At 48.4% G+C, this 63,894-nt stretch overlaps 1 protein-coding gene and 2 long non-coding RNA genes across 5 annotated transcripts; 1 reads left to right on the top strand and 2 right to left on the bottom strand.

Moving 5' to 3' along the window:
* Window positions 1–4,761: 4,761 nt before the first annotated feature.
* DUSP5 (dual specificity phosphatase 5) lies at window positions 4,762–19,675 on the bottom strand. 2 transcript variants are annotated; one of them, XM_006043924.4, is made up of 4 exons: window positions 19,072–19,662; window positions 14,331–14,479; window positions 11,098–11,317; window positions 4,762–8,336 (listed from the first exon to the last, which is right to left on the bottom strand). In XM_006043924.4, the coding sequence occupies exons 1-4, from the start codon at window positions 19,448–19,450 to the stop codon at window positions 7,930–7,932; spliced, it is 1,155 nt and encodes a 384-aa protein (XP_006043986.2). In that variant the 5' UTR covers window positions 19,451–19,662; the 3' UTR covers window positions 4,762–7,929. The 2 variants fall into 2 exon arrangements, with proteins under 2 accessions (XP_006043986.2, XP_044791473.2); XM_044935538.2 differs by having other exon boundaries at window positions 8,267–8,336; window positions 11,098–11,364; window positions 19,072–19,675.
* An 8,584-nt stretch (window positions 19,676–28,259) lies between these two features.
* On the bottom strand, window positions 28,260–32,141 carry LOC123331380. The gene is made up of 2 exons (XR_006547988.2): window positions 31,792–32,141; window positions 28,260–29,116 (listed from the first exon to the last, which is right to left on the bottom strand). It is a non-coding gene; the product is annotated as an uncharacterized LOC123331380 (long non-coding RNA).
* A 15,800-nt stretch (window positions 32,142–47,941) lies between these two features.
* Window positions 47,942–49,888, top strand: LOC102410981. Of its 2 annotated transcripts, XR_006547861.2 has the most exons (4): window positions 47,942–48,356; window positions 48,656–48,892; window positions 49,275–49,330; window positions 49,666–49,888. It is a non-coding gene; the product is annotated as an uncharacterized LOC102410981 (long non-coding RNA). The 2 variants fall into 2 exon arrangements; XR_006547860.2 differs by lacking the exon at window positions 47,942–48,356 and having other exon boundaries at window positions 48,546–48,892.
* Window positions 49,889–63,894: the final 14,006 nt, after the last annotated feature.

Genomic DNA, 63,894 nt, shown 5'->3' with positions numbered 1-63,894 from the left:
TGCTGCGATTCATGGGGTCGCAAAGAGTCAGACACAACTGAGCGACTGATCTGATCTGATCTGATGCCACATGGATGAATCTTAAATGCATTATACTTAGTAAAATAATCCAGACTCAAAAACCTACATACTGTATGTTCCCATTTAAATGAAATTCTAGAAAAGGCACAATTAAAATGAAAGAAAACAGATGAGTGATTACCAAAGTCTGGGACAGGGAAGGAGGAGTAAACACAAAGGAACACAAGGAAATTTGGGCGGTGAGTAAAATAGTCCCATATCTTGATTATGGAAGTGTTACGTGACTGTACACACACATTTGTCAAAACCCAAATGGGTGAATTTTATACTATGGGTTAATTTTGTACTATGTAAGTTATACCTCTACAAAAGTGATTTTTAAAAATTATGAGCATTGTTATTTAATTTCCATGTGATAGTGCTCTGAAGGGAAGGTATTGGTACATACCTATATGTAGGTATAGGCATTTAAAATATGTAGAAGGGCATTTAATAAGGAATCCTGAAATCTGAGAAGGTTTCCCTGAGCAAGTGAAGTCACAAATGAGGCATAAGGAGGCCCATAAATGACCAGGTGAAGAAGGAAAGGGATGAAGCAGAGGGAGGCAGGTGTGCAAAGGCCCTGGGACCTAAATCCTTCCCACAACAGACTTTCCAATAGAAAATCCACTCCTGCTTGCCCAACCCTCACACCAGTGGGTAGGTCACCATTGTAATTATTGTAATTAATCATCATGACTACTATTCATTGAGGACTCTCTATGTCTTTGACCTCATACAAGGCAATTACTCCTCATCAGATCTACTCTTCAAAATTGTACCCACAAGGTAGATCCAATTAGTACTCTTTTTATGGATAAGAACTTTGAGGCTTAAGGAGATGGAGTAATTTGTTCCCATTCATATAGCTAGCAAGTGGCACAGCCAGAATTCAAACTCAAGTTTTTGAAATTCCAGCCCTTGAGTTTCAAGAAACTGCTCTACATAACTTCAGTTAGACAATTGATTGGTTCTCCTCTCCAGACACCCAGGGACAGGGGATCCTGGTGGGCTGCCGTCTATGGGGTCGCACAGAGTTGGACACGACTGAAGCGACTTAGCAGCAGCAGCAGCCTCTCCAGACCAAACTCTACCACCTTTCCAAACTCGCCTCATATATCATAGTCTCCAACCCCTTCATTGCCCCTTATCTGTAAACATGCTAGTTTGTCCATGTCCCACTTGAAAATTCAGCTCCCAAATCTAAATAATGTTGGAAGAGAAGGCTTTGTAAAGTTAAGGAATTATTACAATGAGATCACTTGAAACCCTGTTCTGAAGAACAAATAGATTTCATAGCCTTATTTAAGGGATATAGACATGGAGACAGATAACTGAGAATCTTTTGAATTTTCTTTTCTGGAAAGTAGTGTTGTGTAGGGAGAGAGTATGCTCTTGGGAGTCCAATGCAAGTTGGGTATCCTGGCTTTGACGTTCACAGGCTTTAGCTATGTAACCCTTGGACTAAGTTTATAACCTCTCAGTTTGCTTATCTGTAAAAGAGGGCTAACAATATTATTCTTGCAGGATTTCTGTGGCTCTTAAATGAGAGAACATATGCAAAATGATCAACATACAGCCTGCCAATAGTAAGTGCTTTTTTAAAGGTCATTTTAAAGGTCCTAAGCTGTTAGATTCCCTAGGGTCTGGCAGCTATGCTTCCTGATTTTAAGTCTACTGTTCTTTTCCTCGTGGGCTGGAGATAAACTGTTTTCACCTTCCTACCCTAGAGATATATCTGAGGCTTCACTCTGGGAGGTTTATTTCTCTCAAGCAGCACTTTCATTCCTGGTTGCTGGGGAAGCCCAGAATGTAAGCACAGGGATGCTTCAAGGTTCTATTTTAAACTCCCACCTAGTAACTTCCAGGTTTCTATAAACTTTATAAGCAAATGGGGGTGGATATGTGGGCAGGAAGGGATCAGACCTACCACTATAAATGAATACTACCAAGATTTTAAATTTAGGTATCCTAATTGATAATATGAGGTCATTTACTGGAGGTGGGACAAAAGGGGTAGGGTTGAGTTTTACTGTGCCCAGGCTATCTGGTCATCTCCAAGGCCTTCTCATCCAACACTCAGTCTTTGGGCATTAATTAAATTCTTTAGTGGCAAGCTAGGCAAGTGTGTGGCAGGATCTCCACCCTTTCTAACTGAAACTACTCTGTCTACAAACCCTGCTCAGGGAGTCTGAGGTAGGCAGGTCTCTGAACTTAAGAGGAAACTGACTGGTGCCAGGGTGGACACCTGACCCAAGGGCAGCCCACCCATAGACTGACAAGTGACCAATGAGGTATTGTGGTGACATGGACTCTGACCAATAGGATAGCAGTAATTAAATCTAGGAACCGTGTTTCCTTCAGGAGTGGTAAGGGATTCAAAAGTGGCACCTGGGGTTAACATGCTTATGAGCTTATGTGCAGAGGATAGCTTGGGCTTTGAGAGAGATGGAAAGAGCAACTTCTGGTTCTGACAGCATTTATTTCCCAGCTTGTCATTCATTCACTCCTTCATTCAACCAATACTTATTGAACACCTACTATAAATCAGGCCCTGCACTAGATCCCTCTTGAAATTCAATATAATCTGTTCTCCTGGTGCTTCTTATCTGAAGACAAACATTAATAAAATATAATTACAGATAAATGAGTATTTTTTAGGCTTCGATAAAATGTGAAGAAAAGCTATAGGTAGGAAGCTATGAGAGACTGAATGGGAATGTCTGACCTAGTTTGGAAGTCTGAGAAGTCTTGCTGGGAAAGGTGACATTTGAGCTGAAACGTGAAGGACAAGTAGGAGTTATTTAATTGAAGGGTGAATTTAGGGGAGAAATGTGTTCCAGGCAGAAGAGCCAGTGTGAACAAAAGAGGCAGGAGGGAGCATGACTTATTGAAAGGACTGTCATAAAACCACTGTGGTTGGAGTAGAGTGCAGCTGGGCATTAAATGCCATTTGTATCTATACACAAAATGTCTTTTTTTTTTTTTTAATGTGGCCTGAGGAGACTCTCTTCCTTGGACACAAAAGTCCAATGGCAAAAGCACTTACTGTATATCCCAGGTGCTGAGAGGGGTGCAAGATCAATAAAATAGCTTCATCCTGGGCTCTACCATTTACTAGCTATGGGACCTAGGGCAGGTTGCCTAGTATCTCTGAGGATCAGTTTATGCATCTGAAAATAGAGACAATAAAAGCATTTGTACAGGGAATTCCCTGGTGGTCCAGTGGTTAAGACTGCACCTTCCAATGCAGGGGCTGCGGGTTTGATCCCTGGTCAGAGAACCAAGATCCCACATGACTCCCATAGCCAAAAAACCAAAACATAAAACAGAAGCAATACTGAAACAAATTCAATAAAGACTTTAAAAATGGTCCATGTGAAAATAATCTTTTTTTTTTTAAACCAATTGTACAGAGTTTTGATGAGTATTAAAGAGACAAGGTCTATATGCATGCCTAACTTGACTTGTAGTGTATGATGGTGATTTAGTTGCTAAATCATGTCCAACTCTTGCAAGTCCATGGACTGTAGGCCGCCAGGCTCCCCTGTCCATGGGATTTCCCAGGCAAGAATACTGAAAGTTGCTCAGTTGTGTCCGACTCTTTGTGACCCCAGGGACTATAGAACCCATGGCATTTTCCAGGCCAAAATACTAGAGTAGGTAGCCTTTCCCTTCTCCAGGGGATCTTCCCAACCCAGGGATCTAACTTGCATTCCCTGAATTGCAGGTGGTCTCCTGCATTGCAGGTGGATTCTTTATAGACTGTGGCATATAGTTGATAGTGCTTAATATACACTTTTGATATTAGCCAAATGACTGAGAAAGGACCAGGGCTCAATAAGAACTTGCTACTTTTTTGGACTATGGTGGGGGTGGAGGTGGGAGCAAGATTAATACAGTGTTCAGAACAAGGTAGTAAATGATGCAAGAGAACCTAAGGGATGAGCCAAGGCAGGGGTCAGATGGTAAGAACAGGTAAACACAGCCATGTGTCCATAGGCTGGCATATCCAGGAGCTCTGCATGCTGGGGATAGAGGGGAGAGGATGGAGCTGGAGCCAAGATGAGGGGAGCTGGGAAGGGGGCTGTGTAGGGCTGGGGACATGAGCACACCTTGAGAGGCCAGCTCCACTCTGGGACAGAAAGCCCAGTGAACAGTCATCAGTACTTACGAAGCCCTCATTCCCCACTGAATCCCAGGTTCTAGCAGGTGCTCAGTGTGAAATGGACGCAGGGATGATAGTTATCTCGACACAGAGTCACATCCATCACGGGCAGTGTGTGGGGGTCAGAAGCATCTGCACTGTGGCTTTGAGCAACCACAGGGCTAGGGCTCCCCCTGACCCCATAGAAGGTCACCAGCATCAGCATTCAGTGTTGAAAGTAGGGGACAGTGCCTGAGATTCTAAGATAAGACCTGGACCCAGGCCCTCGTCATGGGGTTTGGGTTCTGGACAAGATTTATTCCAAAAATACAGAACTTGGCCAGACTTACTGAGAAGGCAAAGATTTATCCAGTCCCATGGATAAATCCTTCAGAGAGAGATGGAGAGTAGCAACACTGGAGGATGTATAGCCTTCTCTCCATGTGTATTTATATATCACCTCATTCTATAAATGAATTGTGGTATGTTTAATATTCATTACTCAAGGGTTATTCTTTTTTTAAAGTCACTGGGGCAATGGAAGCAAAGAAAAATACAGTTGGAAAATTTTAATGGAAACCAGGTGGAGTCAATACCCAAAACATATGCCATAAAGTCCTATAAAATTGCCAAAGGTAGGCTAAACATTTGGTTCTGAACAGCCTGGGGGCCTGAGGAAGGAGGGAAACAGGGGCGGTCACCAACTTTATGGGGTTGGGAAGATAAACCACCATGAACTCAGTGAGATGCGGCCTTCCAGGGTGCTGAGACCTGGGGTGCTTTTTCCCTGGGTCCTCACACGAAGGAGCGCGATGGGTATACAGGGCTCTGGTGAGCACACTGGTGTGAGCTGCTCTTACACTTCCTGCCCCTAGGTCAGGTCAGGCTCAGGAGCCAGGGTAGACCTGAGGGGCTCACCCTCAGAATCAGCTGGCAAACAGCTTAGAGAATGAACATTTCTATCCTCCCAGACACATCTCCTCCTGGAGCACTGCTGCAGACCAGCAGAGGTGTTGCTTCAAAACCTGGGGATGAAGGAACTGGACCACACCAGATTTAATTCCGCATCTGGCTCCGGAAGCCCGTGTAAAGTTGGCTTTGGCAAAAATGGAAGGGTAATTAATAAGGAGACTGGTAAGGGAGTGAGAGTTACAGAGCCATCCCCAGCTGTGGGGCTTCACTTGGCTTACCCGCCAGTGACTCACGGGCTTATGAGCAATCCTCATACGCCTGATTTAGAGGACTTACTCACCCTTCAGAGAAAGACCTTAATGCAATAAAGCAAATGTCAGCAAGTGGGACGCGGCTTAGCGTATCACCCCAGCCTGCACCCAGCTTCCCCCTCCCTGCCTCTCCCTGCCTGAGGCCCCTCCAGCCACTCAGCACCTGGACAGACTCACACAATGGGACACATTCCAGGGCTGAACGGAGGCTCAGAGATACGAAAGCAGGGAGAGACCTCAGGTGGACCAAGCCCTAACATCTGGTCCAGCAAGATTATAGATTAGCTCTAAAGCACTAGACTTGGGGCAGGGTGAGGGTTAGAAGCCAGGATTTCCCTTCCTGTCCAGTGCTCTTCCCTCCGTTGCTTCCTCTGAAAGCCCTGGTTGGATTATGTAAATGCTGAAGGTAAAGCAGCTTCCCCAGTAGGGGTGACATTCTTACCTGAGGTCTTTCCAAGGAATCTGTGGGGAAGGAAAGTTCTGTGGGGAGCAAGGCCTCAAGCAGAGCTTTTGAGGTGAGACATTTAGAAAGTGCTATTGGCTTGGACGCCAGCTTGCTATTTGCGGACATGGCACCTGCTGGGGGAGCTGGAGGCTTTTGGACACCCCATAGTCAAGGAGTATGGATTAGAATCCCTGTGTTGGGAATGTGTGATGTCAATCCCAGTCAGTTTCCTGTTCCTCATGATTAGGCAACAGTCCCCAAGAGTAGGCTGGAGCAGAGGCATAAGCCACGGGGATAAGCAAACACTGCCCCTTCCCTCCTCCACCACACAGAGGACATTACTCAGAAGGCAAGCTGATTCAGCCTTGGATTTAAACCCACTCATGGAAGGATTTACCTAGGAACTCCTCAGGGAATTATCTATAAGAATTAATCCCAAGGGTAAAAAAGAACAAGCATTTAAAGCAGACCTTCACTTCATTCGCTTATTTGTCCCTCGGTATTTTTCCATACTTTTCTTCGAGTCTGCCATACGCAGGTACCGGGGAGAAGGCTGACCACAAGCTTGCCACTCAGGTTTGCTGCCATCAAGGGTCTCAGGTTCTGAGGAACTTTTGGGACCATCTAGCTTAGTTCACTTATTTCATGGATGAGAAAGCTGAGGTTCAAGTTGAACTCTTTACCTGGGGCTTAAGGGAGTGAAGAGCTCAGGGTGGAGAGATGCTCTGACCACCTCCCCATGTGGCCTGGGTCTAAGAATTCTCTTGCAAGCGAACTCAGGAAAGCCTCCCAACTGGAAAGCATTGAGTAGACAAACAGCCTCATGCCTGCACACTCACCACCATCACCTTAAGAGTTCATTTGGATAGAGCCCAGAAAAGTAGGCTGGGTCCCCACCTCAATGTACCCCTGCCTGAACTCATCAATATGAAGAAGCACTTTTGTTCTTTTTACTATTTTTATTTTGCACTATTAAAAAAAAAAAAAAAAAAAAAAGACGACGACAACCAGTAACATACTGCTTTTCTTCACATTCATATGGATTTTAGGAAATTATTGCCTTTTCCCCTGGAGAAATAACCTATAGACACACAAAAAAAGTAGTACCACATTGAGAAATCTGCAAATCCCAGAAGTCAACAGCTTGAAGACAACCCCCAGGGGCAGGGAAAAACACAAGTGTCATCAGAGATGAGACAAGCACATATAAAGACAGCAAGCTGGGCTGACGACCGTTTCAATGCCACTGACCCAGGAAGTGGGTACCCTTTCTCTCTCGTGGCACCCACTGCCACCACCTCAAATGGGTGATTTTTGGTCTATGGTCTGAAGAACTCTTTTCAAATGACACAAGAGTTGCTTTGAGGAGAGGTGCAACGAGAAAGGTTCAAGTATGAATAAGAATCATGCCCAAGTCCAAAGTCAGGGAAGAACCCACAGTGAGAAGGAAACCGGAAGTGTTCCCGTCTCACTACTTCACCCAGCTGACTCCACTTGATCCAAGACAGAGTCTCAAAAGCATCCGAGGGTTCAAATCGGCATATATTTCATGTCCCTAAAACCCTGCAGGGTTACTTTCCTGACTAGGTGGTGATCAGCTTATGCTCTGAAGCAACAGAGACAGATATAGAGACTGCCAAAATTAAAAAAAAAAACAAAAGGTGGAAATTGTGCTTCCTTCAAAATGAATTGGCTTCATGACTGCCTTTTCTCCTGGTCTAGCAACTGCTTTCTCCCATGTTGCTGCAGGTTATTTATTGCCTTATGCTTGAAATGAAAAGGCGAATTTTGAGGTGCAAAGACTGGGCAGTCCTGAGGGCGGGGGTCTGGAAGTACAGTAGTCAGCACGCACTGTGCTCTCATAATGGCTTGGCCTTCCTTCAGTCCCGAGGTCAGTCTCAAGTTGGTCTGCAAACCTAGTGACCCCTTCGCTGTCCCACCAGGACAGCAGGACAGGGTGAGGTCTTCAGTATTGCACAGGTGTGAAATGTCCACAAGTCAAAATACAAAATCACAGTTGTTCTTGGGGCTGGGCTGGCTCCCCCAGCTCGGATTTAGCAGGATGTGGCTGTGGCCAGGGGGCTCCGGCTGAGCTCTGAGGCTGTCGAGTGGGTGGGCACTGGGGCCAGCACCGAGGTAGGGAACGTGCAGTATGAAGCCTGCACATCAGGGCTCAGTGTCTGCAAGTGGGCGAGGAATGAAGGGCCGGCTGCCTCTCCTTGGCAGGAGGGAGCCTGAGGGGTGGGCGCGGAAGGCAGGATCTCAGACTCATACTGTAGGAGCTGGCCCATGAAGCCAAAGTTGGGCGAGACCACACTCCTCCTCTGCTTGATGTAATCAAAGGCTTCCTTCAGGTGGAACTGCTTGGTCTTCATGAGGTAAGCCATGCAGATGGTGGGCGAGCGGGAGATCCCAGCCTCACAGTGAACCAGGACCTTGCCTCCCTTTTCCCTGACACAGTCTGGAAGAAAGAAGAGACAGTGGGACTGAGTTGGGATGGGGACTCAAAGGCAATTGGGTTTAAAAAAAGTGACTTTAAAAAGAAGTGACCTAGTTATCAAGTCTCATCATGTCTGCTCAACAGCAGTGGTCCCACAGTAGGCTTCTGCCAGTCTTTAATCCTCACTGGCGAGGACAGACCTCGGAGTCCCACTGATGTCCATCCCTCTGTAGGACCTACAACAAACCTTAGTTTGTCAGGGTACTTGCACAGGTTCTGCCACTAGAGAGACTCTAGACCTGGAGTAACCCCTTCCTGGGGATGCCATCTTAACTTGGGTTCCACAAATGGGTTTCAAGAAGGCTTTGGGAATATCTCTCAAACCGCATGCAAGTTTTTATTGCACATTCACATTTTTCTGAGAGGCTCAAAGATTGACTTGGAAAAGCAATTCCTGTCTCTCAGGATCTGATTCTAATGGTGATAACCTAGTCCCCATCCTGGGAGGGGCCTTCCAGCCTCCCCGGGCACCTTGTTTGGCTATGCCAGGGTGCAATGCTTGGCTCAGCCCCCAGGGTTCCCACCAATGAAACATACAATAAATAGTGTGCAGCCGCTAATTATAGCCTTGGCTAAGTGACGCTTACAAGACGGAGGATATAAATGGCTTTGGCAAACTCCCTCTTGCACAACAACGGGAGTTGCTGCTATAAAGCTACCACCGTCAGTTAGCATGGTTTAGCTCAGTTTCACAAAGGTGAGGGGCGGGGGCGGGGTGCCCTCCTTTTCTGTTCTACTCCTACCCCAAAAAGAGCTCTAACTGTTAAAAATGGGCAGGGGTAAAAGGTTAAGCATATATACACATCAAATTAAAACCACAAAAAAGAGTCTTTCCAATTCCCTCTTTTGCTAGTGAGGAAACAATTACATCACAGGAAGTTAGACATACCTGGCACTATGTCAGGCCACCAAATGCAAAAACATTTAAGATTTTGAAAGGCCAATAAAAGTCAGCCCCCTTACCCACCTCCTTCCTCATGTTTAAAAAAGGTTTGCAGCTGCATCTCTAAGATCTAAAAGATCAGGTTTCTGAGCAGTCAGGAAGGATCCCTTGAGTTTCCAGAATGAAAATCTCAAAGGATGCCCCAGGATAGCTCCTTAGAGGTGCCCCCAATATAGTCTCTGATTCAAAAGGAAAAAAAAAAATTGTAAATTAGTTCAAAGGGGACTCCAAGTTCCTAGGATTACAGGGTCACGACTACACAATTTTCTTCTGCTCCTCCACTGGCCTCCTTGTCATCCAGCTTTTAGTTGGCCCAGAGCCAAATCCCAGAAACCAAAGAGCCTACAGAACATTGTTTCTGGATTCCATTCCACCCCTCGGGGCTTGCCTTCCATGTGGTCCTTGGAAAGGGTCAGTGCGAGCATGGTTTGGCCTCAGTCCCTCCCTCCTTCAGCAGGGGGAGGGGTTTGGGGAAAAGTAGCTCGTGTGCCTTCAGAATGCTGTGGGTTTGTATGCTTGTGTACACAACAGACACAATACACACACCAGATGGGGAGGGAGGCATCTGAGAAGTGATGGGGGCTGTTTCATGACCTCACTGAGAAGCTATCTAGGTAATTAAATAACAGGCTGAAGGACAAGGCATTCCCAGGGACAGGGAGAACAAGTCAAGGATTTCCCACCCTGAGCCCATCGTTTCAGCTGCCCCTCGGAGGCTCCAGAGGAACCGTCTCAGCCCAGAGGCTCAGGGGCCAGGGAGGGCAGGCTCAGCCTTTTGCTTGCAGTGAGTTTCTCGGTGGGTTTCCATGGAGTAGAAATTGTGTGTGATAAGCAGAGGGCCCACCACGTGGCAGATGAGGGGAGCCCTTTAATGGCTCCCTGCACTAAGATATCACTGCTACACTCAATACCAGCCTTTCCCCTCCAACATCCCTCACAGCCAGAAGCAGGAAGACTGCTGCTCAGCTTCAACAGCTGTGCAACGTTAAAGGGGAAAGAGGACTCTGGAAAGGGAAGCAAGTCCACAAGAGTGGGGAGCGGTGCCCAGCCTAGTCCCCAAGGGAGATGGATGGGAGAAAAAGATGTCAAATGAAAGAACAGTCCAGTCCGCTCTGAGGAGTTGAAATCCCAAGGCCCAAAAGCCCTTTCTAGGCAGAGGGACCAAAGGTTCCCAGGCCTACACAATGGAGTAAGTGATAACTACCTTACGGAACATACAAAGGATGCAAAAAGATGCCAACTTCTCTGTGCGTAAAGCACGGAGCTTGAGTCGAGTGTTACTGTTAATCCAAAATGAGCTGAAAATGCAAAACAAATTGCCCCCAAAGCAGTTTGCCAAAAACCGTTGAAAGCAGCTGGGGCCCTGGGGGTTCAGTGCGTAAGTAATGCTCTCTCGATCCTTCTGTTTGCTTTTAAAAATATCCCAATCTATGTAGAAGCACAGTCTGCGTGGTTCTTTCCCTCCCCTGCGTCCCTGGCATGCAGCATCACTCATGGACGCACTCTGCTTCCCATCCAGCCAGAAACACTAACAGAACGGTAGTGAGTACTGCCTTAAGATGATATTAACTAATGCATTTATCCTGCAGATTAAAGCTCCTATTAAACAGCAGTTCAAATCCGCCCCTCTGTCGTTCTGAGGTGAATCTCTTCTTGGCTCCCACTTGTGGTGGTTGCGCAAACAAAATGCTTTTCTTCTCAGCGATGGGGTGACCTCCATCAGTACATCAAAATCCAAGAACACCCCCCCCCCAAATAACTGAGGACGGCGGCACGTACCGATAAAGTCTATTGCTTCTTGAAAGTGGGAGCTGATGTCAGCCACATTGTTGTCTTCCACGGGGATCCATTTGTAGTGTAGGTGCGTCGTGCAGGCCTCGGAGGTCCGCCGGGAGACGTTGAGCAGGGCTGTGATGTGCAGGTTGGCAAGGAACTCGCACTTGGATGCGTGATAGGCACTTCCAAGGTAAAGGAACGGAAGGATTTCAACTGGGCCGCCCTGGAAGCAGGGGCAAAGGACAACCAGGAAACACTGATCAGCTTGCTCTTTGGGGAGAAGAAAGAAAACAATCCTGACCTATATGTTTTCAATTCGGAGGTTCCCTCTCTGGTTCCCAGGTAGAGAGTTGAGAGCCAGGGCAGTTTAACCAAGAGTTTGGGTAGAGCCTCCAACCTGGTAAACTCTCTACCCTATGTCACTGCCCTGGGACTCAGGGACAGTAAATCCCACACAGCTGAGATTTTCATTTCCTTACATATATCGAGGTGGAGGGAAATGTTGGCAGCCCTTGTAGACTGACAAGGATGAGAAGCAGGGTGGGGTGGTGGAAGGCTTGAGAAGACCATGTTGAAGTTCTAGCTGCCCCATGAGTGCCAGGCCAAGGCCTGAACCTTGGGGGTAACCTCCATTTCCTTCTAGAGCCCCCTCCTTTACAGTCTTGACCTTGGATGTAATGTGTTTCATCAAACCTAGGACACTGTTGATCCTAAGAGGCATTTGGATCTAACACCAAAATGTGCCTCCCACTATCCCCAAAAGTATACGTCTCAGAAGTGAAAATAACCACTATCTATCCGAAATCCTCAGATAAGGAAAAGCTGTTAGGCCATGATCAGAGGCTTGGTCTTTTTTTGTTGTTTTTTTCTTAGCTATGCTGCTCAGCATGTGGGATGCAGGATCTTAGTTCCCTGACCAGGGATCAAACCCATGTCCCCTGCAGTGGAGGCATTGAGTCTTAACCAGTGGACCATCAGGGAAGTCCCAGACCTGATCTTTAGTAGAGCTGAGTTTTGCTGAGAGATGCTTACATCCTTACCCGTTTGGGAGACACCCTATACCTGAGGTTTCTAGTTACGAAGGATCCAAAGAACCAGAGAACATCTACCCTGAAGCAAAGCTAAAAAGAACTGCTGGCTAATCAGACTCTGGCAGTCTCAGCATTTCCAGGGTGGCCAGAAAAGCTATCGTTCCACAGCGGGAACAATGGGAGCCTGGGATCTACAGGGAAAAACATTGAGCTGGGGTGACGGTGACTGTGTCTTTGGCCGCCTTTCTCGTATCATCCATCCATTTCCTGTGTTTCCATTTCCTGTCCTGGAATAAAAGTGGAATGGAAACTCTCTGCCAGCCCCATGGTAGGGAAAAGGGCATGGGATGAGGGCCAGCAGAAGAAGGCAGTTCTCAGAATACTCCACATGGGTGTCTGCTTTTCCTTTCCGGAGATGTTGGGTGTTTAAGGCAAAGGTCAGTTTGACCACTTGAAAGAAACTTAAAGAGATTTTACAAAAGGTAGTAATAGTAACAACCAGTACTTTTGCTAGCTGGCCCCTGGGCTTAACACTTAAGATGTAACTACACAGACGTCTCCCTCTCTTTAGAGATTAGAAAATGCTGCCACACCAGACCTGGGATCCTACTCCGTTTCTCCTGGAGCTTAGCCCAACCAACACCCCTGAAAGCATTATTTCTTTCCTTTTTTGAATCTTCTTCTTAGACTCAAGAGGAAGAAACCAAAGGGCTTCAGAAACCTCAAAGGTTAACACGACCTCCCCCAGCTTTTCTCAAGGCAGAAGCTCTTCTAAGAAGTAACACTAGGGGCTTCCCCAGATGAGTCTTGGAGACACTTCAGGGCCTCCCCCGGTTCTTGCTTGGCCAAAGGGCTGCTGTGCTTTCACAACATCCTGCAAATTCTCATTTCTCTTTCACTTTCTGAGAAAGGGAGGGGGGAAAACACCACCCAAACAAACAAACGCAAATGGAAATCCAGCTAAGCCGGATGCCCACGGCTTGAAAGCCCAGGGTTCATCATACTCTGTAATTTTAACAAAGGAAAACAAGCAAAATAATAACCTTGGCATCTCGCCAAGCGAATAGGTTTCCTGACCAAAGATTCCATTCAAGGAAAAGCCACCTGGCTGAACCTGGAAGTCTATCCCCAGGGGGCAGAGCTCTGCTCATGGCAGGCAGCTGGCATCTTATGCAGTAGCATCTAGAAGTCCTCCTTCTTATGATTTGGGTATGTTCTTATTTTGTGTGAAGAACCAAAAAAGTTCCTCCTACCAAGTCAAGTACCTACTGGAATGACCTTCTTCCAAAAGAGGGCAAGTGGCAAACAGAACAGGGTCCTGAAAAGGACCAGAGCAAGGGATGAAAAGAAGGGAGTTCTGAGCTTAGTCCTGCCATGAACCGAGCAGCAAAAACCAATCACCCACGAGCTGTGACAGTTTTTCCCTCTGTAAAATGGGAAAGCAGGTTTTGATCTCTGGTTTCTGCACATCTGGGTCCTTGCTTGCTTCCTTCCCCCTCCCCCCCATCCTCCTGCATCATAGGTAACCCCCTAGCTGAGCCGTCCACTTTTTTTGCCTTTAGTGGGTTGCCAAAAAGTACAATTCTAGGAAGGGAAAAAACCCACGTGTTTGTAGACATATGAAATCCTCTAGTGTCTCTTGATCTCTGGTTTCAGAATTTATGGAATTATAAGCATCAGAAACCCCTAAAGGAAGCTGCATAGCCTTCCAAACAGTAGTTTCTCTACAACCCTCCCCCAATCTTCTTCCTTCAGTTAAAAATACCAAGACACGCCTTTACAGGTACCGGGTTGGTTTGCAGAAACTGCAGAGCGGGAGCAATTACACAGAAGACCAACACAGGAAGCCTGAATGTCATCTCTGAAAACGTCTTCAGGGAAACCTAAACTGCTATTTCGATGCTTCTCTGCACCTCCCAGGCCAGCTAACAATAATATATCTTTCACTTCCCCTTTTCTCCAGAAGCCACCGAGCATCCTGAAGCGTGTTTGCTCTTGACAGCTTATTTGCTGGAAGGAAGCCCATGTACTCTTGGATGGAAACTCAAGTTGGCAAGCAACAGAGGTTCTCCAAAGCTAGAGGCCTCTGCCAGCTCCCTGATCCACAAAAGAACCAACCAACGTTAGTGATCAGGGAGAGGGAGAGCCAGGGTGCTGTGCAAGGAACAGAGCCAGGGGCCTGGATGGCACTTCCACACCACATACCTGGTCATAGGCCGGCCTGTAGCTGATGTTGAGCACTGATCTCCCACGCTGACTGATGAGGGCTCTCTCAGTTTCAACCTTCTCTTGTGAAATGGGTTTTACATCCACACAACACTCAGGATATTCTGAGTAGAAAGTCTCATATCCCCCTAAAAGACAAAAATAAAAAAGCAAAAGAGATATAAGCACTGACTTTTTTTTTTTTTTTCAGTCTGTGAGAAAATGCCTAGAATTGATCAATACCCTGAGAGTGGAATATTAAAAAAAGGTATTAATTTACTATACATTCTGGTCTTATAAAAAAACTGAGCCAAAACAAGTAATAGTTTTAGAATAGAAATGGGCTCCACAGATAAACACATACTCACTCTCTCTTTCTCTCCTAAAAAGGTACAGTTCAAAGGCAATGATTAACTTTTAATGTCTATCAGAAGAAGCTTAAGCTGTGAAAGGAAATATATCTGACATCTGGCAAATATTAACCAAACCCTTCCAGACAACAAAAGCCATTTTCTCACATTTATCTAAAATCCAGGTGTGATTATGCAGAATTTCATTAATTCTTGAAAGAAGCTCCTAAACTGGCCTGTTTCATCCATAGCCAATCAGCTCTAAACAGGATTATAGATGAAACCCCCTCTATAAGGGAATGGGGTCTTACATGAGGTTTTAACCTCAGGGCCATAAAACAGCCCTGCCCTTTCTCCTTCCCAAGGTGCTAAGAACACTGCTGCCAGTTCTCTCCACAGGTCCAGTGTAATCAATCTAGTTAATTACCTTCTAAACCAAGTTAGAGGAATGAGGCCTTCTGAACTTAATTCTTATCTCCACCCCCAACCCCCGCTGCTTTCCCCTTGATGGCCACCTACTCTCCCCTTTATTATTACCCTCCCCTCCTGAACTTTCTCCCCAGCTACACACGCCCTTGTGTGTGCCTACACACCCTCAAACTGATAAGTCAACTACCCGCAGGTATTCTATAAAAATCCTAACTACATTTAAACTTATCCAATTGGATCACTTAAGGTAAGAACTACTCTGACCAAATCAGAGAAACTTGAGTATGTAAATTCTTGGGCCCATACAGGAAGTGGGGAGAACCGAACAAAAAAACTGGCCCTGAAGCCTGAGAATGCCAAGTGCTGCTGGGTGACTAGGCCAGCCTCGTGTGGGGAAACCCCCTGCTTCCACTCCAAAGGGACCTAAGCCATTTCCTAGAGCCTCCAGAAAACCTGCTTCTTTTTCCAGAGAATTGGGGTCAAAACATCACTTTTTTTTTGGCCACACTCTGTGACTTGCAGGATCTTTAGTTCCTGGACCAGGGATTGAACCTGGGCCCTGGCGGTGAAAGTGCCCAGTCCTAACCATTAGACTGCCAAGGAATTCCTTCAACCATCAGTTAAAGAAGCATTCTGAGACCATATTTTTTTTTCCCAACGGCCCCCTTTTTTTCCTTTTGTCTTTTGGTGCTGTGATAGCCCCACAGTGGAGCACATGGTGGCTTTTTTAAACCCCTGCCATAGGCAAATGGTTAATGGATTATTCGGCAGTCTCCAGCTCTCTTTCAGAAGCTGTGGCCAATTCCTAGAATGAATCATCTCACCATTACTGCTTCCTCTCAGTGTGCTGGAACTGCCCCACCCCCCACCAAGCACACCCAAATCTCCCCTGTGGTCACTTCAACAAATAGCCACCCGGGCCTCCCCAGATGAGCTTCCGGACCTCCACAATGACCAATTTCCCGGTCATGCTGACAGGTCATGCCGGAGGAGGGCAGAGGTGGAAAGTTTGGAATTATCTGTGGCTTAGTTTCCCTTCCTTCACCACCACTGCCTCTGCCCCCTGCACGGACCTTCAGCTTCCTCCGAAGAGGTGCCCCTAGTAAGCAAAGCACTTCTTGTGCCTCAACATTTTCGTTTCTAGGAGACACAATGAGTGATAGGGGACAGGAATCTGAAGTGAAGCGGCCCAGGCCCCTCTCAAACTCCAGCATGAAGCTTGGGAAAGAAAAGCCTTCAGGTCACCCCATCTCTTGGCTTTAAATAGAGCACTTAAAAGAGCTGGCTGTTAGGAGGACTGACAGGAGGTGCGGGTGTAGGCTGGGTCCTGCTTGCCTGTTCACAAAATATGGCAGGCAGACAAAGAGTCTCAGTGTGACGAGAGACAGATAAACAGGGGCCTGCCTCTTCAAGTTGGGGTCAGGAGTCCTCCAGATTAGATGGTCTCTGTCTTTCACCCACTCCCATCAGAAGGGTGGAGAGATGGAGCATTCCTCTCTGGTGCCTCACTTGAGATGCAAGAGCTGTAGCAACTCTTGGCTGCTTCAGTTGTCTTCAGAGTGGTTCTGAAGACACTCACTCATTGATCACCACTGCAATACCAGGGGAGTTGAGCAGAGAAAGAGGACAGACACTATCTATAAAATACACATTGACAATGTCATTTGGTCAATTCATTTTAGTGGGTTTTGTGTGTGTGTGTGTGTGTGTGTGTGTGTGTGCAGAAGGCATTGACAGAAATGTACAAGGCACTGCCCCCACGATCTGAGATGCCACGAGATCAAAAACCTGAGCTCCTATCTGGACGTGAGTTAGGTGAAGAAATTATTTTCTTTGGCAACAACTTAAAAGTTCAGCATTGTTGTAAGGCTAAGTATCAAGCAATTTTTACTGAAATTTAAAACAGACATAAACTGTGACCTGGCGATTCTCATAATTTTACCAAAAGATAGTGCACACACAAAAGCATTTGGACAGAGATATACTCTCCCAGTTCAGTCGCTCAGTCGTGTCCGACTCTTTGTGACCCCATGAATCACAGCACACCAGGCCTCCCTGTCCATCACCAACTCCCGGAGTTCACCCAGACTCACGTCCATCGAGTCAGTGATGCCATACTCTCCCACACTGCTTCAAATACTAAGGCATGAAGCAATCTACTTACTGGCTATCATCAGGGGATGAGTTTAAAAAGTGAATAGGACATGTATGCTCTGATATGGACAAGTCTCTCAAAATCTAGTTAGGTGAAAGAGGCAGGAACAGGAAATATACAAAATAATCCTATTTTTAAAAGATACTCATGGAAAATTAATTTATCTAAAGATGAACAAGAAATAGTTGACTGTTGCCTCTGGGGAGTGGAACTGGGTTCTAGGGTGTGCAGAAGATCCACTTTTCATTGTACAGCATGTTACTTTCATTAAAAATTTAAAAAAAAATCATTTTTACTTGAGATGTGAGTCTACAGAGCTGCCTACTTCCTGTGGCAATAACTTTCAAATGGCTTGCACGGCCCCTTGGAGAGGGCTGGAGACCAGAGGTAGAACCAGAAGGGGTTTCCTGGAAGGTATCTTTCATGCTGCTGGAGAGGCAGAAGCTTTCCCTGTACTCACGGCTAAGAAGAGACCAAAAAGGGTATCAGGAAGACAAAGAAATCAGGGGCTGTGTGTGAAAGCTCTGCAGAGTTTAGAGGGCACTCTCCATCTCCTGGGGGCTGAGGCTGGGTGCAAGAGAAAGATCTTCTGCCTCTGGTGTCTCTGGGGACAGACAGCCTGCAAGAGGTGCTAATCGAGGTGGGAGCTGCCCCTGAATCTCTGGAATCTCCCAATCTGGAAGATGTAAAACTCCACACGTTGCACGGTTCTAAAACAGCGCCCTCACGTTCTCAGCTCACCGCACCTGAGTTCTGAATTCCAGCTATGTTATATCTCAAGGCGACCTCCCAGAGCTGTCTGGGCTGAGTCCTCGTCGTCTCTTCCCTACAAGCTAAGCCTTCCATACACTTGAGGTTAAAACGGACTCAAATAAAAGGCGGCAGCAATCACAGGAAGTGATACAGAAATCAATACTCTGTAATTTGACAGTAAATCACCCACCCACCAGCAAAGTCATCTCCCCCAGCAGGTGTAACGTGCAGACTGGTAAAGCAGCTACTGGAAGGTCTCAAACCAAATGCGCCGCCGTCCCCTTCACAAGCACCCTGTGGCCCCTCTCCTAGGTCCTGGCTCGCCGGCCAACCTGCCGCCCGCCCCCGGGGGACCGTGTTAGGTGCCCCAGCTCTGGCCCACGACCAGTCCAGGGGATGATCCCGGGGCGGGAGAGAGGAGGTGAAAAAGAGTGAGAAGACTAAAGACTGTCAGCTCCAAATGGAGCTAGAAAGGCCTGGAAGGGGAGAAAGGGAAGCCAAGAAACAATAAAAAGCAATAAAATGAAATGAAAAGGAAGAGAGGGGAGGGACTCGCCAGGGTCAAAAAGGCAAGAGGGTCGATGAAGACACAGCCTAACATAAGTTAATTGTCCAGGCGGGAGGAAAGGGGACACCGCGGCGCCACGCTCCTGGGGGGGTGGTGGCGACCCGCGGATCCCTTCAGATCTGTCCATCAGGAAGGCTCCAGAGCGTCGGCCCCAGCGAAAGACATGAAGCCGGCGCCAGGAAACCCGGCTCGTGCTGGGCGCTCCCTAACTGCTAAGAAGCAGCGCCCCCAGCAGCGTGCAGCAACCCCACCCCCTCCCCCGGGCAGCCAGGCCGTCAAACGCTTTCGAGGAACACAGGTGGGGACGGAGAAGCTGCGAGCGCTGACACCGGCCGTGGCCTTCCCGGCGCACGTCAAGCCCCAGGGTGCAGAACTTCCCCGGCGCCAGGATCGAGGAAGGCGCCGGCGCCAGCAGGGGACCCCAGAGCCCGGGGCCGTCCTGTCGCGGTGGGGTGACCAAGGACCCGCGGCTCCGACGCAGCTCACCTTTGAGGAAGTAGACCCGCGGGCCGGCGGGCAGGCAGGCGAGCAGCGAGGTGAGCACGACGCGGGCGGCGCTCTCTTCGCGCAGCTTCTGCCAGTGCCGGCTGCCCTGGTCCAGCACGACGACGGCCGCCACGCCGCCGCCGCCCTCCTGCAGCAGCCGCGCGCGCGCCGCCTCGTCGGGCAGCACGTAGCGCGCCGACACCGCGCCGCCGCGGGCCCTCCGCAACACCACCGAGTTGAGGTTGACGTTCAGCGAGCCGCGTACGCTCGAGGCGGCGAAGGCCAGGTAGGGCCGGCAGTCGAGCACCACACAGCGCGCCGCCGCCTCTTTGCGAAGCATCTTGCGGAGCTGGCGCCCGTCGAGCGACGTGACCTTCATGCCGCCGCCCAGCGGCCCCGCGCCGTGCGCGCCGCAGGTGCCCACAGCCAGGGTGCCCGCCGGCGAGGCCCAGGAGGACGACCCCACGGGGCTGCGGCCGGCCGACCGAGCCCGGCGCCGGAGCGGACGCTCAACTCTTCTTTCCCGCCCCGCACGCTCGGCGCCCGGCCGGGCCACTCTCTGCCGCAGAAGCCGGGGATTCCGCCGGCAGCGCAGCATTTTATGTGAATGGGTGTGCAGCCTGTGACGTGGCTGCCCATATAAGGCGGAATATGGGTATTTCCCCGCCCCTTCGGGCCGCGGTCACGCCCCCAGGGGGCGGGACGCGCGGGGCGGGCGCCCAGCGTTAGTCAGCTCGAGAAAGAGGAAGTGGAAGGTGCCTCGCTGTGTTCTCTGCGGCGCTGCGCGCAGACACTCACTGGCGCATCACCGAGGACTGCCGGTGGGTTGTCAGGAATGCCAGGAGGCCGAGGTGACCCACGCTGTGCGGGAAGAGGAGGAAGCGGAGGAGGCAGAGCTAGCGTCGCACCATAGGCTTTGAGTTTCATAGACGTAGGTTCTGGACCTTCTGGGGGCCGTGCCTGACAGTGCGGTAGGCAGAGCTAGGGGCGCCCTCGGTCGTGCCCCCAGATGAATCAGAAGCAGATTTCAGGCGTTACGGAAGTCTTTACGCGGGAAATGAGATGATAGCTGGAATTTGCTTCGAAGTCTGAGTTATTGATGACTCAAGTTTGGGCTTGTATTGGTAATCATTGGGGATTGGTACCTGGGTGTTCATTATACTGTTTTCTCTACTTTTCTTTATATTTTGAAATTTTCCACCGTAAAAGTACCCGAAAGTAAAAATAGGAAGAGAGGAGCCAGCAGTTAATCTCCCCAAATGGATTCTGCCCTCAAAGGATTGATGGTCCTTTTCTTTGTCACACTCCCAGATAAAAATTAGAATGGTTGTAAGGACCTATTGCACAGCGCTTGAAACTCTACTTAATGCTTTGTGACATTCTGGATGGGAGGGGGGCGTTTGGGGAAGAATGGATACATGTATATGTAAGGCTGAGTTCCTTTGCTGTTCACCTGAAACTACCACAACATTGTTAATCGGCTGTACCCCCCCCCAATAATAAAAAAAAAAAGCTAAAATTTCACTGAAAAAAAAAAATTAGAATGGTTGTTTTTTGAGGAACCATTTTCTGTCACCCGGAAAATATCTGTGGTGAACTCAGCTGCAGCGTCAGCATGCACTGTTGATGGAGCTCAGCCCAGCCAACTGTCCAGGTGGCTTCTGGGATTTAGGGGATTATCTGTGGATAAAGTATAATCCCAGGCTGTCTGCCCCCACCAGTCCCCAGCAGCTTTAGGCTTCCCATCCCCAGTCTTGGGGAACTGGACACACTCACCCATTCAGCAAGTATTTATTGAGGGGCAGCTCTATGCCCCGGTAGCTGCAGAGACACTCTTAGGGAAACAGGCTTCTCCCTTCAATCTCAGGACTAACCATTTTATTGTGAGCCTGAGAGGAAAGGGGACTGCCTGATGGAAAATAGGCTGCCTCCACTAGGGAGGGGCTTGTTTGCTACAAAGGGGGATGACGTTTTTAGAAGGAAACAGAAATTGAATTCTGAAATCAAATGCAATCACACAAGACACCAGCTAGCTGGCCATTGCCTCTGGGTCTCAGCTGCCTTCAGTCAGAGGCACTGTCCTCGCCTTGCCATAGGAGCCTTAATGAAGGCGTGGAAGGAAGGTTTTCTTTCTCTTTGCGGTTATCCGTGCCAGCCTTCCCTGCAATCTGCTCCTCCTCTAGTGTCACCAAACCTTCTACCTCTAGACATTTCAACCTATGACCACACATGTATGGAGCACCCACATGGCCAGGCTATGTACTGGTCGCTGGACACTAATGTGATCAGGACTGCTCCAACTGCCCCCAGCTCAGAGAAGAGGCTCGGCCCGGCCACAGACCTATAGTCAGTGTGACAGAGCATCCATGTGTATGAGGTGGGGTAGGCTGGAGCTCTGGAGAAGGCCACCTAGAGCAGAGGAGAGCTGAGGTGAGCTTACAGGAATGAATCAAGGAGAGCCAGGCTGTGGAGGGAGGGAGTGGAAAGCGTTCCAGGCACAGGTAACCCCTTGCTTAGTTGCTTAGTGTTAGTCGCTCAGTTGTGTCTGACTCTTTGCGACCCCGTGGACTGTATCCCACCAGGCTCTTCTGTCCATGGGATTCTCCAGGCAAGAATCCTGGAGTGGGTAACCATTCCCTCCTTCAGGGAATCTTCCCAGCCCAGGAATCAAATCCAGGTCTCTCACATTGAAGGCACACTCTTTACCATCTGAGCCACCAGGGAAGGTAAAGGAATTAAAAAAAAAAAAAACAAAAAACAATAAGAACCCAGAATGGTGTGTGCTGGCGGTATGTGGGAGACTAAGGCATTTTTGGTATTTATTAGAAGATTAAGCAGGTCAGGTGGCAGAAGGACGTGTGTGTCATGTAAGGCCTTTAGTCTTAGCCTTTGGCTGGCGCAGCCCCAGATGAGGATGTTACTCAGGGACCTGGTCAGGTGAGCATTTGAGGACCTCATTTAGGTCGTCCTGTGGAGGAAAGATGTTTTATTTGAGGGTGGGGGTGGGGTCCAGACTGGGCTCAGGGAGACAGATAGGAGGCTTTTGTGGGTAATCCAGGCCTGAGCTGATAAGGCCCCAGCCGGAACTTGGCAGTGATAGCAGCAATTGAAGAGGCCACACAGATGGGAGAGACAGTTAGGAAGTAAATTGCCGGAAGGGCTGGGATGAGGGAGACAGGGGTAGAAGGTGACTGAGTGAATGGTGACACCTTTAGATAGGGACCCTGCAGGAACAAGTCTGGGTGTGTAGCAGGAGGAGGAGTTGGAGGTGAAGTTTAGATTATTACTAAGTAGAAGTTGATCGTGGGCAACCCAAGGGGATAGTGGTAGGGTGGCCTGGCAAGCAGTGCAGGAAGGTCATCTGTCAACGGGATTTGTCTGTCATTTCTTATGCCCAACAGTTCACCAAGTCCCGGGACTCTGCCTTTCAGATCTCCTTCCTCAGCTGCCCTTTCTAGTCCCGTGGCCAGGGCCAGCTTCCTGAGCGTGTGACCTGTGTAGCTGGACAAGGCTGTACTTAGAAGGGCACAATGCTTGCTTTAATGCTTGCTGTCACTCTATTGACAATAATTTTCGGACAAGGAACCCTGACTTTTCCTTTGGTACTGGGCCCCACGAATTTTGTAGCCGGTGCCCCCCATTTGTTGTTCTTGTTCAGTCTCTAAGTCTCTAAGTCATATCTGACTCTGCGACCCCGTGGACTGCAGCATGCCAGGCTTCCCGGTCCTTCACCATCTCCCGGAGTTTGTTCAAACTCATGTCCATTGAGTCGGTGATGCCATCCACAGTATTAGTTAAAGGGCCCCTTTAGCCCTACCACTGGGCCCTACAGTAGCATCCTGTTTCCCAATCTTGAGGTCCTCTCCTTGCTCTCTTGTCCTCTGCAATGTGATCTTTCAAAGCTTAGATCAGAGCACAGAGCCCAACTTCTCTGCTCAGAAACCCTCAGGGACACCTACGCACTGTCTGATAAAAATCTAGATTCCTTAGTGGAACACCAAGATCCTTGTTCTAACCAACTGGCCATCACCCACCTCCAGCCTTGTTTCTCTCCTTCCGTCCCCCTTTCCCAACTCCAGCCTCCAGTCACACAGAACTGCCCATTTCCTAAAGTGCCTCCCTCACTCCTTTGTTAGGAATCCTTTTCCACCTTCACACACCAGCTCCAGAGCTAAGGTTTCACCTCCAAGAAGTGACCTGTTGATCCGCCAGCCTGTTTATCAGTTGCCCTCCTGGGGGTTCTCACGCTCTTGCCGTTTGCCCCTCCCCCAGCCCGTCACAGGAGTGTTATCTGTCCTGCTGTTAGTCTGAAGGCTCCCAGGCCACACTCAGGACTTTTCCCACTATCGGTGACCCCATCATAACACCCAACACATGGCAGGGGCTCACGCAGTTTTGGCAGAATGAAATCTGGTGCTTGCTGAGACTTGAAAGCAGCAGGCTTCTTAGTAGGCATGCAGGGGAAAAAGTTGGCCACAACATAAATAAGGGCCCTACACCCTGGATCAGGAGACAAGACAGGAAGCTGTAGACTCACAGGCCCTAGGATCAGGAAGTAAAATTTGGAAGAGGAGGATGTCTGACTCCTCACCCCCAGCCCCACCACTGCTTGGGAATGGGAGTAAGGGGGAGGGGGGAGGGGGAGGGGGAGGGGGGAGGGGGCGGGGGCGGCAGTGTGGTTCAAGAAAAAAAGCAGAATTTAAATTAGCGTGAGTATATGAAGCAAGACCTTGCTTTATTTGTCATTCTCTCTCCGATGCCAGTTCCTCAGAGCTGGGCAAGAAGATTTTTGTGTTTCTTGTCCCCTCCTTTGACCGGTCATCTTAGCCCTCAGGCCCTGACTCATTATTGTGATCTGATGTTCTTACCTGGTGGAGGGTCATAGTGCCCCTTTCTAAAAAGCGTAGGCCTGTTCCTTGGAAAAGTGCACACGCAGTTTTCAGCTTCCAGCGTAGGGAAGCTGCACAGACCTGGGAACGCCTGTGTCTGCCCCTGCTGCCTTCATCTGCCTGTGAAGTGGGGCCAGGTGGCCTGTGGATCAGAGGGTACCCCAGAATGCCAGGGCAGGGGCCCAGAGCCATTCTGAAGACAACCCAAGGGTCCACTAGCAGCCCCAGCTCTCCAATGGATGCATTTTGCCAGCTCACTTCATTGGCTTTTTTGTTTCTCATCATGCAAGTAGCACATGCTCATTATTGAAAATGTGGGAAAAGCAGAGATATGAAAATGATGTTATTTTTTTCTTTAAGAGCACTACTTTCTCTGGTTTCTTCAAGACTGCTATTGGGTCTGGACCCAAGACTTGCTTCACACCATCTTGGTAAAAAGGAAAGAGCACTGGACTAGGAGTCAAAGAGCTGGATTTTTGTTCAGCCTCTGCTATGACCAGCTTTTGTTGCTTCTTTAATATTTGTAGAGTGCCTTCTGGGTGTGTAGGTGTTTTTCTCCCCATGGCCCTCCCATCTCCCTCACTCCCAGGACCTTAGAGTGGAGTGAATACAAAATTCACTTCAGGATCTAGGCACTTGCTGTGTGACTGTTGAGAATCACTCACCCTTTGCTGTCATGGTTTCCTCTTCTATAAAGTAGGGACATTAGCGTCTATCTGTACACGGTGAGTGACAATGACATAATGTACATAAAGCTATAGCATGATGTAAGCATAAGGTATTTGTACATAAGGTATTTGTTGTTGCTAATAATAATAATATCCATCAGCAAAGCATTTACTCAGTCAAATGCCGATACACTGGTACACTGTTTCCTCCTCTATAAAATGGGAATGAAAATAGGACTTAGCTCATAAGTTACTATCATGATTCAGTGGGTTAAGTTACTTAGAATGGACGGCTACTTAGAATGCCTGGTGCATATTAAGAACTCAGGAAATGTTAACTAGGTGAACAGACTGTAGTATTTGTTCCAGCCAAGGAAAGACTTTTTAATGGCTCAGGAAAAATAAGATGGGAATAGGCATGGTAGGGAGAAAGAGGGGTACTTGCTGTTTAATTCAGCTGGCAGTGAAAGAATTATTGGAAGCCCTTGAACTTGTTCTCAAGGCTTACTGAGTTCGAGGGGATATTTAAAGAGTAAAAATCCCCAGACCAACTTACAGTAAACTAGAAGTGACAAGAAGCCATTCAGATAATAATAAGTGCTAAATTGGATGGTTTTGATATTGAGACCCGAAGAAACTTTGTAGAAGAGAGATCAATAAAGCCAGGAGCATTAGAGCAGCTGAGTCTGGGAGAGGGGTTTAGGTTTGATTAAACAACTCTTCCAGTTCTAAGAGCAAGGACTTTGGAGTGTGACATTTAAGCCCCTGGTCAGCTGCTTACCGATTGTGTGACCTTGGGCAAGTTACTTCACTTCTCTAAGCCACAGTTCTCTCATCTGGAAAAAAAAAAAAATGTGGATTGGGGGGAGATAATAATAGTACCTACCTCCGAGGGCTGATGAGAAGATTAAATGGAGTACCTATGAAAAGCTCTTCTCTGCGTGCCTGGAGCATGGTGGGGGCTCTGTGTGAGCCAGTATTTTTCTTTGAAAAGTCACGGGCAGCACGGAAGCACAGAATCTTGGCAGTAAGGAATTGTAATTCTATTTTGAAATTTTCCAGAGAGGGAGCTTACTGCCTCATGAGGCATTTTTGAATGAGGCCAAAAAAGGAAACAAGCATATCCTGGGGTTTTTATGAGATTCCAGGTATGTCCTGAGCACTTCACTAAATCCTCACAACCACCCGATGATGAAGTACTATTGCCCCAATTTTACAGTTGGTCAAGGACAAAGAGAGAGGGCCAAGGACAAAGAGAGGGCTTTCCTGGTGGCTCAGATGGTAAAGCGTCTGCCTGCAATGCGGGAGACCCAGGTTTGATCCCTGGGTTGAGAAGATCCCCTGGAGAAGGAAATGGCATCCCACTCCAGTACTCTTGCCTGGAAAATCCCATGGATGGAGGAGCCTGGTAGGCTACAGTCCATGGGGTCGCAAATAACTGGACACGACTGAGTGACTTCATTTTCTAAGGACAAAGAACTGAAGCCGACTTTCCCATATCACCTACTCTTTGCTTCCAGGTCTGGAGAAATGTTGTATAAATCTAGACTCTCTGAAATATTTAAGGATGGTCATTTGTCCCTTCCCCACCTTATCTTTTCTAAGATAACAGTCCTTGTTCCTTACATAACTGTTTTCCGGATTCCTGGAAGACTTTTCATTTATTTGCCAGAACTCTTTACTTGTGATCCCTGAATGAAACTGGAGTGCAAGAGAGAATGTCCGTTTACTCAAAATTCAAAGGTCCAACTGAAAGAGTGGCCATTAATGTCCCTGGACATGGGTAGAGAAAGGAAGAGATGGAAGAGTGCCAACACTTGAAAGCAAAGATGCAGGTTGTCCTCTCCATTGGGGAGCCACAGACTATTTCTGAAGAAATCAATTCAGTTCAGTTCAGTCGCTCAGTCGTGTCTGACTCTTTGCAACCCCATGGACTGCAGCACACCAGGCTTCCCAGTCCGTCACCAATTCCCGAAGCTTGCTCAAACTCATGTCCATGGAGTCAGTGATGCCATCCAACCATCTCACCCTCTGTTGTCCCATCTGAAGGAATGGGAGGGACATTTTTTACTCCCCACTCCCAGCCTCCCCCTTGCAGCATTTCAAGTCTGGTCTAAATGAATGGGGCAGGGGGCCATTCTTGAAACTACAGGAAGTGGGCTGGAGGTGGGAAGATGTTAGAAGGAGCAAGTTTGTGGTCTCTCCAGCTTTGCTATGGAGATTCTGGCCGGAAAGATAAATAACTGGTAACACTTACTATTATTTTTTTTTTTAACGGGGAGTGTATACCCTTAGGTGAGCATCATAAATGCTCTATATAAGACCCTGGGGGCAAGAAGATGTGAAAGCTGTGGGGAGAAAACCACCTATAAGTGATAAGTCCACAGCCTCTGGGTAGAGATCTCTGGTTGCTGGTTTCTCCCCCTTCCCTCTCAGTGTGGTTCCTGAAGATGATTTCCAGACTCCAGTCTTTTACCACCTTCATGGGTTTCACAATACCTGAGTATTGTGACACCTCCTCTATCATTCCTGAAATTGGCTTTACAGAGACTCATTAAAAACAATAAGCAAAAAAAACAACCCACATTTTGTCTTAAATTGTAGTCTCTGAAGTTTAATAACCTAATTCTATTTTTTTGTAGTAGAAATTAAAATCTATGACAATCCAGATGGGAGACTCTCATCTGTATACCACCTACAGTCTCCTCTCCTGCCACCAGGATGCCAACTTGTATGTGGAGAAACAGTGATTGGGTTCTGCAATAAAGGAGACCGGTGTCGAGCCCAGACTCTGGAAGTGGCCAGCAGTGTAGCTTGTACAAATGCCTTAAACTCTTCCAAGCTGCAGTTGCTTCTTGAGTAAAGTTGGGATAGTTAAGTTATAAAGCAGAAACAAAATAATAGATGTGGAAAGTACCTTGTAAAATGCTTGGGCTATTCCTTTCAGTAACTTCCTTGCTCCTGGGGAAGGTGGGGCCTGGAATCCTACCTCCTCTGGGCTAGAACTAGTGGAAAAACATTCCTAAAACCTACAGACTTCAGAGCAAGAGCAGTGCCCAAGGTTCCACCAGCGCTCCGCACCTGACCTGCTGTGGGACTTTGTGGGAGTCACTCCTAACCCCACCCCCACCCCATCCAGACACACACACACCTCCCCTGCCCCAAAGCTCCGTTTCCTGTTTAAAGTGGGAAGAGTTATGGAAGTGCTTCTCAAACTTGATTGTGCATAAGATCACCTGTTGTTCAGTCGCTTGGGAGCCTACTGAAATGCAAATTCTCCTCCTAGGACTGGAGATTCTTCATTTCCAACCAACTCCCAGGTGATACTGATGCTGCTGGCCACAGACCACACTTGGAGTATCAAGGAGTTACTTAACTCCTAGAGGTTGAGAAAGGCTTAAATTAGACAATACACCCTAAACATTTAGGGACTTAACATAAGTCCTTCAGGGACTTATGCAATAGATGTCAATATTATAGTGATTGGTGTATATGGCGGGGGGGTGGGTTGAGAGGTAACTCCAGATAGAGCAAGAAAAAAAATGAAAGTGAAAGTCACTCAGTCGTGTCTGACACTTTGCGACCCCATGGACTGTAGCCCTCCAGGCTCCTCTGTCTATGGAATTCTCCGGGCAAGAATACTGGAGTGGGTGGTCATTCCCTTCTCCAGAGGATTTTCTTGACTCAGGGATCAAGCCCGTGTCTCTGTCACCGCAGGCAGATTCTTTACCGTCTGAGCCAAAAGAGAAGCCCAGATAGAGCAGAGGATGATGAGAGTTCTTTTAACTGTGGGTTTGGAAAAAGCAAGCCCTAGTTTTATGACCCATGCCATAGCTGTGTGAGGTGAGTTTGGCCAGATCTCTTGACGTTTCTGAGCCTCCAAATACCCCTCTGCAAAGGGAAGGGTGACTGAATTAGATGGTGTCTAAGAATTCTCTCAGCTTTAAGTCCAAACTTGTGCAGTAATCTCTGCACACCCCCACCACTAAAGGACACATAACAGGCTTGACCTTGGCCATAACCTTGAGCCACATCTGTCACAGGGATGGGTCTGCTCTGAGCCTGCTTTGATTGCAGGGAGGATGAATAACTGGAGAGCCCAGCTTGGCATTCCTTGAGCTCTTAGTGACATCCCCTGGAAGCCTCTGTTCCTTGGGCCTCATGCAAGGTGTTGCCTGCTTGGCAGGGGGGCAGGTGTGTGTGTGTGTGTGTGTGTGTGTGTGATGATTTGCAGCCTGAACGGGAGAAGGCTCGCTGCGTGCTCAGAAAATGGATGTAAAAGGAGGCATTTCAACATTCCATCCCACTGCTTCACTGCACTGGAGGCGAAGGTGATTCACGAGCAAGCTCCTTGCTAGCATATATCACATACAGCAGACTCCAGCCTTTCTTCATGTCCCTCCAGACTCCAGGCTGGAAACCAGGGGGCCAGAACCTGTAAGAAACTTGCCCCGCAGTGGAATAAATGGGCATCCAGCAACCTAGTTCCTAAATGAGAAGAACAGAGATGCCTGAGTTCCAAGGCTGTAAGCAGCCTGCCAGTGCAGCCCCTTTATTAACCCATGAGTCTGCATTAAGCCCTCACCATGAGCAAACATTTATTGAATACCTGCTAAGCATATTATTCAACTGAATAACCGATTTAACCTCATTGTATCCCAGTGAAGACAGCCTGATGCAGATGGGGGAATCCAGGTTTAGAGAGGTTAAGTGACTTGGTCAGGGCCACACAGCAAGACATCCAACAAGTTTCACACCTTGGGCAGGGCCCAGGTTAACCTGACACCCTCCCTTCCTCTGTTATGAACTCATGTCAAAAGCCCTGGCCTTCATGGTTACTCTTGATTATTGACATTTTCTTTTCTCCCCTTGACCAACGAACCAGCTCTTAAGGACCCTGTAGCCATAGTGCCCAGCCTGGCCCACAGCTGACCCTAGTAAGACATTTTTTCTCAGTGAATACTTGGAATGGGAGCTCGGGTCCTGGCACTGTAAGGCTCATTCTGGGGCTGAGAGGGGAAGGAAGAAGAGCCCAGGACTTTATTCCTGACCTCGGGGGCTTATTGTCTGGTTGTTATGGACCCAAATTCAAATCTTGAAAGGGAAAGAAGATCCTTGAATCAGGCTGGGTTTGATTACAGATTCAAGGGGCTAGTAAAACCAGAGGGCTAGCCATCAGGGTGGGTCAGGGAGAAGGGAAAAGGGAGAAGGGAGAAGTAAGAACTGAAACCATGGAGGATTTACACAGGCAGAGGTGAAAAGGCTCCGCCACTGCAGGAGGAACAAGACAGGAGAAGGCAGGAATGGGAGATGGAAACAGCCAGGTGTCCTCTTCAGGGAGAAGGAGGCCGTCCCGGTGGGGAGCAGGAAGACTTTGGGGACGATAAGGAGGTTGCTGCTGCTGTTAAGTCGCTTCAGTAGTGTCCGACTCTGTGCAACCCATAGATGGCAGCCCACCAGGCTCCCCTGTCCCTGGGATTCTCCAGGCAAGAGCACTGGAGTGGGTTGCCATTTCCTTCTCCAATGCATGAAAGTGAAAAGTAAAAGTGAAGTTGCTCAGTCGTGTCCGACTCCTAGAGACCCCATGGACTGCAGCCTACCAGGCTCCTCCGTCCATGGGATTTTCCAGGCAAGAGTACTGGAGTGGGGTGCCATTGCCTTCTCCGGATAAGGAGGTTAGGTCTAGGAAATAACGCCTGCTTTGTGCAATCAGGTCCTGTGTCTATAAAGTCTAAAAATGGTGATTACCCTTTGACCTAGTGATTCCACTTCTGGGAAATGATCTTAACTAAAATCTCCAAAATACAGGGGAGGTAAAGCTATATTCACAACAGTGTTCATCACAGAGCTATTTATACGAAGGTAAAAATGGAAGCAGCCAAAACATTTCTCATAAGAGAATAGTGAAGAAATCAAGAGACTAGTGAAGAAATCGGCATATCCAACAGCCATTACATGGGATGTTTTCAAAGATTCTGAGCAACATTCAAAGTCAATTATGTTATAATGTTGAGGGAAATGGCCCGTTACAAATAATAACAGTGGCTGCGTTTATTGAGTGCTGTTTCCTAGGCACTCAAGCTTTCCATATTTGGCCTCATTTAATCAATACAACCACTCCAGGAGGGTGGAATGACTTCCATGGAACAGATTCATGGAATGAGGCTCTCTCAGGGAGAGGTGGAAGAGCTGGGATTGGAGCTCTGGTCACACTTGACTATGCACTGACCACCGCCTGATGTAACATGACCGCTTCTAGCCAGGAGACCTGAGAGCAATATATCAAATATTAACAATGGTTCTTTTGTGGGGGTGGGAGGCCTATGGGGGGTGGTGATTCCCTCCTACTTTTCTGTATTTTCCAAATTTTTCCTTATGTAGGTGTGATACGCTTTTTGTATCTTTTCCATATTTTCAGTTACTCATTTTGCTTATCAGGGCTTCCCCAGTGGCTCAGCGGTAAAAAATTCACCTGCAATGCAGGACACTCTGGGTCGGGAAGATATGCTGGAATAGGAAATGGCAACCCACTCCGGTATTCTTGCCTGGGAAATCCCATGGACAGAGGAGTCTGGTGAGCTACAGTCCAGGGGGCTCGCAAAAGAGTCAGACACGACTTGGCTACTAAACAACAATTCTGCTTATCAGAACTTGCAACTTGTTTTTTTGTTTTTTGTTTTTTCCATTTACCAGTAGGTCTCAGTGATCTTAACATCTTTCAGATGCCCCTTATTCTTCTGTGGGGAGAGCAGGGGGCTCAGAACATTCCATGTTACAGATTTGGCATACATTTTTTATCTGTATTTCCTATTGAGGGCCATCCTAATCTAGACCCTTTTGGACAGAGGGTGTTTTGTTTGTTGGTTTTTCACAGAAAAGAAAAAACTAGGGGGGAAAGTACTTCTAGGTGGCTCCGGCAGATTCAAGTTGGAGGGATTTAAGGGCCTCCAGATTCGACTTTCCGGGTGGCTCAGACGGTAAAGCGTCTGCCTACAATGTGGGAGACCTGGGTTCGATCCCTGGGTTGGGAAGATCTCCTGGAGAAGGAAATGGCAACCCACTCCAGTATTCTTGCCTGGAAAATCCCATGGACAGAGGAACCTGTTAGGCTACAGTCCATGGGGTCGCAAAGCGTCGGACACAACTGAGCGACATTTACTTACTTTACTCCAGATTCGAAGACAATCCCTGTTGGTAAAAATGACTGGCTGGAGTGAGCAGGTCTGTCTGAAGGATGAGTTTCTCTTCAGTCTTTAGTTTCCAGAAATAATATCCCCACACGTACCCTCGGGGCAGTTCTATCAGCTGACCCCCCCTTGGCAGGAGTAAGGCTTGTCTCTCTGGAGGAAGTTATAGATTAGGATCCCTCCTGCCCTGGATTCATATTGACATGTAGCTTAATTCTGTTTGGCTGTGGGCAAATCCTCTTCAGGAAGTCAGTTATTCCAATCCCTCTGGGCTATCAGGATGTAGGACTGACTCCACTCCATTCACTTCTACCAACTTCCCTGGAGGTCTTTTATAACAAATAGAGTTAGAAAAACCGGAACCTCAGCCAATTCCTTACACCTGCTGTGTGCCCCGCAGCCAACTGTGTTAGGGCTCTGGGCTGTGTGCTTCATTTACATGCAATCAGGGGCCAGCGTTTCAATCAGCTCCAACCTTCTCTGGCGATTCTCTGAGGCCTTAGGGAGAAAAACACAGGGCTGACTCTGACCAGCTGTGTGATCCTGGGTAAGTTAACAACTTCTCTGAGTATCAGTTTCTCATTTGTCAGGTGGGGGCAGTGAGACCTACGTGATAGTGTTGTGCAGATTAAATGAACTACTGGCATGACTTTGGCATCTAGCACAGTGACTATGCCTGGAAGCTGAGCAATGAGTTATGGGCATAATCCTTAAGGAGCCTAAGAAGGCAAGCCTTTTGGCTTCCTTTAGCCCAGCATGCCGGAGAAGGCGGTGGCACCCCACTCCAGTACTTTTGCCTGGAAAATCCCATGGATGGCGGAGCCTGGTAGGCTGCAGTCCATGGGGTCACTAAGAGTTGGACACAACTGAGTGACTTCCTTTTCACTTTTCACTTTCACGCGTTGGAGAAGGAAATGGCAACCCACTCCAGTATTCTTGCCTGGAGAATCCCAGGGACAGGGGTGCCTGGTGGGCTTCCATCTATGGGTCGCACAGAGTCGGACACAAGTGAAGTGACTTAGCAGTAACAGCAGCCCAGCCTGCATTGAGGTTACCTAGGACTGTCCAGGAGAGCTTGTCTTTGAGATCCTCTGATTCAGGGGTGGTGGTTTAGTCGCTAAGTTGTGTCTGACTCTTTTGTAACCCCACGGACTGTAGCCCGCCAGGCTCCCCTGTCCATGGGATTTCCCAGGCAAGAATACTGAAGGGGGTTGCTATTTCCCTCTCCAGGGGATCTTTCTGACCCAGGGATTGAACCCCACTCCCCTGCATTGCAATCAGATTCTTTACTGGCTGAGCTACCAAGGAATGGAAGGGAAGCCTATTCATTTCTCAGTCAATGGGATGGTACCCTGAACTACCTAAGCTAAAAAGCAAGAACAAAACAAATAAGCTCCCACTTCTAAAGGCAGCTCCTAAACCTGTAAAAGCTTAAACTCATCCAGCTGCTGTCTAGCCAGCATGCTATATACCTTCTTACTATATCCATAGATTTGTCTTCATCACATCACTCCATCCTTAGCTCCTGCAGCCAGAACATCAAAGCTTCTAAGAGTGGAGGCATCACTGAGTGAAGACCTGGTCCAAAATGTATTATAATATTAGAGAGTGAAAAAATTAGGTGAAACAAAAGGTCTGGGACAACTATTGTAGGAAAAGAAAAAGCCCATGTACATACTGCTGGTATAAGAAATTCCCTAGTATAAAAGCTTTATCAACTAACAGCAGCCTCTTTGAGGGGGTTGGGGGAAGCTCTCCTTGTTTACTTTTTTTTTTTAATTTATTAAGAAGATTGATTTGGCTGTGCTGCACTGCATGCTGGGTCTTAGTTCCCTGACCAGCAATCGAACCCAGACCCCCTGCCGTGGAAGCATGCAGTCTTAACCACTTTATTGTTTGACTTCCTGAAAATGAACGCATCTTTTGAGAAAGGCAGTTACTGCAGCAGTTAGGAATGAGGGATATGTTGAAATCAGACCATCTGGTTCACCTTAAAACTCAGATGTGTGTCTGTGGACCAGACAGAAGCTCTTGCAGCACACGTGTAAAGGTGGGACGACAGCAATAATACAACCAGTGTCACAGGGTTGTTGAGAGGGTTAAACAAGGAGATGCACGTGCTTAGCACCGTGCCTGGCATTCAGTAAACTCTCAGGGAAGGTCAGCTGTTATTGTTGCTTGTATAACCAAAACCAATACACATGTAAATGTTTATATATGTAAACATAGGACAGGGGTATTTTGAGGTGGCCCCTGTCTTTCTGTGATACACTCAGCCCCATAAAAAGGAATGTGAGAGAGGAAGAAAGAATAGGGAATGACTGCCTGTTAACCGGCCAGCTCTGAAAGCCCCCCGCCCCATGCAATGTTCTCTATTCTCACAAGGGGAGCAGTTAAAGAAAACACTGGCATGGGACAGGGGGCAACATTTAATAAGAGTCCAGCAAAACGTTTACAGGCCATCCCACCCCCAACACTGCTGCAGGGACGAGCTGGTGACAGAGCTGGAGAAGCGACACATGTTTGTCCTGTCTCGAACTGGGAGCTTCTGGGGCAGGAAGGAATTAGAGCTGTCCAACTCATTTGCCCATTCGGTGAATATTTACTGAGGGCTGGTGGTATGCCAGCTAGTAGTTCTAAGCCCAGGGATACAGCCTGGACAGAGAAGACCAAAGGAAAACAAAACACCAAATAAACAAACAAAAGCTCATAAGCAGAGAGCTTCCATTGTAATGGAGACACATAAACAAAATGAGTAAGACTTGTAGCCTGTGGAGTCGCTGTAAATGCCATGGAGAAAAACTGAACAAGGAAAGGTGTTAGGGGTTACTGGGAGAGTTACCCAGGAGGTAAATTATGGGGAGTGAGTGAGCTGGTGTTCTTGGGAGCTAAACTCTGCAGATTTCTGAACCCCATCCTTACTCAGAGTTTCCTTGAGTCCCAGCCATCGGAGATTGCAAACCAGGCATTTCTCTGATTGTATGTGGAAGGCTCTGGCTTGGGGAAAACTGAAGGCTAGGTGAGGCACTCTGCCTCTATGATGCTCCCAGGAGAAAGCCATCCACGCGCTGCTTTGAAAGGCAAAAACCAGGGGAGTCTGGCTTGAGCATGGTCACACTGACGCAGTGGTTCTTGGCCTTGAGTGGCCAGAACGTCACGGGGTGAAGAGGGTGGGCATGGCGAGTGTTATTAAACTGTGGAGTTTGGATCCTACCACAGTCTCTGGGGTGGTCTGCTGGGGACCCCACCTGGAGAAACACAGGTGGGTGAATTATCTATGACCCAGACAGAAGTCTGGAATCTCAAAAATACTGAGATTCCCACCCAGTGAACCACCTACTTATTTTAATAATAATGGCTTTATTTTATTGAGCACTCACTGTGTGCAGGGCTCTCTGCTGAGCACTTCAGATTTATTATCTTCCTTTAAGTCTCACAACAACCTGGTGAAGGAGGTAAAATTCCCATAAGGACACTGAAGCACAGGCATAGTGGTTAGTGGCAGAAATGGGGCAAAGACCTAGGCTTGCTGATGCTAAACTGAGGCCGGAAGTTGTTCCCTACACTGCATCGCTCCGGTGGTCACTTCCGGAGCTCCTCTCCATAGCTAGATTGCAAACTGCTTGGGGCAAAAGTTGGCTTTTAGGCTGCCTGCACACCTCAGACAGAATTTTCTTGAATTAACCATGCTTTCCTTCCCAGAAGGAGCTAAAAGAACATCTTCTAGACCTTTCTCCCCAGCTATTGAACCCCTGCTGCTGCTGCTGCGTCGCTTCAGTCGTGTCCGACCCTGTACGACCCCATAGACGGCAGCCCACCAGGCTCCCCCATCCCTGGGATTCTCCAGGCAAGAACACTGGAGTGGGTTGCCGTTTCCTTCTCCAATGCATGAAAGTGGAAAGTGAAAGTGAAGCCGCTGTCGTGTCCGACTCTCAACGACCCCATGGACTTCAGCCTACCAGGTTCCTCCGTCCATGGGATTTTCCAGGCAAGAGTACTGGAGTGGGGTGCCATTGCCTTCTCCAGTTGAACCCCTAACCCCTGTAATAGTGTCTCTTCTTCCCTCTGTCTAAGCAGAGCCCGTCCTCCCTGAGCTCCTGGGACTCAAGTCTCCCTGCTTGGGGCCTTGTATTTGAGTTTTCAGCCTTCTCTTCCCTTCCCTTCGCTGAGTTCCTCCTGGGCTGTGTGCTAGCTCCTGGCTGGCTTCTCCCCATCTGCCTCCCACGAAACAGTACATAGTAGACTTAGTAGATTCAAGGGGAGCTGGTTGATTGCATTCAGACTCTAGATTTCTGTGGCCATATACCAAGGACTGTCTTTTTTTTTTTGCTCCTAAATCACATTCACTATTCATTTTTATTTATTTAAAAATTAAAGTACAGTTGATTTATAATATTATATTAGTTGCAGGAAATCAACCCTGAATAGTCACTGGAAAAACAGAAGCTGAAGTTCCAGTACTTTGGGCACCTAATGTGAAGAGCTAACTCATTGGAAAAGACCCCGATGCTGGGAAAGATTGAGGGCAGGAGGAGAAGGGGATGACAGAGGATGAGGATGGTTGGATGGCATCACCAACTCGATGGACATGAGTTTGCACAAGCTCCAGGAGACGGTGAAGGAGAGGGAAGCCTGGGTGCTGCAGTCCATGGCTTGCACAGAGTTGGACGTGACTGAGTAACTGAGCATGCATATGTGCAGCAAAATAATTCAATCTGCCCACCTCAAAATTCTCAGCTTAATCCTATCTGCAAAGTCCCTTTGCCACATAAGGTTATACTTTTGCAGGTTCTGTCATGAGGGGGGCATTCCTCGGCTACCCCCACCAACACGAGCAACACTTGATTTTGTTCAAGTGTTGAGAGGAAGAAAGAGAGGAAGAAACCTGCTCTTCCTCTACTTTCTTCATCTAAGAATATGATACCCCATTTACCGACCCAAAACCTGAGGTCCTCTTTGATTCCTCTTTCTCTTGTGCCTGACCCCCGCCACATTTACACATCCAAAAAGATGTCTTTTCACAGGAACATTTCCTCTTCTACCATGCAAGAGATCTGGGTTCTATCCCTGATTTGGGAAGATCCCCTGGAGAAGAGAATGGCTACCCACTTCAGTATTCTTGCCTGGAGAATCCCATGGACAGAGGAACCTGGTGGGCTACAGTCCATAGGGTTGCAAAGAGTTGGACGCTACTGAGCGACTAACACTTTCACTTTCACAGAAACGTTTCCTGTTCTACCTCCCTCATCCAAGCCCCCTTTGTCCCTCACTTGGACTTTGGCAGCCTCCTAACTCATTTCTGTCTCCACTCTATCCATCCAGTAGTCCTTTCTCTAAGTAGCTGGTGGTCTTTCACCTGCTTAAAAGCCTGCAGTAGCTTCCCATCTCAGAATTAAATCCATTCTCCTCACCTTGGTCTGCAAGGCCCCATATAATCTGGGAGCTTTCCAGACCATCTCTTGTTTTTCCCTCTTGCCCACTCAGGTAGATGAGCTAGGACTACTTGAGAGTGTTTTCTACCCAAAACAGCAACAATGCCATCCATTAATTGACCTCTCCTCCTTTGTCTGAGTTAAGCATTTAATCCTCACAGCAACCCAAGAGAAGCAGTTGGGATTGGATTCAAGAACAAAGATTTCACTCAAAATAACATTACTATTAATAAATGTCCCTCTGCCCCTCCATCCTCATTTCCCCTACTCCCACACCTTCCCTGCAGACCCTGATCAAGGTGCTTTGAACTGTGGGAATTGTGCCTGATACACCACGTCCTTAGCATTGGCCACTGGGAGTGAGGCTCTACAGAGAACATCCAGGTCTTCAACAGACTTATCTTAGGTGACTTCAATCATAAGGAAGGTGATGCTAGTGAAACTTCTCACAGGAAGTCCCCCTTGATTGCTTTAGTCCCCAGAGTTCTTACTTTTCTTTCCAACTTGCAGTTTATTTCATTTACTTCTGGGCAGGCCTTGCAGAGGCCATTATCACTTCACTTGTACATAGAATATAAACTCCTTGGGGGGAAGGGGTTTTTGTTTGGTTTTACACTGTTGCATCCTGAGTGCCCACAAAAGGCCTGGCACAGGGTAGACACAGAAGTATTAGGTGGGCGAATATATCCTATTTGCAACCCACAGAGACTGGAGCTGGTCTGGGTGAGGCCTTGTCCTGGCTTCCAGGGATACAGAAATGATCTAGATAACTGTTTACCCTCTAAACTTATGGGGGAGACAGACAGACCTGCATGCTCACCACAGACTTCATCAAACGAAGGAGGTGGCTATCAGCAGGGGGGCTGGACCTGCTTGTTGGAAGGGTGCAAATGGAGTTTAGAGAGACAGTTGTTGCTGAGTCCCTGGTGCGACAGGCAGATGTGGGCCTGTGGGGAATAGAGACCTACCATCAGATAAAAGTCAGGCACACACAGGCTCTGGAGCCCCACTGCCTGGGTTTGGTCCTCCACTACTCACTAGTTATGTGATCTTGCCTGAGTTTACTCTAAAGAAAAATGCTGACTTCAAAACCTGCTGCAGAGATTCTGATCTAGCAAGTCCAGGCTGGCTAGGAGCCTGTGTAGTTTTTTTGTTGTTTGTTTGTTTTCCCAAGCATCTCGTGATTCATTATAGATGGGCCACAGACCATGTCTTGAAAAGCACTGGCTTGCAGGCAGAGATCATGCCAATCAGCAAACTGGAGTGTCAGATTTGTATCTCAGTGACATTTTTCAGTATGAAATCATGAATTGTCATTCGAAGTTAGACATTTAAACATGATACCACCCAGTAGGTGCCATGGAGAAGGCTTCAGGACAGCAGCCAAGGAAGATATCCAACAGGCTCTGTCCCCCCAGGCCAGCCCAGAATACTCCCCAAAGGCAGGTAGCAAGGGACTCGGCAAATGTTTATTGATGGTCTATCAATAGACCTCAGAGAAGGCAATGGCACCCCACTCCAGTACTCTTGCCTGGAAAATCCCATGGATGGTGGAGCCTGGTAGGCTGCAGTCCATGGGGTTGCTAAGAATCGGATATGACTGAGCGACTTCACTTTCACTTTTCACTTTCATGCATTGGAGAAGGAAATGGCAATCCACTCCAGTGTTCTTGCCTGGAGAATCCCAGGGACGAGGGAGCCTGGTGGGCTGCCATCTATGGGGTCTCATAGAGTCGGACACGACTGAAGTGACTTAGCATATCAATAGACCTATCCATGATGGTCTATCAATGGTCTATCTAGCTAAACTCCAATTGGCTAACCCTAGTTCCCCACATAGGTTCTGGGTGAACCACAGAACCCCAGGGAAGACCAGGTTGGTATGGGGGTACAAGAGGTGGTACCCAGTTCTGGTGACTCCGTGGCTTGACTTGAACCAGGACCTCACGCCCAGGAACTCTGAGAAGCTGGATGTAAATAAGGCCATGAGAGATGTGAGCGAACCTCTCTGAGCCTTAGATGAAACGCATGGCCTGAAGTTTATAAGGGCATGCTTCATCTATTCATTCCACAAATATTTAAGCACCTGTCAATGTGCCATGCTAGGGTAGGCATACAGTGGCGAAACAGGTGTCTGTACTCAGTAACCTTATGTTCCAGAGGGGAATCAGATTATTAATATAAGCAAATAAAATATAAAAATTAACATAAAAGGGTAATAATGAAGGCAAAAGGAGAAGAGGGTAGCAGAGGAACAGAAGGTTAGATAGCATCACTGACTCAATGGACATGAATTTGAGTAAACTCCGGAAGTTAGTGGAGGACAGAGAAGCCTGGCATGCTGCAGTCCATGGAGTCGCAAAGAGTCAGACATGATTCAGCGACTGAACAACAATAATGAAAGGAAGATCATAAATGAGAATAATTGGATGGAGAATAGGGAGGTTACATTTTTAGTAGGGTGATCAGAGAAGGTTTTCTTTTTTGAGGAGATGACATTTATCCTTAACCTGGATAAAGAGGAGTGAGCCATGTTGGATCCAAGGGAAGCATATTCCAAGCAAAGGCTGCGAGGTGGAAACTGCTTCAAATGCAGGGCCCTGTGCCTTCTATCTACAGTGCCCTCAGCATGGGGTCATTGAGCCTCTGTGACTGTCAGGGGCTCACACCTTTCACCTCAGGGACTCTAGGTTATCAAATCATGTCATTATCCTCTGGAGAAGGAATTGCAACCCACTCCAGTATTCTTGCCTGGAGAATCACACGGACAAAGGAGCCTGGAGGGATACAGTCTATGAGGATTACAAAAACTCAGAAACGACAAGCCGACTAACACTAACTAACTATGACAAACACTGATGCAGAACCTCCTGCCAACCATAACCTTTTCTCACATGGGCCTCACACTCGCCCCTCAGGTAGGTGCCTCTCAGGTAGGTATGACACTGTGTTATGGGCATTTTCCTGACTGGGACTCTGGGAACTCAGAGAGTGAAGCACGTGGCCCAGGTCCTGAATTTGTCAAATGTCAGAAGGAGGATTTGTATCCTGGGCAAACGCCAGAGCCCCGGACTCCTAATGGATATGTGGCCGTTGTTGAGTTGATGTGACTAGACACCCCTGCCCCGGTTCCTACTTCTCTCTGAGGCAGGGACTCTTGGGCCTGCAAGGACCCCTCGTCTTAGGCCACTAACATGGCCGCTGGGCCTGCTAGACCCTGGTCCTCACACTGAGGGTCGCCCCTCTGCCATGTAACTAGCGTGGGACTCCTGAGAGCTAGACTTGGGGATGGTGAGCCAGATCAGCTGGGTGGAAACATCCTTCTAGGCAACTCCTTCTAGAGGGAAGAGCTCCTGGCCCCATGCTGCGCTCTGTTCCCAGCTGCCTCCAGCCTGCCCCCTCCACGGCCCCAGACGTCCGCTTGACTCAGCCTGAGCCCTGTGTGGGGGCGTCCGTTGGGCTTCCGCAACATCCTGTGTTCTGCCTTCTACATACCTTTTTTTCCATTCCCAGGGAATCCCTCCCATCAGGGTTTGTTTTTACACCCTGGAGCCGACCAGCCCACAGAACAATTAAAATGGCTCCCTCAGGATCCCCCGGAGCCATTCCTGCCTTACACAGTCAGCCTCATGCCTCCAGGGTCCGGCAGGAGCCTCCCTCCCTCCCTAAGGCTTCAAGTTCTGACCCTTGTGCAGTCTCCAGGTTAGGACTTTCTCTGCCAAAGAGCCTCACTGTGTTCCCCACACCCCAACTCTTATTCCCTTTGCTGTCTGAGCCTTGGGAGTGGACACCTGTCATGGTTGTCTGTACCGTCATCCCTTCTGCTTCCTCTTGATATGACTTCCTTTTTTCTGGGTAACCCTCCCATCCCCCCACCCCCTGCGATTTCTTCCAATCATGTTAATACCCTTCCTCCTGGCCACTGTGATTGGCCCAGGGGTGGACATATGACCCAAAACAGGCCAATTGGAATCCTTGCCTGGGACTTTGTGAATAGATTATAGGGAGAAGAAAATTCCCCTCTTTTGCCTTTGGGTTTGCCAAACTGACGTGATGCAAGCCAGGCTGGCACTGTCCACACCCCTTCTTCTCTTCCTCTTACAAAATGGAAGCACCACAAGAAAGAGGCCAACACACAGAAAGAGGCAGGGAGAGTGAGGAAATGAGTTGCTCATTATTTGAGGTTTTAGAGTTTAAACCTCACCTGGATTAATGAGCCAGATTTACTTACGTATTATTTGCTTACTACTTACTTTTGCTTGGAGAAGGCAATGGCACCCCACTCCGGTACTCTTGCCTGGAAAACCCCATGGACGGAGGAGCCTGGTAGGCTGTAGTCCATGGGGTCGCTAAGAGTCGGACACGACTGAGCGACTTCACTTTCACTTCACTTTGCTTTTGCTTGAACTAGTTTGCATTTGGTTTTGGTCACTTGCAACAAGTTCAAACAGTCATTCATTCATAAGGTTTTTCCTTGTACTGTGACATACAAAATACCTTTTCAGGGGTCTGTGCTTCTGTTTTTTTCTATGATTGACAATCTCCTTCAGACCAGGAGTTATTGCCTTAAAATGTTTTCGATATCAAATAATATGCATTGATATGCAGTGAATAAAATATAATAACAAAACAAACACTTGACAACTGCTATGAGGTCCAAGAACTAAAACATGACTGAAATCACTGGTCCTACCGGTGGGCTCCTCCCCTTTTTTGTAAACTGTCTGCCCCCAGTTTTATGTTTAGTATTCCTGACTCTAAAAAATTTTAAGACCTATTTTTTTGTTTCCTTAAAAAATGTTACTTAGCTTTGCTTATTTTTAAGCTTTAGAAAAAAATGACATAGTATATGTAGTCTTCTGAAACTTGCTTTTTAAAAATTTTATTAAAGTATATCTGATTTATAGTTTTGTTAATTTGAAACTATTTAAAAACTCATCAGCTGTTTCTAAGATTCATCCATCTTATTGCATATAACTATAGTTCATTCATTTTCACACTACATAATATTACATTGTGGGAATAAACCATAATTCACCAAGTGTTCCTTCTCCTGGTAGTGGATATCTGAGTTTTTCATAGCTTTACTATTATGAACATTGCTTCTTTAAACATCATTATGCACATCTTTCACACAGGTGCAAGAATTTTGGGGGTATATAGCTAGGAGAAGAACTTAGTGTACAAGTTCAACTTTTGCAAATGGTGCCAAATTATTTTCCAAGGTGATCACACTTACTTCTACTCCCCATGACCAGTATAAGACCCCCACTGCCAGTGTCCTGACAGCACCCAGTAGCCCTGCTCTGATTCTCACATGGTACCTAGCGTGGTCTTTGATTTGTCATGGGCTCAAATGGTTTATTTACTGACTGCTTGAGACAGAGGAATGGATGGGCTGGATGGGTACATGGTATGGAAACTGGAGGAAATTTCCAGAAAATTGGAGGAGTAGAGACCGTCTTTACCCAGAAAGATGAACTGGAAACTCTAGTATCTCAGAGAGTCAGTTCCAGATACAAACCACACTCTGGGCTTATCTGGGTTGATGCCCTAGGACTCCCTTGAGGGCCTTCATGGTTGCCTGAGTCTGACCTCATGCTCAGCAAACTCTCTCCTTATGCACACAAGCTTCAAGGATGAGCCTGCTTTGAGAGCCTGGCCCTTCCCATCTTGGAACATTCCATGTTTTCAAATTGCTGCACAGTGAGTCTAAGAGGGTGATCTTTGGAAATCCACTCCTTTGGGCAACCTATCTCTGTCTAATACCCACTACACTTGGATGGGCCCTAAAGTCAGTTTCGAAACAGTCACACTTCCCTGCCCTCTTAACTCTATTTTTTTCTTTAAAGTTTTTTGTTTTCTTTGTTGTTGTTGTTTGTTTTGTTTTTAAAAAAGCCAATCTTAGTTACATGCTGGGATTTTCTCTCTGGTTTCAGTCACACCTGAAATTCACAATCTTAACACACACACACACACACGCACACACACACACACACCCTCTCAAAGTGCACATTCCTTACTTCAAATCCAAGGCCTATGAGAAGAGTTTTTGTCGAAGGTCAGCAGCTCTGATTGCATTTCTTTATTTAGAACATTGTTTTCTCTGAAGCTGATTCCATTACCTTTGAGTTCACGGAAATGGAGCCCATTAGAAAAGTCAAGAGGCTCCCAAACAGGCTTAGAGTGTGATGCTAAACTTAGGTTCGTTTGGCTACTGTGGCTTATTGACAGGGACCTTTCTCAATTTTAATGGAGCCTGCATCTTCCTGCTTTGCAACCGCCAACCTTCATGGTGGGAAGAGAGGAAACCTGGGGCTTTAGTCCCAGATGTCAACATCCACTGTTATCTCTGCTCCTAAATTCCCTACTCCTTCAGAGAGTGGCTGACCTACTTCCCATAGCCTGGATATGGCTCTCTGACACCCACATCCAGGGCTCAGGCTGGCCCAGGCATGCACACAGAACAGGGAACATTTTGTCCCAGGTCCTGGAAGAATGGGTTTATAGACCTGATCATTGAAGGGTCTCTTGGCTTCTAACCTGCAAGTTCCCTTCCCCATCTTGATTGCCAGAGTCTGAGTGTCTGCGTAGGCAGCCACAGCCTTGCCTGGCCTTAGCGTCCTCACTCCTGGTCTTGCCTATCCTGTTCCCAGCTGGGCTTTCTGTCATCTCTATGGTTCACAGCAGTGCTGGGACACTGGCTTTGTCCTGGGGTGAGTGAACTACACTCTGATCTGCAGAATGAGGGTGATAACACCCACCACACCAATGAAGGTGGACTCACACTTGACACATGCAAGTTGTCAGGTGTCATGAAATTGGCAAAAAAGAAACATTTGGATGATGCCTTGTATTGACTTTGTGAGGGGGTTGCTGTTAGGGTCAGCGGGAGCTAAGGCGAGTGGATTGCTCCATCTGCTCTAAACAGCGATTTGCTAGTACTCATTCAAACTGGAAATATGTAATTATCCCTTGAGCTATAAATTCCATTTCTATGAATTTATCCAATAGAAATACTGAAGACCTATATATGAAGGTGTTTGATGCTATATTGTTGGTATTAGCCAAAACGTGGAAACCATCTAAATACCCACTTTCCTATATGATACAGCTTTGTGATGGTGTAACATGAAGCCACTAAAAAAGAATGAAATAGTGATTCATGTGTTCTGTGCTCAGTTGTATCCAACTCTTTGTGAGCCCATGGACTGAATCTCCTCTGTCCATAGGATTTCCCAGGCAAGAATATCGGAGTGGGTTGCCATTTCCTTCTCTAGGGGATCTTCCCAACCCAGGGATCGAATCCCGGTCTCCTATGTCTCCTGCATTGTAGGCAGATTCTTTACCTCTGAGCCGTATGGCTTGGGGGGAAAAAAAAGATACAAAGCAATTTACTATGCTATTTCCATGTTTGAGCAAGCTTCGGGAGTTGGTGATGGATAGGGAAGCTTGGCATGCTGTAGTCTGTGGGGTTGCAAAGAGTTGGACATGACTGAGCGACTGAACTGAATTGATTTCCATGTTTAAAAATAGGATGTGTGATGTATATGTATGTATATGCTGAGAATGTTTCTGAAAAATTAAATATGAATAGATAACAGAGAATATGTTCTAGGGATAGAGATAGAGTGGAAGGAGAGTTATCTCTTGCTATGTGCTCTGTACTCTGAAGGTTTTTATCACTTGTCTGTGCAAGTTAAACACAATTTTGAAATAGAAAAACAAATATAGTAAGCTGTCTTCTGTTCTAATTGCTTCCGGGTTCTTATTTCTGGAACACTGATCCGTCACAAGTAGCGCCTCTGACAATGGCCTTTTAAGAAGAGAAAGACATCATATATGTTAGGGAACTGAAAGGAGGATGTGAGACCCCCAGAATTTGTCCCTGCAGGCTCCCACCCAGGGCTGCTGGTCTCCTGTGGCCTTAAGCCCAGGAAAAGCAGCCCCCAGTCCCCTAACCCTGGCCACAGAGCTAGCCACCAGCACCCCTTCTTCTGGGGCCCCCACTCTGTTGAATATCCCTTGATGCATGCCAGGCCAGCGCTCAGTGCTTCACGGGTGTTGGTATCAGGTATTGATCTGCTTTCCTCTTCGCTCCACCCCCACAGCTGGCATGGTTGTCCAGGCCATTGGAGCGTCCTCACAACTCCTTGCCACCCTTCCCTCCATCCTTCACACAGCTTCCTGAGTGGTCTTTGTAAATGACACATTACAACTGTCATTGTTCTGCTTAGAAAGCTTCCTATGGCTTTCTGTTGCCATCAGAATAAAATTCAGGCTCATTTCCATGGCTGTGGGGCCTCTTGACTCCCTCTCCTCCTCACCTCCTTGACTGCCCCCTCTCTCTCACTGCTTCAGCCACTCTGGCCTTTGTGTTCCTGGAACAGCCCAAGCACATTCCTGCCCCAGGGCCTTTGCACCTGCCATTCTTTTCAGCTGAATGCCTCTTCCTCCCGCTCTTCACATACCTGTTTCTCATCTTTTCAAAATGTCAAAAAATGTCACTTTTCAGAGGCCTCCTTGACTACTGTAGGTAGAGAGCGACTCCTCCTCTAGATCCACCCACTGCTCCATCTGGCACCCAGATTTATTTTCTTCATAGAATTTATCTGTCTCAGCAATGACCTTTTTGACTTGTGTGGGTCTGATCCCTCTCCATAGAATGTCAATGCCATTCCCATCCCTGCCTCCCTGGAGCCTGGCATGGGAGCCATGGGTGTTTACCAAGTGGATGGATACAGTACCGGCCGTGTTGGATACAGTACCTGCTATGTTGGATACAGTACCTGCCCTGTCGGATACAATACCTGCTATGTCACAGGTGCTCAATGTTGGTGGAATCTCTGCTGCTTACTTGCTGTGTGGCCTCAGGAAATATCACAACTTCTGCAGCTATGAAGTGGGACAGGCTAGGAGAACCCTGGGCAAAACAGGTTGCTGTTTTCTGAGTGAAGTTTTGTGTGTGTGTGTGTGTGTGTGTGTTTTCCTACAAGTCTATTATTCTGAAGAAGTTGTGTGGAAGCACAAACTCTGATTTTCCAGCTGGGGCCATTTTCTGCCCACCTTCCTGCTCTGGGAAGCAGCATATGTGCCCAGGAGACTCCTCCAGAGAGGGTTAGCCTGGAAAATATCCCAGTACCCAGGGGGAGGGAGGGGCCCCCCTGCAGGCATTGAACTGTCTCTTGAAAAAGTGTGGGAAGAAAGACTGGGGTAAAAGAACGCAGACTTATGGGACGCACATCCTCAGACAATGTCTGACACTCATTGTGTCAGCACAGAAAGTGCTAAATGAATAATGCATGTGACTGTGATTAGTTTTTACTATTAGTAGACTGTGTACACTTTGAAAGAACCAGACTGACAATCTCAGATTTTGTATTTTCACAGTCCTCTGCCTCGTTTAACCTTCACAGCCGCCCTGTGGGGCAGACACTCATGTTATCCGCCCACTTGGAGATGAAGCCACCAAGGTGCAGACAGGGTGTCTTGTTCAAGTTCACAGGTGGCTGCAGCGCCAGGAATTAAATACGTTCAGACTCTTCCTGCTACAAGTCTGAGGTTTCTTGGAGTTTTCTAGGATTCTTTACTTTTGCTCAGCCTGATCTGTTTCCTTGCGGTTATCAGCAGTGAAACGGCCACTATGAAATGAAAGGAGGCTCTGGGCTTGCTCGGGAGGGAACAGGGCTGGGAAAAGAAGATGGGGCACCACCCCCCGGTTCTGTAGGAGAATCCGAGATGGACGCCAGAGGGCCGCTAAGTCAGGAGGGGAAGGGCCGAATCCCGAGACCTCCTTTCAGCATTGAGGCAAGGCGGCTAAATCTCTAAGAGGCCCTAAAGGAGGCTGCACTCTCTGGAAGGAGGCTCAGCAGGAGTAGGTGGAGACTGATGCCTGAAGCAGGCTCCTGTGCGCTGGTCTCCTGGGGCTGGAGATCCAGGCCTATCTTCGCCTCCGGGGGGTTGGGGCGGGGGCCTCAAATCCCAATCTTCAAGCTGTGGGACAAACCCAGCCTGCAGGTTTTTCCTCCACAGCCAAGTTCCAGGGGCCAAGCCCCTTTGAGGGGAGACAACACACACGTAAAGAGGTCCTGACTCAGAAGCAGACCCCTCCCAAGATGTGCTGGGCGAGGCCCAGCCCCTCATCCTTACCCCCAAGAATGACACCTCCAGCCTCACCATTACTGCTGTTCCTTTGGGATACACACTGGGGTCAAGCCCTTTGTTCGAGTCTGCAGGGAGGTGACATGAAGTCTCTAACACCTTCGTGGGAATTTAGCCACACAAGGGCGAGTCTGGGGTGAATATTCTATTCCAGGGGCTGCAAGGGGTTGGGGGTGGCACATGGATGAGGGTGGCATACACTAGAGAAGCAGGTCCCAATTTGGCCCCGGATCAGGGCCTGAAGAACAGGTGGTGGATCCCCGAGGGAAAAAAAATAAACTGAATTAGGTGCATTTTAATGAGCCCATTATATTTTAGGAAACACCTCTGCTAGAGAGTTCCTGCTTTAAGAACCGGATGCAGGCAGTGTGGTCAGGGGTTGGTGCTCAGGGAAAGGCCACCTGGAGTCTGCACATGTCTTCTCCCCCCAGCCCTCACCCCTACTCCCTAGCCCAGGCTCCCTCCCCACCAAGGTTTCCGGAGCCGCCACCCACAGAGCAGCCTCAGGGCTGGGGCTGAGTCACAGGCTGTGGTGCCCGCCAGGGGGGCGAGGGTGGCAGATGGCTTGACGTGGGTGAGAGTGGGGAGGGAAGGGCCTGTGGGAGGGGGCAGTGACCCTGGGCCCAGCAGGGAGGGATTCGAGGAAGTGACCTGGGAGGTGGGCCGGGTTCTATATCGAGCCCCACAACCCCCTGCTCTTCCTTTCTTGGTTTCTGGGGATGCCATTCCAGTAGGGGCAGCCAGCCGTAGCCAGGTTGGGGTAGAGAGTGACCCTGAGGGGGCCTGAGGCCCAGGGCTTCCGCACAGCCTGCCTGGCCCCGCTGGTCCGGCTGTGGGAGGCAGAGCCTGGCTGTGTTTACCCAGGCCGGGCACTTCCGGAGCAGATGGGCGCCTGTCAGCGCTGCCAGCCAGGAACTGGGCTGACATCCTCTCAATGCCAAGTGGCAGGTGACTCGGGGGCCTGGACGGGAACATGTGTTTGGTTTTGCTGCTTATTAGGAGAAATCTCTCCAGGCTGAGAGCTGCCTGCACACCTGAGTGAGCACAGCCCCAGCGAGGGAGCACTCGAGCGCAGACTCTCTGACCTGAAGAGGCCTGGCTCTTTTAGTTACTGACAGCCGGCGACTCTGGGTCTGTTAAGCTTTGCTTTTTGTCGCTGCTACCTTGGCGTGTTAGGATTCTAGGACGGTCATTACAAAGTACTGAAAACTGGGTGGTTTAAACCACAGCAATGCGCTCTCCTACAGTTCTGGAAGCTAGAATTCCCAAATCACGGTGCCGGCAGGGTTGCTTCCCGAGACTGTTTCCTGCCTCTCTCTCCGAGCTTCCGGTGGTTGCCAGCAGTCCCATGGACACAGCCCATGGACGCATCACTCCAGTCTCTGCCTCCACCATCACGTGGTGCTGTCCCCTCTGTGACCTCACTGTCTCTTCTCTTCATATAAGGACACCAGTCATATTGGATTAAGGGCCTACCCACTCTGGTATGACGTCATCTTAATTTAATGACTGCAACACTCCAGTAATAAATAGTAGATTGCTACAAAGCCTTGTCTTAATAAGGTCACATTCTGAGGTTCTAGGAAGAACACGGATTTTTTTGGGGGCGATGCTTGGCTTGTTCACCAGTGTACTCCTCGTCTGATCTCTAATTCTTCCTCCTTCTCACTCCTTTCCTCCCTCTTCCCTGCTGCCCCCAGCCCCAAGCTCAAGGGGAGGGGAAGGCTGCCTTACTCCCAGGCAGAACGCTGGAGGCTGCAACTGTAAATTAGAAAGAACTCCAGAAAGAACTGAATTGTTTTTGCTAAGATACTCTTCTCCATTAAGAGGCAATCAATTTACGACTGTGGTTTTAATCCTTTTTAGGGTTTTGGAGGCCTTTGGGACAGAGGGAAGACTTTGGACTCCCACTCAGGTTAAAGGTACAAATGCACACACCTGCCTTCCAATACCCATCCTCCTTTTCTTGGGTTCCAGGGAAGGCTTTCTGGGAGCCAAAGAATGCCTGCCCTGGGGTCGAAGGAGGTCGCAGCTGCTTGGCATCCCAGCGCTTGGGAGCTTAGGGGTTGCCACTCAGGTCAAGGATCTGGGGAGAGTTTCCTCAGTTCAGACTGTTGTCAGTGTGTGCATGGCCGGTAGGGTAGGCATGACTGGGGTAGGGGTGTGGAGGGCCCAAGAAAAAGAGGATGCTTTCATGTGGTGTGAACATGTTTTTTAATGTGTTTGTTTTTTGTTTTTTTTTCTCTTGCTTCAATAGCCACCACACCAGAGACATCGTTGAGAGGAGACCCAGAGCCTGAGTTCTCCGAGGACAAACCCTGAGCAGATAACAGTGGCTTCTTCTGGGGAGGGCTCTAGCACTGGGGGCCTCAGGGGAGGATTTTCCTTGTTGCTCCCTGTATTTTGGTATGATTTGACCTTTTCTGGTGAGAATGTACCTAAATATTAATTTTGTATGAAATAAAAGTTTTTCAAAGAAAGGCTCTGGTATTCTGGGGTTTTAGATCCATTTGAACAGCTTATGAAAACTATGGACTGGTTCTTCCCCGTGCTGCCCATCATGTGCATCCCCAGCTCGGAGGGAGGACCAGACTCCTGACCCTGGAGCTGACCCAGCTCCTTCCCATGTAGAATCCCACCTGCCGCCACCAGCCAGGCCCCTGGGATGTCCTCTCCCCTGTCCCCACTCCTTACCTGCACGTGTGCATGCATGTTAAGTCACATCAGTCGTGTTCGACTCTTTGCAACCCTATGGACTGTAGCCTGCTAGGCTCCTCTGTCCATGGGATTCTCCAGGCAAGAGTACTGGAGTGGGTTGCTATGCCCTCCTCTGGGGGATCTTCCTGACCCAGGGATCGAACCAGCATCTCTTTATGTCTCCTGCATTGGCAAGTGTGTTCTTTACCACTGGAGGCACCTGGGAAGCCCTACTTCTTACCCAGTCCCCCCACAAATTCTAGACTCACTCTTCTTGGGGTCACTGTTTCTCTAACTAGAGGCATCAGAATCACCTCCTGTTATTCTTTGAGCCACTGCTCCAGGTAAAGAGCATTCACTGTGCCTTTCAGACTTCACCGGGATCCAGAGATGGGCTCCACCCTGGAACAATGCTCATCCCCTCTCCAGTACCCCTGGGAATCACTTGGGATGGGGGAGAAGGGGAAACCGTCTCCTCTTGAGTCAAGATGACGAGATGGGTGGCATTGAAGACTGTGATGGTCTCAGCTGGAAGAGACCCTGGAGGATCATGCCACCCCAGTCAGGGACTGAGGATCCAGAGGTAAGGGTGGCTTTTCCCAAGTCCCCCACTGTCCTCTGAGCCCTGTCTCTGGGTCTGTGCCTCTCCTCTGCACTGAGATGGGACTGGGCTACAAGGGGGAAGGCAAGAGGGGTGCAAGGTAGGGGCTCTCTTCCAGGCTCTACGGATCTTGCCTCACTCTCACCTCAAGGGACAAGACTGAGTGAACCAGATGTCCCTGTCACCTGACCCAGAAACTGGCATGGAGTCGGGAAGGGAAGAGAGGCAGGAGGAAGCTCAGCCCCACCCCTCTGTGAGGAGGCAGCATTGTGAAGGAGGGAAAGGTTTGCTGAGGTCTGTTTCCACTTCTTCTGCATCTTCCTTTCCAGCCGCTTCTGTTCTGCCTGTGTCTCAAGGCCACAGCTGTGGGGCTATTTTTTATTCTCTACAGTAAATGTGTTCCACCCTGAGGGATGTTTTCATCTTAAAGGAGGACTCACAGCAACCCCAAGGGTGGAATGCAGGGCTGCAAGGCCAGCAAAGTTTTGCAATGTAGGGACTGAGGAGCGGAGGGTTCTCCTAGGATCAGAGGGTTCTCTTAGGCATCTCTGCCCCAGCCCACATCAGATTAACCCTCCCACATCACTCAAGACCCTCAAGATGCAGGTTTCCTGGGGGCTGGCCTTGGTACCACTACCACTGATGCAAGCGTGGCCCTCCTGGGGACCAACCCAGCTGCTGTTTGGAGCATCTTTGCCTGCTGAACTGCCCTGGAAGAGATGAAAGGGGGTCCAAGGTGTCAGATTCCTCCAGCGGCTGAGATTAAAGCCCCCACCACATTGAGGGGCAGCAGTCTTGGCTACCCGCCAGCTGGTGACCGGTCTGGGCTGCCCCTGGGAGACTCAGTGAGAGGCGCAGGCTCCCCTGTCCCCAGTTCCGTTCATTTGCTGCTGGCAGGCGGTGACTTTTGGAAGGAGAGGGACACATGGAATGGCTGCAGATCCTAGGTCAACACTGCAATGCCCAACAGTCACCAGTGAGTTCTTTTTTTAAGCTTTTGTTTCTGTGCTTGCTTTTGTTGTGGTGTGCCACTCTCAGGGTCCGTAGTTGTAGCCTGTGGACTTAGTTGCCCCCAGAATGTGGAATCTTACTTCCCTGACCAGGGATCGAACCCGTGTCCCCTGCATTGGAAGGCAGATTCTTAACCACTGGACCGCCGGGGAAATCCCACCAGTGGCTTCTCAGGAGACAGATTGCATGGCCTCTTCTTGGGCCTCTCCTCCTCCTCCTCTGTAGAGGTCAGTGGGGCAGCTAGTCCTCCTTCTATTCCGCTACCACCCCCTGCCCTCAACATTCCCCCAGTGCCTACCCTGTGGCAGCCCTGTACCAGCTGGCCTCTGGGATACAAAAGAACAGGTCTTGCTTCTTACCTGAGGAACTCGGGTGGCAACAGGCAATTTCAGAAGAACAGGTGTGAGAGCCGTGTTTGGGGTACACCAGGAAGAAAGCAACCCTGCCTGGACAGGCCTCTCCTTTCACATCCATGCTGTATCCCTCTCTCCTCCCACTTAATTAACACCAGTGCAGGCGGGCTGAGCTCTGACACTCCGAGATGGGATGGCCCTGCCACCTCCATCCTCACTGCAGCATGGCACAGGGACTCCGTGAACTCATTTAACTGGAAAAGGAGACTGAAGGTGAGAGTAGTCAGAACCTAGCCCCAGGCCACACACACACCTTCCACTGAACTCTTTCTCTGTTGTGGTGAGGGTCCCACTCCCTGAGGTCTGGACTCCATTCTCCTTTCTGCTTTCTTTCTGACCCCACCCATGGTCACATTCTCCCACACACTCAGCGGCTGCCTCCTCATCTGCATCAAAGGCTCTAGCACCCTTCAGACTGGCATCCACTCTTCCTTCCCCACCTGCCAGGCACCTCTACACAGGCATCCTGCCAGCACCTCAGCCCTGCTCTGCCCAAGCCCACCATCTCTTCCATAAATCTGACTACTAATGGTGCCCCCTGCTCTTGGGTCCCAAGGCATCTCTCCTGCCTCCATCCAGAATGCACAGTGCTCTGCAGCACGACAGAGCCACAGGGGGCAGTGACTCAGAACCTTTTGGTTGCAAGTGACAGAAAATTTCCATTCAAACTGCTTTGGTCAACCACAGACATTTGAGTAGAGCTGGTCTCAGACCCAGCTGAGTCCAGTGCCTCAGATGGCACCATTGGGTCTTACCTTTCAGCTCAGCACTCAGCATGGGGCTTGGTTTCACACCTAGGTCCCATGGGATGGCAAAATGGCCTTCAGTTCAGGCCTCCACCCACTAAGGATGAGCAGAAGAGAGAGTGCTTCTTGCCCTGGTAAATCCTACACAAGCCCTGGGTTTTGCCCTCTCTGCACCAATCAGAGTTTGTGCACAGTCACTGAGGGTAGGAGGATTCAGTGCTCTCACTGGCCAGGCTGGTCCTGGGCTCCACTGGAACCATATGGACACATTAGTGTTACTAATAAGGGTTTTAACACACATAGGGTTTCCATGAGCTATGTCCTCTCCAAATTTGTGGCATGCAGGGGGAGAGAAGTGACGGATTTGTTCTGGGGATTTTGGTGGCCATCACTAGGTAAGATTCATACCAAGATACTTTAAGGGTTGAGCTTTAGAATTCACAGTTGAGACTGAGCTGGTTGAGCCTTGATCTGCTACTGACTGACTAGGAGATGCATGGTGATAGACAACCCCCCAGATTTCTATGGTTGACATAATGCAAGTTTATTTCTTCCCAAGCTGCATGTTCCATGTATGGCAGTGGGGTACTCTGCTCCACACAGTGACTTAGGGATCCAAGTGGCTGAAGGTGCCATGGGCACATCGCCACTGTTTCATGTCAAGGGAAAGGAGAGACTGGAGACTCATGCCTGGGCTTTTCACTGGCCTCCTTTTGGGCGTGACAGATGTCTCTTCCACTCATATTTCATTGGCTAGAACAAGTCTCAGCCTCATTGGAAGAGGGTGGGAAACAAATGGTGTATTTTCAGACACATACTGTTGCTATCACATCCATTGCTTAGCTACATGTCCATAGGTGAATTGCATACTCTCTCTGTGTCTCAGTTTCTCCATCTGTTAATTAAGAATTACAGTTGGTCCTTTCTCACAAGGCAATGTCAGGATTCAATCAGTTTCTACATGTAACTATCTCAGAAAAGTGTCTGGCATATAGAAATAGCTTGATGAGGGTTAAACAGCATTGAGGGCTCAATAGTATTGATACCTCCTATTCTTAGGATCTCTTCTACACAAATACCCCCTTTACCCCCAAAAGAATTAAATGATCAGACATCATTCAATGATATTCTGATCTAAGACAGGAACATAGAACTGAGTAATTTTTGATGAGGAGTTTAATATTTTTGAAGCTCTTCTTCATCTTCCTTTAAAACAGATTCCCACTGACCTTTTGGGCCTCGTGTAAGAGTCCAGTAAGAAAATGGTTGGTTAAGAAAGTTATACCTACTTTGCACTAATCCTGCCTACCACAATGGTCAAAATGACCTACACGTGTGAAAGATTTGCCTCAGGACTGAAACCAAAGACACTTGTTTCACTAGAAACTCGGGGGACCAAGACAACGCTTATCCCCAGCCCCTATATCCTGACTGCCCCCATTGGCCCCCAGTGCCTCATTGGGGTCTTGCCAAAGGCAATCGTCTGGGGGAGGTCTTGTGTTGCAGCCACGTGTGGGCCCAAGTGGTCTTTCCCAACCAAAGAGGGTGGGAGAACCACAGGCCTATTGTGTTGGTCCACAGCAAACGAGATGCTCTCATTTGGCTCTTCATTTATTCTTCATTCAATAAGTATATATTAATGACTTACTATGTGTCAGGGCTGCCCAAACTGCTGGAATTCAGAGGTGCAGAAGGAAGACCTGTTTAAATGGGCTGGTGGGAGCCACAAACAACAGCAAGGAAAAAAAGTAAAGACCTTTGGGAACTGAGAAATAGCATAAAGAAAAATAAAACAGGGCAATGGAGAGAGAGGAAAAAAAAGAAGGAACTAGCAACATGAGAGAGAGCAGTCAGGGAAAGGCTTGAAGAGGAGGTTACTCTTGAAGAATCGGTCTTGCAAGCACCTTGGGAAAAGCATTTCTGCCACAAATGCCCCAGGACAGGAATGAGGAGAAGGGTGCCAGGAATTTGATGAGGCGGGGTGATGGAGTGGCAGAAGCAGGCTAATCCCCAGGACCCTCCCTTCACTCCTTGCAGGGCCTGATGAGTTTGTGCAAGTCCATCTCCCCTGAGAAGCCCTCACTCTCCTCTCCTGTGGTTGCCTCACTATTGGTCTAGTTTCACCGGCTCCCTCTGTTCTCCCTGCTCCCTCTGGCGATGGGTTGTGATGGGAGATGAGTAAGAATTGCAACATGCTCTCCATTTGCCTTCATGGAATGGGGGAGATAGATTCTACTTGGACCCCCAGAGGGAAGACAATGCAGACTGTGGACAAGAACACCAGAGGAGGGCCGAAGGAAAGTCACAAGAGATGTGGGTGAGTGAAGCTAGAGGGTGGAGGAGTCAGGGAAGTGGGGTGAACTTAGCCTTGAGAGGGCAAAAAATTGGACAGAGCAGAGGGGGTGGGGAGTGAGGAGGAGGGAAGCAGAGCAAAGGCATCCTCATGGGAAGAAAAGGAGCAGAGGACGCCCATGCTCATCAGCTCATGAATCCCAGGGGTTGGCAGAGAAGGTTGGGAAGACAAGGGGGATGTGGTCCATGCATCCTCGCCACAGATGCCCAAGGGCAGGAAGGAGGACTCCAGAGCTAGACAGGCTGCATGTGTGCATGCTATTTGCTTCAGTCATGTCTGACTCTTTATGACCCTACGGACCGGAGCTTGGAGAGCTACATGGGATTCTCCAGGCAAGAATACTGGAGTGGCTTGCCATGCCCTCCTCCAGGGGAGTCTTCCCTGCCAAGAGATTGAACCTGTGTCTCTTATGTCTCCTGCATTGGCAGACGGGTTCCTTACAAGTGCCACCTGGGAAGCCCTCAGAGCTAGACTAGTTGGATTCAAATTTGCTTTCTTTCATTTACTAACGATGTGACCTTCAGTTCAGTTCAGTCGCTCAGTCGTGTCTGACTCTTTGCGACCCCATGAATCGCAGCATGCCAGGCCTCCCTGTCCATCACCAACTCCCGGAGTTCACCCAGACTCACGTCCATTGAGTCAGTGATGCCATCCAGCCATCTCATCCTCTGTTGTCCCCTTCTCCTCCTGCCCCCAATCCCTCCCAGCATCAGAGTCTTTTCCAATGAGTCAACTCTTCACATGAGGTGGCCAAAGTACTGGAGTTTCAGCTTTAGCATCATTCCTTCCAAAGAAATCCCAGGGCTGATCTCCTTCAGAACGGACTGGTTGGATCTCCTTGCAGTCCAAGGGACTCTCAAGAGTCTTCTCCAACACCACAGTTCAAAAGCATCAATTCTTTGGCGCTCAGCCTTCTTCACAGTCCAACTCTCACATTCATACATGACCACAGGAAAAACCATAGCCTTGACTAGACGGACCTTTGTTGGCAAAGTAATGTCTCTGCTTTTCAATATGCTATCTAGGTTGGTCATAACTTTCCTTCCAAGGAGTAAGCGTCTTTTAATTTCATGGCTGAAGTCACCATCTGCAGTGATTTTGGAGCCCAAAAAAATAAAGTCTGACATTGTCTCCACTGTTTCCCCATCCATTTCCCATGAAGTGATGGGACCGGATGCCATGATCTTTGTTTTCTGAATGTTGAGCTTTAAGCCAACTTTTTCACTCTCCTCTTTCACTTAGTTCCAGAAAAACATCTATTTCTGCTTTATTGACTATGCCAAAGCCTTTGACTGTGTGGATCACAATAAACTGTGGAAAATTCTTCAAGAGATGGGAATACCAGACCATCTGATGTGCCTCTTGAGAAATCTGTATGCAGGTCAGGAAGCAACAGTTAGAACTGGACATGGAACAACAGACTGGTTCCAAATAGGAAAAGGAGTATGTCAAGGCTGTATATTGTCACCCTGCTTATTTAGCTTTTAGGCAGAGTACATCATGAGAAACGCTGGACTGGAAGAAATACAAGCTGGAATTAAGATTGCCGGGAGAAATATCAATAACCTCAGATATGCAGATGACACCACCCTTATGGCAGAAAGTGAAGAGGAACTCAAAAGCCTCTTGATGAAAGTGAAAGTGGAGAGTGAAAAAGTTGGCTTAAAGCTCAACATTCAGAAAACGAAGATCATGGCATCTGGTCCCATCACTTCATGGGAAATTGATGGGGAAACAGTGGAAACAGTGGCTGACTTTATTTTGGGGGGCTCCAAAATCACTGCAGATGGTGACTGCAGCCATGAAATTAAAAGACGCTTGCTCCTTGAAAGAAAAGTTATGACCAAACTAGATAGGACATTGAAAAGCAGAGACATTACTTTGCCAACAAGGTCCGTCTAGTCAAGGCTATGGTTTTTCCTGTGGTCATGTATGGATGTGAGAGTTGGACTGTGAAGAAGGCTGAGCGCCGAAGAATTGATGCTTTTGAACTGTGGTGTTGGAGAAGACTCTTGAGAGTCCCTTGGACTGCAAGGAGATCCAACCAGTCCATTCTGAAGGAGATCAGCCCTGGGATTTCTTTGGAAGGAATGATGCTAAAGCTGAAACTCCAGTGCCTTGGCCACCTCATGCGAAGAGTTGACTCATTGGAAAAGACTCTGATGCTGGGAGGGATTGGGGGCAGGAGGAGAAGGGGACAACAGAGGATGAGATGGCTGGATGGCATTACTGACTCAATGGACGTGAGTCTGGGTGAACTCCGGGAGTTGGTGATGGACAGGGAGGGCTGGCATGCTGCGATTCATGGGATCGCAAAGAGTCGGACACGACTGAGCGACTGAACTGAACTGAACTGAACTTTCATCAAGAGGCATTTTAGTTCCTCTTCATTTTCTGCCATAAGGGTGGTGTCATCTGCATATCTGAGGTTATTGATATTTCTCCCAGCAATCTTGATTCCAGCTTGTGCTTCTTCCAGTCCAGCGTTTCTCATGATGTACTCTGCATATAAGTTAAATAAGCAGGGTGACAATATACAGCCTTTACATACTCCTTTTCCTATTTGGAACCAGTCTGTTGTTCCATGTCCAGTTCTAACTGTTGCTTCCTGACCTGCATAATTCTTCATGCCTGTTTCCCCATCTGTAAAGCAGTGATCATAACAGTACCGACCTCATAAAAAGGCCTCATTTTATGAGGCTTAAGCAAATTCACGTTTGCAAGCACTTGAACCAAATAGTACCTGGTCCCAAGTGAGTGTGATATATAGATGTTGGTCAAGTTGAATGGATGCTGGTGAGCAAGTAAGACCCAGCTCTAAAGGCAACTGGAAGCTCTTGGCTATTTCTGGTCAGATGGTGCATGGATGAAAAGGGTTCTCTACTTTGGTTCAATTGCATCTCTTTGCAGGCTGGCTTGGAGACAGAGGGCCTGGGAGCAGGAAGACAAGTCAGGGGTCCACAGCTGTGGTCCGGGCATGAGATGACTGGTGAAAGGGCTGTCAGTAAGACTGGAGGGGATGAAAATGTGGACCTAGCAGAGGAAGTGCTCTTAACACCCAGAGACTGGAGAATTGAGGAGTGGGCTGGAGATGGAGGCTGTAGGACGGGCTGATGGGGGGAATGTGAGATTGTGGTCAGAGAGGGAAGCTAGAAAAGACTGGTTTGGAGGAAGATGGTGCACTCAGGTGGAGCTGTGCTGTTTCAAGGCCATGGCAGGCCCACGATGCTAGCTCATCTACTGGGTCGGAGGAGAGGAATCCTGTGGGGCTGGATTCTGGCTCCTAGAGAGATGTGAGAAAGGGGATTTCAGTCTGGTCCTCTGCACACCTGCCTGTGTTAGCAGGAGGCAGGGCAGGCTGGGAAAGGGCAGTAAATATTGAATGAGGCTAGCCCGCACATCCTCTGTGCATATATTGACAGGGCAATCAGGAAGGGAAGGCCTGCCTGTGCTCACCACTCCCAGACACTGGACAGAGATGGGGCCGGTCCCTCTGGTTACCCATTCCTTTTGTCAGGGAGGGGAGCTCAGCGTCTCCCAACCTTGCCCAAGGCTGATGACACTCACCCTGGATTAGGGTCAAAGCCGGGATCCAGGGATAGTGGTTGAGAAGGATAACATTTTATTATTGATTTCCATTAGCAGATATTGACTGTGTGCCTGCTTCAGGATCCAGTGAACACAAGTCAATTATCCATTAACCAGTGGATTTTGGGGGGTATCTACTGTGTTCCAGGTTCCATATAAGGCATGAGCTCAAAGTAAAATGAAATGTTTCATTCCAAAAACTGCATTAGCCTACGTTTTAGTTTTCCCATGTTCAATTATTGATGAGAGCAGTTTCAATGCAGGTATCAGAGAACTGTATCCTGCTTTTAGTCATGAAAATCTTGGTATAGCTTGGCTTTTAAGTATAATTTATTCCCTCTGATCTTCCCCAGAAAGAGTTCTTTTTTTTTTTTTTTTTAACAAATATTTGTTTTGTTTTGTTTTTTTCTTCTTCTGTGGATCATTTTTAAAGTCTTTATTGAATTTGTTACAGTATTGATTCAGCTTTATGTTTTGGCTTTTGGGCCCCAAAGCATGTAGGATCTTAGCATACCAGCCAGGGTTCAAGCCCATACCCCATGCACTGGAAGGTGAACTCTTAACCACTGGACTGCCAGGGAAGTCCCAAAGAGTTCTCAGTTGTACGAATAAATATATTTGTGAAATTTTCTTGGGATTCAGTTTTTATTAACTTCTCAATGTCTTTTTTTTTTTTTTAAACAAATGTAATTGTGTTTTTGGTTTTGTTTTTTGGCCACGCCTGTGGTATGCAGGATCTTAGTTCCCCAGCCAGGAATCAAACCAATGGCCTGCTGCATTGGAAGCTTCGAATCCTAACCACTGGACTGTCAGGAAATTCCCTCTTTCTTTTTCTATCTCAGAAAAAAATCAAGAAGACAATGAAAAATGATCCATACTCCTACTAGTCGATGACCCCTTACTTCTGCTTATTAAATACTCATGAAAAATCATTCCAGTGCTACAGGAAGACATAGAATGAGATGCAAAATGCTCTCATTATCCCTGCCCCTATACCAGTTTCTCCTCCCAAAGGTCTGTGCTATTCATGGCTTCTTATATATCCCTTCAGAAACTATTGACCTCATTTATCAGCATTATAAATGCATTATGTACATCCTCTTCTCAGAAGGTTCTCTTGGAAGTTAAGAACATTGCTCTCTCTGTCCTTTATGATTTATGGTTTTAGTTTGTTGCCATTCTGTCATATCTGCATTTAAAAATTAACAGTCAGAGGAACTGGATTCCTTAGGCTTCTCTGCCTTGGACTAGCTGGGTAACATTAGCAAGTTTCTTTACGTCTCTGAGCATCAGTTTCCTCATCACTGAAAGGGAAGCTCTTGTGGGAATTTGATGATGGTATGAATGCAGAAAGGCCTGGTTAGCCAGTAGTCCTCCTGCAAATGTCGGAGCAGTCCCTCAGCCCCTTCTGGAAGGAGACAGGGCTGCCAGCTCTAAATAAATGTTACGGAGGGGCCTGTCACCAGTTGCCCCTCAGAGTGACCTGCCACTTCATTTCCTAGCTGCAGGAAGAAGAGTGTGGGAGTCTCCTGACGGGAGATGACAGGGTCACATGAATTTCTCACCCTTGGTGTCAGCTTCCACCCAGGTGCCCAATCCATCCCGACTCTGGAGGGCTGGTTCCATCTGTCCTTGATGGAGAAGGAATCCCTGCTAACAGCTGGGACAAGCCCCTAAAATATGGCCTCTGTCACCCTCCTCTTCATCTTTCTCTGATCTCAGGTTTGAAGACCTCTGTGACCCCGGCATCAGGCGGCAAATGGCTCGCAGGAAAGGTCTCCGGCATCCTTCCGGGGTCCAGAAGGTGACTTGGCTACTGTCAGCAAAGCTGCATCCTGCCCAGGAAATCAGAAGGAAGGGCAAGATTCCAGCCCAGCAAGGTGGGAGATGGTGGCAGATGATGGCAGTGGGTGGACGAAGGCCATTTGGTGTGCCATAAGAAGCTTCTGCTGCAGTGTTGAATTCTTGGCAGGTGTTGCTTCCTTGGCCCTCTTAATGGTACACCCACTTTGCAGATGAGGACATTGAGGATTCGAGAGTTGAGCCAAGTTGTTACTCAGTGAGTAAGAGGCACAGCTAGGACTGGATTTTGACTGTGGAGTCCAGAGATTATATTCTGCTCCTGTGCCTGACATGGATAGATGTGAGAGCAGGGACCAAACAGGGCCCGCAGAACTCAAGACCACAAAGTGGCTGCTCACTCACAGGCCTGGCACACTTCTCCCAAGCTCCGCTTTGATCAGTCCTGCTCTGTCTATATCCTCAGTATCCAGAAGAGTATCTGTACACAGTAGGTGCTCAGGGAGACTCTGTGGAATGAAGAAGAGAAAGAACAACAAAAGTGACTGACTGACTAGCTAACTAGGCAGGCCCACTTCATACTCTGAGGCTGACACTCCCTAAATTTGTCTCAGAGCCCAGGGACAAAGCTTATGAGCTTAACACTGAGTCACCAGCCAGATTTGGGAAAGGGGCCCAGACCTTGCTCTATGCCACAGCCCACCTTGCCAGACCTATCTGGAGAGGGGAAAGAGCAGTGCCCAGCCAGGAGAGGGGACGTGTCAGATCTCTCTTTCCTGTGACACATGGAGCCTGGGCTGCTGGAGGACCGTGGCCTCCTGCTCACACCTCTCAGATGGCCTGGGGTCAGTGGCCGGGCAGGTCTAGGCAGGGAGGCACTGACAAGAGGGTTGGGGACTGGGAGCTAAGCCACAGGGCACCTCATGACACCTGGCACAGTGGCTCCAGCTGGACTCTAGGGGCTGGCGGAGGGAGGAGCTGACAGAAGGTCATAGCGGGGTCAGGCTCGGTTCCCTTGTTCTCAGGGGGTCAGACATTCACAGCCAGGCCTAAGAGCAGCACTCATTAATAAAGTAAGAGCAATGACTATGGAGCATTCCTTCATTCCACATAGAACACAGGTGCCTTGCATGTCATTTCCTCATTGAACTCTTGCAACAAACCTGAGGAGCCGGGTACTGTTCTATCACTACTGTGCAGATGAGACAATCCTGAACAGTTAGGTTGTATGTGGGATCTGAACCACAGAGCCTGGCTCCAGAGCCCTTGCGTATGATCACTGGGGTCCACTGTCATTATCAAGGCCAGACTCCCTTGCAGTCTTTCCTGCAGGGCTGCTGAGAAGGACTCTACAAGCTTCGGGCCCTGCCTGCCTCCACTGTCCAGGTGAGCCACTGTGACCTGTGAATGAGTGGGGAAGAGTGGAGGAAGCCAGCTCTGGGGCAGGGGGTCAGGAAGGGTCCTGGGAGGAAAGAAGCTGATGGAGAATGGGCTGGAGGAGTGACTGGAGGACAGGCATGCGGGGCAGGGAGCAGAGCGTGCAGAGGTCCCAAGGTACGGGTGTATTTGGTAAGGCGCCTCAGTTAGTGAGGGGACTTAAAGAGGAGGAGCTTTGAAGATAAAACTAGAAGGCTCAGTAGGGCTTCATCACGTACCCAGGTCAGGGAGGCCTAGACTGGTGCTTTAGACACACAGCACCAGAGCGAGCTGCTGGCAATATCTCCAGACCCCAGGATAGGTCTGCACATACATCTTGTCCTGCAACCTCAGAATGACCCCGGGAGATAGGGTCTGGGGTTCGTTCTCTCTGGGCCTCAATGTTTAAGGCCTTGGAGCTTCTTCAGGGCCCTCAGCTTCTGGGTAAGTCCAGCTCTTCTCTGGAGGGGTTAAGTTCAGAGGGGCTGACCTGATGCTGAAGGAGAGAAACCCAGCCATCCCAGTGTTCCCGCTGAGCCTGGGCTTCATCAGCCCCTCAGCCAGTCTGATGCAGCCACACACATGACCCCTCTCCCCCCAGAAAGACAAACAGAAGAACAGTTCCAGCTGATGCCCTGTGAGTAGACGTGAGTTGTCCCCACCAAGCCCTGCCTGGGCCGTCCAAACATGAACTGTTGTCCTTTTAAGCCACTAAGTTTCAAATACTTTATTACTTACAAACCATACTTGAAACAAATGGGTCAGGAAGCTGCCCTTGGCGATGCTGAATGGGACTGGAGTGGCCTGGGTGAGCCAGGCAGGCGAATCACTGACTAAGATGCTTCTGTCTTCCTTGGAGAAGTCTTTCCAGGCAGATCAGAACCAGCCTGGCTCACCCAGGCCATTTCAGTCCCTCTACTTTGTTTATGGGCCAATACTTGGCTCAGTTGTGTCAGTTTATTGAGCAAAGACCGTAGGTTTCCAGGGCTGGGGTCCAGGGGGCCTTGTTCTTCCCCCATCCCCGAGGAGCCTAAGCTATAGATATGCACACAGTGGGAGCTTGGTTCAGACTGCTATCTGACTCACACAATCAGTTTTTTTCTAAATCAGGCTTACATCCCAAACCAGATGGTGTGTGTCAGTGGCTCAGCTGTGTCCGACTCTTTGTGACCCCATGGACTTTATTAGCACACCAAGCTCTTCTGTCCAGGCAAGATTTTTCCAGGCAAGAATACTGGAGTGGGCTACCAAGCCCTCCTCCAGGGGATCTTCCTGACCCAGGGATCGAACCAGCATCTTATGCTTCTCCTGCATTGGAAGGTGGGTTCTTTACCAGCTGAGTGGAAGAGAAACCTGTGGGGCCGAAGTGCCCAGTTCAAAGCCCAGCTCCACCACTTGTTTGCTGTATGGCTTTGGACAACTTGAGTCATCTCTCTGAGCCTCTATTTCCCTATCTGTAAAATGGGGGGAACATCTGACCTTGCGAATGTTAAGAGCTAAGCTTTGTAAAGAGCCTAACATAGTGTCTGGCATACAAATACCCCTAGACATATCCATATTTCCCTCTCCTTATCTACGAAGAGTGAGAAACTGAAGTTCCAATACCACCCCTGAAACCTCTTCTCTACAGGTCAAACCTGGACTGAACTTCTAGCATCAGGCATTGTTTTTTGTTCTCAGTGCCCAACTGCGGGTCTGCTAGGAAGAGGCTAGTGATGGAGAGAGTCCTACTTCTAGAACTAGAAGGCTTGGGCAGCTCTACCTCCCTGTCTCTGATAGGGAGACCTTGGGCAAGTCATCTGGCCCTCTGTGCAGGGGGGTTATTCGCTCCTGCCCTGGCCTGGCAGTGTTGCTGGGAGGC

This window comes from Bubalus bubalis, chromosome 23 (genome assembly GCF_019923935.1).
Source record: "Bubalus bubalis isolate 160015118507 breed Murrah chromosome 23, NDDB_SH_1, whole genome shotgun sequence".
NCBI classification, from domain to species: Eukaryota; Metazoa; Chordata; class Mammalia; order Artiodactyla; family Bovidae; genus Bubalus; species Bubalus bubalis.
This window is presented reverse-complemented; position numbering and strand designations above follow the sequence as displayed.

Coding starts and splice junctions, on each gene's coding strand:
- DUSP5 (XM_006043924.4), bottom strand. CDS start 19,450: ATGAAGGTCACGTCGCTCGACGGGCGCCAGCTCCGCAAGATGCTTCGC. Junction 14,480..19,071: donor GCGGGTCTACTTCCTCAAAG/GTGAGCTGCGTC, acceptor TTTGTCTTTTAG/GGGGATATGAGACTTTCTAC. Junction 11,318..14,330: donor ACAGGCCGGCCTATGACCAG/GTATGTGGTGTG, acceptor CCCTGCTTCCAG/GGCGGCCCAGTTGAAATCCT.